Source organism: Rissa tridactyla, chromosome 2, assembly GCF_028500815.1.
Source record: "Rissa tridactyla isolate bRisTri1 chromosome 2, bRisTri1.patW.cur.20221130, whole genome shotgun sequence".
NCBI classification, from domain to species: domain Eukaryota; kingdom Metazoa; phylum Chordata; class Aves; order Charadriiformes; family Laridae; genus Rissa; species Rissa tridactyla.
Window position 1 is genome coordinate 124,527,015 of NC_071467.1, and position 71,564 is coordinate 124,598,578.

At 45.1% G+C, this 71,564-nt stretch overlaps 1 protein-coding gene across 2 annotated transcripts; it reads left to right on the forward strand.

Moving 5' to 3' along the window:
- Positions 1-31,130: 31,130 nt before the first annotated feature.
- EOMES (eomesodermin) lies at positions 31,131-36,073 on the forward strand. 2 transcript variants are annotated; one of them, XM_054191588.1, is made up of 6 exons: positions 31,131-31,922; positions 32,260-32,414; positions 32,664-32,785; positions 33,286-33,444; positions 33,535-33,596; positions 34,282-36,073. In XM_054191588.1, the coding sequence occupies exons 1-6, from the start codon at positions 31,171-31,173 to the stop codon at positions 35,015-35,017; spliced, it is 1,986 nt and encodes a 661-aa protein (XP_054047563.1). In that variant the 5' UTR covers positions 31,131-31,170; the 3' UTR covers positions 35,018-36,073. The 2 variants fall into 2 exon arrangements, with proteins under 2 accessions (XP_054047563.1, XP_054047564.1); XM_054191589.1 differs by having other exon boundaries at positions 34,339-36,073.
- Positions 36,074-71,564: the final 35,491 nt, after the last annotated feature.

The window sequence follows — 71,564 nt, forward strand, 5'->3', positions numbered from 1 at the left end:
ATCAGGGCTTTGCTCACACCGAACACTTCAGGCTTGGTTGCAAATAGGCAAGAAGGCAGGTAAATGCTGGGCAGGTGGGAAGGTGCTCCCATGCTCAGCCCATGCTGGTTGCTACTGGCAAAATGGCTTTCTGTCCTTGCAGACAGCTGTGGGCTTCGATTCACCATCCCTGATTCCCTGATGTTTAATTGCCAAAACAAAACACATATATATATAATCACTGCGTTGCTCACAATACCATTGTCTATACGCAGGAATATTAACATACGGCAGGACCAATAGCAATTTACTTTTCCAGGATGCAAATTGTGGTGACAAAGGCTTGCGCACAATTCCCACCTCTCCTAATGCCTCCATATAAAGGCAGACAACAGCAAACCTCCTGAATCACCCCAGAGTGACTTGCAGGAGCTGACGAGTCCTCAAGGATTACAATGCAGAGAGCAGAGTTTGCAACAGGAGCATTGATCCTGTTAGAAGAGTTAAATTAGGACTTTGGTCCTACTTCATTATTTACTTTAGTAAGAAAACTTGCATATGTGATGTAATTTTTATACCTTTGTGGCCATTTTCACATGACCATTTTGAAGGGAGTCTTCTCTTAAGATCTCTGATGCCTCTTGCCACCTCAGGGTGGCAAAAATCACCCCACGGCACAACTTAAGCACCGGCTATAGCTTCATATGTGTGTGCAGGCTTTAGGTATGGTGACTGTGGTAAACAACGACGACTTTGCTAACACTGCGCTACTGTGTACGTGACGTGGGAGTTACTGTGGGCTGGTGCCGAAATTTGCAGTGTCATGGGTAGTAAGTACGCACTCTTCAAAGCCTGGTGTACTCAGGGAACTTTCAATGGTTTAACTTAAAACAAGTTTCATGCCGGCGAAAACTGTACAAGTACTTGGTTTCAATTTAAATACACTTTATTTTAATGTCATCTCTTGGGGGTAGTTGTTTTTTTCTTTTTTTACCAAAATAAGTGAAATGAAATGAAAGGTGTCTGCCTACAAGCAATGTGCTGGATGCCCCAGCATGGGCATCGGGGCCCTTGGTTTGCGTAGAAACGTTTTTCTTTAAAGCCTGTCAGTTGGTGTGGTGGGAGGTGAGTCCCAGACACACCGTAACATCACAGTGTGAGGGGTTTGTCCTCGGGAGCCAGAGCTGTGGCCACTGAGAGAGAAAGAGCCAAGAACAGAGGATTTCACTTAGCTGCACCTAACTCCTGAGAATGTGCAAAAGCTCTTGGTCAAAGGCTCTGATTGTCTATCTCCAGCTTGGGCATCTTAAATTAAATCTTCTCAATTTTGTATCCAATCTGTTCATCTTCCTTTTGGGTATCTCTCAGCCATGAAGCTTTGGCTCTGCGGTATGATATTGACAAGCTGCAGTGTGAAGAATGAACTGCACTGAGAGGGTGTACGCACTTGTGAGGAAAGCCACAAATGTTTTCCTCATATGTGATGATTTTTTTCCACATCCAGTATTGTCTTAGCTTTATTTTCATCACTTCACACGTAAGAGGAGAAATTAATGGATGTGCAAAACATCGCGTAGTGAAGTAAAGCCAACAGCTAAAGTAAGGATTTCCACCCCAAGCGGAGGGTTTGTCCCTCCAAACTTTGACCCTGCGTTAGAGCCAGTGGTTTTGCAATGTACACTTTACAAATACATGCGGTAGTATCTTACGGCTTTGTTCTATGATATACACAGTAATTGCTTTCCAGTGAGGTCCTAGATACATGAAAGATTCAAAAAACTGTAAGACTTTTCAGTGATGGCAAGTTTTAAAAAATAAAAACTGGCTTATTACTTGGAGGTGAGAAAAGGCCATGAAACAGGTATTTTTAATCAGCAGAAGAGAAGATTTTTAACTTCTAAATATGCAGAGACACTATATCAACTAGCACAAATGTGTGCTGGTGATGCAGCCAACAACACTTAATTATCAGTTCTACAGGAAAATTAGGTGAGAAAATTACTTGTCTTTTTATATTTCTTTTATTTATAAAAGAACACAAAGATGATGACAATTCTCTCACTACAGCATGTTAGACAGAGATGGCTTGTCTGTCTTATTCTTCTCCCTTGGTGATACAAATTGATAAATTCCTGCAGTGTACACAATTTAATTTGTGTTACTCTTTTACAAAGTTTTTTTTCTGCAGTTTTGAAGGAAGCTGTTTTGGTAGAGATGAAAGTCTCACATTTTGCAGTGTCTTAGATTAGAAACATTTGAGATATGGGGGCAAGAAAGATATTTGGTCCAAGTCATTGACCTTCTTTGCAACGTGTGGGTCATTGATTTTGTGTGTTGATGCTATTTGTGTATGCATCTCACTTCTTTCTTCCTCCGGAAATCATTTGGGGCATTAAGCAATATTTAGCATGAAGATGTTTGTCATGTTAGCGGGGTTTGATATGCCTTTGGTAGCTTGGTTTCTGTGTATTTTTGGTCCCAATGATAAAGTGAGTTGGTCTGGCCTATTATTGTAATTTTCTCTCTCATTTCCACTAAGTAAACAGCAGGCGTGCTCTCAGGTGATGGTTTTACCGTACAGTATTTGTTATCACCCCTACTTTAAGTTATTCCTGCGTCATACCCAGCCTGATTATTTCTTCCCAGTGCCGGGGCAGAGATAAGCGGCTGCAGTTGGCGGGAAGAAGAGGGCAGAGCATGGATGGGACCCCAGTGGTACCACAAGCCTGTTTTGGTGTTGGAACATTTTGTATCATGAAATCACATCCCCATGGAGCATGGGAACAACAGGGGACGCTCACAGTTTTCAAGGTTAGGTTTAAATTTGATCAATGATTTGGTTCTGACTATGCTAACCCTGGAGCATGCAAGAAAAATTTCACCCTCTGAAGATATTTTAATATATGATTAGTTTCATGTCCCAGATTTGGCTTTAATTCCTTCACGGCCAGATGTGTAGTAAAACAGGAGACTGCCCAGACCCACAGTGCAGCCTGTGTTTGGTCGCAACTACTACTTCTGTAGATGTCCTCTCTTCCCAGATGGACAGAGGTCAGCTACAACGCACTGAAGGATTTTCTCCTGGCAAACCTGGTTTGCTCCTAGAAGAACTGTAGAGGACAGGACTTATTTATTTTGGGGTTAAAAAGGTAACTTAAGTGGCAATGGAAGAAGTGTCTCAGCCTGAAAAAGTACTGAAGCAGTCAGGGATGATTCCACAGGTGTGTTTTTTTTCCTCAGCAGCAAAGTGGGCTAAAGAAGCACTTTCTTCCCCTCCGGCTGCCTGTTCCTGCCCTGGAGCAGCACTCTTGATTATGACCAAGCAGCACTTTGTCCAGCCATGCAGCGATTGGCACCTGGGAGCTCATCACTCTTAAGGGTAATCTATACCTTCTTTTTGCTTAGTTATATTTAAACTGAATTGGTTTCTCTGTCCAGAGGGCCGTACACAAACAGGGAGATGGTATGGCGTGGGGATGCTGCAGTAGATGGTGCTAATGAAAGAAACGTTCTTCAAATGCCAGCCCCTGTCCCATACTGGAAGAGAGTCTCTGAGAGAGCAGCAACAGCTACCATGACATGTTTATTTCATTTTCCTTGCCCTGGGGTATCCCGAGTGACTCTGCTGTGTGGAGTGAAACAAGGGGGTGTGTGCAAGGGGAAGTGGGAAAGCAGGAAGAGAAATCAATCTTTGAACATCAAGGTAAGAAATAAACCATCAGGGACTGAACTGGTTTTAATTTTGTCTCTGGTAAACTAAGACTCTGGTGCACATCTGTCACCATGGCCAACATAGCTGCTACACAGGAATATGACAGGAAAAATCTTAGCTGGAAAAATCTTAGCTAGAGAAGTCTTATTGTGTGTGTATGGTGGAAGATGAAAGAGAAGAAAAAAACAATGTTGAGCGGGAAGAGGTACCTAGGTTTCAGCAGTCTGCAAGTTTCCATCCGTTGTATCATCCTACACCAGTGGCGACCGCCTGTTCACCAGTGTTAAGGGGAGAGTGCCCCTGGGAGTGCGTGGCATTTCAAGGAAAGCAGATCATAGACAACATCCCTTTAACAGTGGGTTTGGCAATTCCTTGCTTAAAATAGGAATAGTAATGGCTGTGCAGGAGTGTGGTGTTCCCAGGATGGAGAGTAAGGGAAGTCGTTTAGAAAATGTTGGTACGTCAGTTAGAAGGAACATGTTAATGTGTCCTTGATTTCCATCAGGTGCCAAGCCATTAAGCGCATATCTGATGGATTAAAACTGGAAGAGGTGAGAGAAAGAGGGAGGGGCCAAATCTGGCAAGGGAGGAAATGTAAAACTGCAGCAGGTTTCCTTCCCTCCGGGGTGCTCGGGTGTGCTCACTGATAAGCCAAAGCTGTTATTACTTCCACTAATACCTGGTGACCCCTGGCCACCCCAGCAGCATCCTTTCCAGCCTGCCTGGCCCACAATGCCTGGAGCATTTCCCTTTCATGTGCTTTGCTACCAACCAGCTCTGGCAACGGTATGGTGTGGACACCCCTTCCTTCAGCTCGGGGCCACACCAGGCCACCCTCGGCTCATGGAGATATTTATGAGCCGAGGGTGGGCAGGGGTGGGAAAGGTGGTGGGATGGGTCTGCCCCCACTGCAGCACCGGAGCTGGCCCCGCTTGGGCAGTGACCTGCTGCATCCCATGCAGCTTCCCAACATGAGGAGAAGACCATGGCCAGGCAGGGAAGGGATTGGTGGGTGGTGGGTAGTCAGGAAAGGCAGGCCTGTGGGACAGCAAAGTTGTTCCAGGTGCAGATATGTTCTTCTTATTATTATTATTATTATTTCTTGATCATTTGTTAATAAACATGAAATCAAGATCTAGCTGGCTGCTGGAATTGGTACCAGTTCTGGTACTGGTGTGTCCAGCCAGTTTCTGCATTTTCTAGGAGTGCACATGCCATTGCAGCCAAGGAAATCATGCTCTCTCCCCCAGGACTCAGATCTAGCAGTGTCTAATAAAAGGCCTGATGAAGAGAAATTTCTGCAAGATTTATTTTCCCCTGGGAAATTAAGCATTGTATACCGAGGCACGCATGGCATATGGCTGCCTATCCATGGGAACACTGAATCCAGCCCCTGATTCAGCAAAGTCCTGTAAGTGGTATTTAGTTGTGATAAACGGGACTTAAGCACAGGTCTAAAGCATGTGCTTAACTGAATCAAAGCCATTTGCATTTTTGCATAGACAAATGGAAACCACTGAGATTTGTATTGTGACCTATTTTTTTCTTAAGCAAGCATTGGATCAAAAAATGGAAGTGAGCCTATTTTGCAGATTAATTCTGTTTATTTTAGATGTGTGTAACTCTCTCTTCACCTTCCAGATATCACTTGCATGTGAGAAAGGGAACACATGAATTGATTTGCAAGACCAAGTGCATAATCCACATAGTGCAATGGGTTTTCTGTCTGTTATCTTTATTATTGCTGTTATGTCACCCTGCTCCAGCCACAGGAGTCAACGGCCACATACTTTGTGGTGGATGGTTAAGGAACTGCCACACAATCGACCAGATTTTTTTTCTTGGCTGATCATTTACAGATTTGTTTATGCTCTGATGTTGAAGTGTTTCTGTCCTGGTATGTCTTGCTGTCTAGGAACGCACTCACGCTGCCTGCCACCATGTAAGTGTCTAATTCTTTTTTTAATGATAATGGTAGGTTGTAGCAGAGAACACTAGAACAACATTTTAACTCTTAAAAAAATAGTCTCCTTGGTGGTTTTAAGGTATTTGCTTCTTAATTACTTTGAAACTTGCTCCTGCATTAAAAAAAAAAAAAAAGAGGATCTGACATGTCATTTTTCTAAATAGTGATACTTCAAAAATGAGACCTGCTACTGGGTGTCATTCTAGGCTTTCAGACATCACCATGTTTCTTTTAGAGCTTTTGGAGGCTCAGAAATTGGTATGCAAATACCCAATAGCCTTTTGCATTAACCTCATTAAGGTCAGTAAACATTTCACTTCAAACAGCAGTGCTCCCAGATGGGAGGGTTGAAGGTCCAGCCTGCTTATCTCTTTTCAAACAGGTGAATCATTGTTACCCTTTGAAAAACTGGAACATAAATCCTTCTCTCACCTGTAACTACTGCAGCCTGTGATGCAGAGTGGTCAGGGTTCATTTGTTCTCTCTCTTTCTTCGGTGGCCATTTGGACACCAAATTCAAACACGTTCTCTTAAATAGTCATGCAATCATGCTAGTCTACCAATATTTGCACTTAATTTCCTTGTTCTCCACTTTGCGTGCAGTCTAGAAAACTCTGCAGAGCCACCACAGTGATTCTGGGGGACAAAGCAGCAGTGACAGCTGGACAGACGCCCCGTCCATGTACCGTTCCGCTGCAGCTGGGTCACCAGACGGGCCTTCGGACAGCAGGAGGCTTAATGGTGGGATGAACAACGCGTGTGCAGGGACATGCGGGTGCAGAGGGAGTGAATGAAGGACACACTGCAAGGGAGAGTAAAGGCAGGTAGTGCTGGAACTGAAACAGAAAATTGAGATTTTGTGCTAAGCTTAAAAAGGAAAAATTTCTCTCGACATACAAGGAAGAAGCATGTCCTGTTGGGTAGAGCAGGAAGCAGAGTCAGGACAGGCTTCTAGATGTTATTTCTTACTTTGTTACTGGCTGTGGTGAGGCTTTGTATGTGTCCCCATTTCCTATCTTTAACATGAGGGTTGTACTTGTTAAAATGCTAAAAAACCAACAGCTCTGCAGGAGCTTTGGCTGGTAGACAGAGAAACTACTTGGGGTCGGTCTTTTCTGTAACTCGTGACAAATTGTAACTACGCTTCTTTAAAGTCACTCAGATGAAGAAGTAAATACCTGAATTAAATAAACTTAATACATTTTAAGCTAGTTTTTAATATGACAGCCTTTAAAAACAGTGGGACCTACCCCAGCGTTTGTTCTTCACCCACAACTCTTTTTCGTGCTAAAATAAGATATGTAGGAAGAAGAGGGGATTCTGTGCCCCCTTTCTCCTCGCTCGCACTTGGAGCCAGCAGCTGAGATTCAAATGCAAATGCGAGTACTCTCTAAGTCTCCAGGAACTTTTGAGTCTTGGTGTCTTACACCTATGTGATAACTTTAGGCTAAATTAAAAATCAAAGAGATTTCCCCTGGAGTAAGGTATTGCTTGTCACGAGTGAGGATATCATAATTGGAGCTGCCAGGAGGTTTATGAACTCCGCTTGCCAAAGGAGGCTTTGGGACTGCAAAGCACCAGAGTCCATATTTTCTGTCTGTAGTCATCCCAGCTACTGCCTTCCCTAAGCCAGACATGTAAAACCAAGAAATGTGCTTCAGATTCCATTTAAAGGCCAATATGTCACTCTTTGCTGTGTGAACTTGATGGATTTGGGGGGCTGAGATTGTGCCCCAGCTCTTGCCCTGCTGCTGCGGTGGCTCCCAGGTGGAGCGAGAGGCAGGTCCTGGGTGCAGGTGGCCACTGCCAGGGTGCTGTGCGATCTCCTTGTCGCATCTCGTCTGACGGGAGCTGTGTGATGTGGCTGTGACAGGTCGTCTCAAGGGTAGCTGCCGGTCTGTGCACTTTAAAGCTTTAATTCCCCCCTACTTTTCCCTCCCCCGCCATCCCCTAAGCACGCACACCCATCCTAGCCAAAGTGGTAAGTGGGGAAAAAAAGCTCTTTGGTAGTTTTATTTTAGTAAATCTAGGATGGGACATTCAAAGTCAATAGGAACATTAGTAGAAACACAGAGGGGGTTTAATGGCAGAGGAAAAATTTTCTTTGATCTCTTTATATCTGCTCTTCATCTTTGCCTTTTCTCAGTAACTCAAATGACAGTCAGACTATTTTTGAAGAATACATCATAGCTGGGGATCACATTCAAGTTTTTTTTGATATATCTGAAATTTCAGAACCACTTTTTAAATTTAAATCATGGCATAAAAAATGTACTGCGCTTCTGCTGACTTGATTTAGTCACAGGAATCATGTGTGCGTGTAAGAGAGAGAAAAAAGACCAATGCTGTTTGGGAAAGAGCATAGCCACCACAACTTGATAGGAAAAGCTCCATCAAGTTTGCTAACTTCCATAAAGTAGCAACTTTTCAGCTTCACTTGGCCTATGATACATTGACGTTTCTTCATTACAAAGAAAGGTGGTTCTGTGCAGGCAGAATGTTTTTTGCATGTTTGACAAAATTTGAAAATTAACCATTTGACAGGGAAAGGGCAGTTTTAAATATAGAAAAGGTTAGGTTTCATGGGGTTTTTTTGTTTTGTTTTGTTTTTTAAAGGGAATCTACAGAAGGAATAAACCTCCAGAGAACAGAGAGAAAGTGGCAAGGACCACATTAATGAATTTTGCAAAAAGATAAATGTGTTTTTGTATATGATACTTCACAGGCAGAATTTTATAAGTTCTACAGGGCTTTCTCCAATTTGTAGTCACTGGGAAAATTTTCTTTGGAGTCAATTCACTGTTGACTAGCACCAGGCAATAGACATTTTTGATAGCAAATAAGTGTCGAGTGCTGGTATTTTGCAACTGGCATTTACTTTCACCCGGTGCAAATGACACTACGCAAGGCGGTACACAGAGAATCCAAACCATTGACACTGAAGATCAGTAATTTTAACCATAACACCTGGCCCAAGTTAAAGACTAACACAGGCATGTGATTTAGGGGATTCCAACCACAGGTAAAATATTTTTTTTAATACAGATACATGTGCATCCACATTGCTGGACCAGTCCAAAAGGCCATCCATCCATCCTCTTTGTCAGTGAGGTACCTGTCATCCTGCAAGCAAGCAGCACTTCAAGGGCTCCCTGCGCTGCATGAGTGTTCTTGTCAGCCCCATCTGAGCATATTTTACCTGGGCTGTTCCAGGCCACTTCCCATCTCCCCAGCACTTTGTCACGGTGCATTATCACCATTTTTGCAATTATCACAGTTAGTATTGTCTTTCTGCAAGTGAACAGTGAGGCAGCCAAGACTTTTAGAAAATGTGAAATATTTTCCATAAAGATTTTTTTTTCCTTGCACTGTCAAGTCTTGTGCTTGCTTCTTTCCCATTTTCTATAAAGCTCTCACTGTTAGAACTCCAGCACCCCCACGTTGTTACTCCTGAATTTCAGGAGTGACAGTGCAGGAAGGCACCATGTACAAACACCACCCCCCGCCTTCTATTTCCATACGGTAACTTCTGTGTTAGCAGCTGGTTACAGATTTTTTCTATTGCTGCTAAAACAGTTTTTGGAATTGGAGAAATTGTACATCTGTTTTGAAGAGAGAAAGCAAGCTTCAGAAATGTGTGCTTTATGCAGGAGAGTTTACTCCCAGTCCAGGCTGCAAAGTTTATTTTTCAGATCTCACAGGAAAAGGATATTGGTGCTGGGATGTCCAATTCCATGAGAACATCTTCATTTAAAAGGACATCATGGATTGCCTGTTAATCCACAGGCTAAAACTTAAGTAAGCAGAGGCTAATGTCTCTTTACTGGTTTAATTAACAACAATTACTTGTCTAAAGATAAGGTATTTCCAGTTAAAAGACATCTCCTTCAACTTCAGATCAGCTGAGAATAGTTCAAATTAGTTTTAGGGTAGGGTCAAAGACAAGAATTTTAGGGGTTTGAAGTTTTTTAGCTCAGCAGATCAACACGTATCTGCCGGGGGAGAATCCACATCTAAGTGAAAAGTGGGAGGCTGGGATTTCCATCTGCATGAAAGTGGATTGTTTGGAGGGTTTAAACAAACGACTTAATGGGGTGGCACTGACGCACACATCTGAGCTCTCTGGGATATCTGAAGTCCAACACATTGTCCATTTTGGTGTCACTGGTAGAGGCATGAAACTGGAATAAACCAAAATGAAGCCTTACGCAGTGCTTTCCAGGCTCCTGGGTGATTTGGCATATTACAAACCTGTGCGACCAGGGGAAGAAGCAATATGTGGAAACCAAGTAGAAACGTGCAAGAAAAAGAACAAAGAGCAGGGCAAGACTGAAAGCTCCTTTGTGCTGCTCAGAGCAGAGTTTTGGTGCAAGTTTTCTGCTGAGCAGCAATGAGGTCCTCCTGCAGATGTTGATGCTGGCAGCACTGGCCAGAGAGGACTGCCTTGGCCAGTCTCTTGAAAATCTCCAGTGGGCAGCAGCACTGGGGAAGGACTTATTTCAAAAAAGTGTAAATCCTCACTCTGATTTGAATTGTCTTTGTTGCAAATAGGAGCCAGCTCCCACAGCATCCCTCCATCCCCAGGACGTGGCGAGTGAGAAATGACTGCTGGCATTGAGCTGCAGCCTGCGCTGGCTGAAGGCCCCCCATCAGGCAACCCGCTTCGTTTGTCAGCTGGGCAATGCAGCTACACATGCCCGGGGGGGGTTGGATGGATGAAGACTGCATAGCTCTGTGCCTCAGCTGCACCAAGAAGCTCACACACTGCCTGAAGGTCTGTAGGAACTAAATCCTGTGGCTATATCTGTAACTCTCCTTGCTCAGAATGGAAACCTTGGCTTCCTCGAGATGCAACCCAGCCTACACACCCTGCTCTGGCGTTGATCTCAAGGTCCAGGGCCCACAAACATTTGTACTTCCTGCAAATGGAAGATCCTAGAGACCTTTCTTCAAGAGGTGATCTTGAACCCAGGGTAAAGTTGCCACTGACCTGCGTATCTATGGACCATGAAGAACCAGGACAAGGACCATGACTCTTGCACCCCCTAAGCTTGTGCTGGTTCTGGTTTACTGGCTCAGCAAGAGCCCTTCCATCACCTTAGGATTTGGATAAAACAGTTTTTGAAGTGTGGTGCTGGATAGCTTTGCAGATTTACATGCTCCGTTCTTCCGCTGTCCCCCCATTCTCCTTGGTAGTGCTGCTCATGGTGTGTGTGCTGCCTTGCGGATCCGGGAGGAGGCTCTGCCATGACACAGACTTCTCATGATGCCAAGGTCAGGGCTTGCAGTACCACAGGCTACTTTCTGTGTCTTACAGAGGTGAGGGGAGTGCACAGGCTGAACTGGAGTCTTTAATGCCCCATCCATAATTTCAGCTGGCCACTGGTCACTGAAGTACTCCTTGTTTAAAGAGGGAAAAAAAAAAAAATCTGCTCCTGTTTCATTCACCCTGGTGCAGGGATGGGGAGTTCACACCTCCATCCTGTGTCTTGGCCACTTGAGTCTAGCAAACATGACCATGTGAGAGTATGGATTCTGAATTTTTCAATTCAGCATCTTTGTCTTGACCAAAGTCTGCTCAGACCACTGTGAACTGTGTGTGTCCCTCATCCTGGAGAAATCCACCCCCAGGGTGGCTGTGCTTTGCAGTCCAGATGTGTGTGGCCCCAGGCAGTCATTTTGGGAGTCAAGGACCTAAGGACCTTATACCCTTCCCTGGACGTATTTTTTTAAGCTGTAAGAACTACAGAAAATAGCACCCCAGAAATTTCTTGGCCTTTCACCCACCTCTGCTTAGAAAAACACCTAGAAGTTTCTTGCCTCCTTTTTTCCCCAGTTCTATTGGGCAAAGCCATAGAAGAATAACCACAAGTAAAAGGAGCAGGATGTAGTTATGTGGCCACCTCTTCCCCTCACCACTGGCCCAGCCTCTGGAGTGACCTCAGACTGAATTTACTCTCTAAATGCAAACCCCAGGGATTGTGTTGGCGATGATGAAGATTAGATGACCGGTTTTCGTGTACAGAGCTGAGCTTGTGGGCAGAGGGGCATCCAACGCATGCATACAGCAAAAGGAAAGGAGCCCTTTTTCCGCCTCTGGTTTCAAGTTCTGCTTGACCATTGTCTGATGCTGTTCAGTGAAAGCTGGGCAGGGAAGCGGCAGCCGACTACTCTAACAAGTGGCTTGTTAGTGAGGAATGTCCTGCGGTAAGTATGGAGCAGCCTTGTCACTTCTCAGCCAATCCTCCGAGGACAATAAGGAAGGAGGACAAAATGAGTGCAGCCCTCCTGGGCCTCCCCTTAAGAGTTTAAAAGCAAAATATTGATTTTGAGTTACCCTGCTTCAACTCAGCTTCACTCTCCTGATATTTTTATTCCCTTGTAGATTTCTGACTCCATTTGTTTTTTAAAGAAATCACTGGTGAAATTGTGGTGTGTCCATGTAACATTCCTGCGCCTAAAAATATGGTCAATTGACACCTTGAAGGTTTCCAGGCAACTCTAACCATTTGTGACATCTTTAGCTGCATCCCCAGTATGTTCAAAACAGATGAAGTGAATGAATTGATTTTAGCTGTATAAAACCCTTGACAAAAATCTCTTTGTGGCCATCCAGTTAGTCTCTTGATGATTTGTAGAGTATTTGCTTATGCCATGAACTTGATCCTTCCCACCTCTCCGCTTGTTTTTCAGCTAGCTCTGCCATGGGTTCCCCGCTCCTGAATGCACTGCAGTCACCTTCCCCAGGGCCGGAGCAAGAGCCAGAGTCAATCAATGCTCTACCCCCAGCCACAATGTCATCAGGTCAGACCTGAGCGTTATATATGCCATAATGTACCATACGAACAGCGCTCGATGGTAGCAAGACAAAAAGAAGCAACTTTGTTAGGTGTTTTAAGTTATTGCAACACCCAGTTTGCCTGATAAAATCAGCAGATTCGTGTAACCTGATTCGAAGCCCCAGCAAAGTCAAAATGGTTCTTCAACTTGCTTAAGGAGATAGTGCATAGAGCAGCACAGCAAAACCCTTTCTCTTTGTCCCCATAAAAAAAAATTGCACATTTGCATGTGATGAAGCATGCAGTAGGCCAGGAATAAATTAAGTGCAGAATCTCAACTCCTTTAATCAAATAATCTGCTAAACTGACGTTTATGTGTGTGGTCCAAAGGAAATTCTTTTGATGACATATGGTCTTTTCACTGTACCCTATTTTGGCTCAAGTTCCATTTTATTAACAAACATATAGATAAATTGTTGACGGGCTTGATTATTTTGTTTTTTTTTAAAGGTGCCTTTGAGTGTTTCTAACCCCAGGGATTCAGGCTTATCCAAGTACAAAGCACAGTAACCACACATGATAAGCAATAATTTCAGAACTCAACATTTGGTGTCTTGGCTCCCCTTGACAAAAAATGGTAGACTGAATCAGAGACTGGAGCCTGCTGGATACGCTGCTGATGGAGCTGGAGTGCTGACAATAACACATCCTTCAAGAAGAGTAAGGTATTCTTGATTAATTAGAGAAAGACTTACCTGAATCCAAGAAAAACAGCAAACACTGCTTCTGGCAGTAAGAGTGTGCAGCAGGGGGTGAGCAGGACACCAAAGTCTGGCTTTGGCAAAGTATTTGATACATAGAGAAAAGTTATACCCATGCCTTGTGCCCTTGGTTGGCTAAACTAGTAGTAACCACCTAATGCTTCTAACCTGGCTTCTCTGCAACACAAGCCATAGGATCTCTTCAGTCACTCCTGCATCAACCCCAGCCTTTCTCATTGAGCAAGAGCGTTTCCTGAAGGAAAGCATCACCTCTGAAGGTAGAGTGACAACGAGTCAGGTAAGCTGATCTTCTAATGTTAAAAAAAAAAATAATAAAGGAGCCAGAAAGCTGCTTCTCTAAAGTATCTGTTATTAGAAGAATTGAGGTGATGCAGCTGAGCTGATCTCTGCCATCAATAGGAAGTTGTCCTCTTCATTTCCCCTTGTTCTTGCTCCTCTCCAGATGCCCAGTCAGCTCCTCAGATCCTGCTGTGATTCAACTCAGTGTAATAATCAAGACAAAATCAAGACTTTCACGTGAATGGCCACAGGAAAATCACATGGATGATACTCCGTCAGTTGAGTGAATTAAAGCAAAGGGCCACGTGGAAGCTGGAACCAAGCAACAGTTTGAGGTGGGAAGGAGGGCCATGAGCCAAAAGCAGGGGAAGGGAGGAACAGAGGATGGGAGGAATGGGGATTGCCACTTGAGACAGAAACTGGTCAGCTTCAGCTTCTTTGGGGACTTCGTTTTGGGGGGGAAAAGTATACTTGCATAATGTATGAAACACACTGGAACCTCTATGTTCTACAGATAGCCATACCAATATGAAAAAGCTATGTCTTCTTCCACTGTGTGTGGCGTCCATATTACTGGTTCCTAATTGTACGCAATTAGTCAAGACCTTGTGGTCTGCATACTGTAGGTGTGCAGCTGTGCCTGAGACCCAGCGTGGGGCAAGAGCTGCTGGAGCGTTTGCTCTGCTGATGGTGACACCGTGCTGTCCTGCACGTGTGCTGTCCCTGGGCATATGGGGACATATGGGCTGCATGACAGTGGTGCATGACAGCCCAGCCAGTGAGGGACAGCTGAAGGAGCCTTTCCAGATGCATTGGGAGCAAGAGAAACGGCAGCCATCCATAGATGCAGCATCTGATTTATTCTGCATTGCGGAGGTGAGACTGGATTTCCCACTGGCGTGATGGCACTGACTCAGGTCAGGGAGGACCTGGCACCAGTTCTGGGAGAAGCTTTCACTGAGAGTAAGGAACAACACTGCATTGTGGAAGTGAAACGTGCAGGGCTGCTGCAGGAGGGGATGGAGGAAGGGAGAGTCCTTGAAAGCCTGTGGGTTCATCCTGCCGCCTGCCCCATCACCCACAGCTTCGCCTCTGGGGCCGAGGGGTGCAGCATCATGCTGCAGGTTCCTGGCTGCTCTCATGCGTGTGTGGCTTCCTGTGGAGCTGCTCTGAATTGCACTTGTTGGGAGCCTCCGCACCAGCCAGCAGCATGCTGAAAAGTGTCATCTGAGATGTCTTGGCTTTTGCAGCATAAGCTTGTTTTAAAAAGCTGTGATCATGTCAGCAAACAGCCCGTCACGTTCCCCCTACCCTCCTGCTGAAACCGCAGCACACCCCACGCTGACCACCCAGCACAAGCGGTGGTGTTTCCTCCAACTGCCTGTGTCGGTGTTTCGGGATAGTCCCGGGAAGCCCAGCTCTCCCCTCAGCCTTGGGTGGGCAGGATGGCGTCTGAAGCTGGGGAGAAGGAGAAGCAATCTCAGCTTCGTGCTGCAGGGCTTGCTGGGTCGGTGAACAAGCCTTCGAGTCTGGAAGACTGATGGGGCAGGCAGGCGGGGGGTGGGGGGGATGGGGGATTTGCTTTCAAGCTGTGCCAATTGACTTCTGAGGCTTTTCTTTCTTGAGCCAGCCGAGGCAGATTTGCTGAGCGACTGCTGCTTCCTGGCCCTTGTGCCGGCACATGGAGGGAGAGGGATGGGGCCAAGGGAGCCAGAGCCTGGGGGACACCTCGTCCCCATTGCCCTGTGCAGAGGAGCCTCCCCGAGGCTCTTGTGAGGGTGAGGAGGAGGCCGAAGAGCAGCTGTTTCTGTTTGTGTGTTTCTGTCAGGGCATCTGCTTGGATCTGGGTTTCTTCTCCAACCCCATCCCTGCCGCCGGGGAAGGACAAGTGGGGAAGCCACAAACAAAAGCCGGGCAGGGAAAAACGGGCTGGTGCTGCCTGATGATGGTTTTTGGTTTCGAGGGCTTCACAGCCGTGGCCTTTCTGCAGCTGACTGGAGAGTGTGTGCGGGGAGATCCCACGCTCTCACACAGGCTCAGCCCCATCTGCCGGGCTGAAGGGGGCAGGTGGAGGTGGTGCTCTCACAAGACATGTCCACACAGCAGGGCAGCCCAGGTGATGCTCTCCTCTGCCCTGATTATGGATGCAGCGTATGTCCTGGGAGGTTTCTTCCTGGGGTTTTGTTTTTCCCGTCAGCCCTGAGGCAGCCCTGCCTTTGTACCCATCTCTGCCCTCCTGCCTGACGGAGATTTGGGTAAGAAGTGACCAGAGCAACCACCACATGTCCCCACGGGACAGGGTGCCCCAGAGATGGGACATAAAGCAGCTGGCAGGCGGCGGTGCTGGGCTCCACAGGGGACCGGCCGGAAAAAGTGCAAAGGCAGAGTTGGAAGGTCATGCCTGTAGCAAAAATAAGGACTTAAGGCAGTTATAGAAAAATATGGGCTAACGTGCCCTGCCTGCAACGATACCAATCTTTCCTTGGGCTATAAATCCTAAATGTGAAAAAAAGTTGACAAAGTAATTTCAGAGCTGGCTGTATTTTTCCTGGTCAGGCACTAGCATGGTCAGCCAGCCAACCCATCGCTCTTCAAACATGGTAGTTTCCCAAAAGCATTTATTCTAAGAAGAATGATGTTATTCCAAGCCTCCCATTTAAATATACAGAAATCCAGATGGGAGAAGTGTTAATTTGAATTTGCACATATATCACAGCCTGTAGGGGTTAAGAAGAAGGTAGGAAAATAAAACCTGTACTTTTTTCTTGTAAATAAATTACATGATTGAGTTTAAAAAAAAAAAATGAGCTGTATTCCAAATGCCATCACTTTTACCACTTCTGAAAAATGTATTTAGCCATAAGTGGAGTGTTTAGTAAGATCTATCCCTATTCCAGTGATCACAAGGACAAATTATTTTGGTAGCCAAGCCAGGTAAGGTAGCCAAGCTCAACATAAGACTATTTCTGCACTTGTCCACTGGGATGTAACATAATATTTTTTTTGATATTACGCATATTCAACTCCAGAGTGTCAGTACTGGTGGCAGAACTCTCCTGATATGGCCGGTGCAAGAAGAGCCAGAATCATAGCAGGAGAGGGCAGATACGTAGATGCTCAGGTTATTTAGCACAGCTCACGGCCTTTGGCCAGGCTGAGCATTCTGAAGACGTCAAAGGTGAGTTGCTCCCAGCCCAGGCACCATCTGCTCCGCTTTTTCTTCCAGTGGAAGTTTAAAGTGTTGAGACCACGAAAAGCTGATTGTGTACTCCGGAATACTCCAGTGCTGGCTGCAAGAAACCCAGACGGACATGGACCACCGTCAGATAAACCAGCACCCAGCAGCTCCCTGGATGTGGAGTACCAAGAGGCTGATGGGGCAATCCATGGGTACTGGCCATTGTGGGATGACATTAGGGCCTGTCCCAGCATGCAGCCACCCTGGCCATCCCTGTGCGGTGAGGACACATGTACAGTGCAGTTCATGGGGCAGCAGGACGTGGATCCGGAGCACTCCTGAGCAAGGTGGGAAGTGGGTTTGACCCCGAGTGCTAGAAAGGACCAGCGCTGGTGCAAGGCTGCTCGACGTAATAGTGAGGATGCCTACAACATAGACTTGGACACGCTGAAAAATAAGAAATGAGAAAGGTATAGCTGGGGTGCTGGGGGCAGACAGTCCACGGGGCTGCTGAGCCAGAGAGGGATGGAGGCGTCAGGAAGGAGCTTTGCGGGGAAATGCGGGGGCTAAACTTACGGGAGATGTTTCGGCCTCAGTGAATCTCTGCCGGCTTCATGTGAGTCACAACCGGGGAGAGCTGTTCTCATTGCCATTGAGAAATATGATGTGGGGGAACCTTGTCATAATTTTTTTTTTTTTTTGTTTAGTCACTGGTTTATTTTCCTGTGAATGGTAGTAACAGTTCAGCCTACAAAGCTGATGTAATTGTGAAACTTTTTTTTCAGCTCAATGCCCTTGCATGTATGCTTAAGGCAGACTGTCGTAATGGCAGTTTGGCTGTACCTAATAATTTTACATAATCTTTTTCTTTAACTTGTTGGGTTTTTTTTTATAATGATACTACGTTAAGGATTTTTTTAATGCTTCTTGTTATGAACATTGTTTCCCGCTCTCATTTTTTATAACTGTTTGCAAGCTCTATAAAGTCAGAATTTCCAAGAGCAACAAGTTATGGCAACTCAAGTGTTCAATCAGAATTTCATAGACATTGCTGTGCCCCTCTTTCCTTAGGAGGCTGTTCACCTGGGCCTTTCAGGGATTCGCTACAGCAGAGGTTGGTACGTTTTCCAATTCACAGACCTTTAAACATTTTCTATGGAAACTGCAACCTCCTTCGAAAGAAAAAGTAAATGTTCCTGGAGCTCCTGCAGTTTTACGGGAGGTACTATATGGTTGAATGCACTTTTCATAGTCAAGTTTTGGGAATGCCTTCATTGTTTTAGTTGAAAACTATTGATGTTTATTAAGATAGGCTTTGCATTAAGTCTTTCATGTAGCAAGACCTGTCACTAGCTGAATGAATAGGCTGAGGCAAACTTCAGCTGAGTAACACTTTACAGAGTCCATATCTTTGCAGAGAAATAAGAAGGCTTTGACAGACCCATATGTATTTGGAAGGAGAGGATGGGTAAGGGGGAGAAAATTTAAAGACAACTCTGGCAAAGCTTTTGCTCAGATAATGGGCACACAGTCCAGCTACTGAAGTTTGCAAGGCTGCGGTTTCAGTTAGGCATGATTTAGTAGTCATATGGGTTTATGGAGTTGCCTCGCTCCTCTCCCCTGGGTTCTGGCCCCCTGTAGCACCGCGTATGACCCCTAGCACAACCAAGGGGCTACAAGCGTGGATTTTAAGAGCTGATTCAGGTTTCTGGCTGACAAGGGGATCCCACCAACGGTTGGGCTGGCCCAGCTTGAAGGGTCACTGGCCACAGTTGGGAATAGGAGTGATGAAAAGGGCATGCCCCAAAGCAAAATGCTGTGAACCTGCAGCCTGAGCTGCTTTACGCTAACTGAGCCATAGTAAATCATCATTTTAGCTCTTAGCCATATCAGATACCACCAGATTACACTTTGGTGAGAGAGACAGAAAGCGCAACTAGGCTTGATCTGCCACTGCCTATTACGGTTCTGAACTGGCAGATTTTTAACTCTGGGTTTTATGCAAGTGAGCATAGAGCAAGGCAGGCAGCGGAGAGTTAGTTCAGAGAGGTGCAACTGCCTCTGCCCTGGGTGTTTGAGATCAAATCTGGAGACAGAAACCGGTGCCCGCTGCTTTAACTCTCTAATTGCTGCTCTGCTTAGGGCTGGGAGGGCTGACAATGTAACTGCCCCAGACCAGCTGCCAGAGTTTAGGGTGCACCGCTTTCAGGAAAATCATTATTTATCTCCATACGCCTTAAAATGCTGCTGTGGGTCGGAAGCTGCAAGCAGATCAGACTATGGTTCAACAAATTGGGTTTTAAGGTTCTTAGTACTAAATCAGAAGTGCTGTGGCCACAGACCTCAGGTTGCCAATGGGGTACACCCACGCCCCAGCTCAGATTTCTTCAAAACACGGTGACAGGTTGATTCTGCACCAGCACCCTTTACGCCAAACCGGGTGCTGCCTACTTGCCCACAGCGGGCTAACCCTCTGCCAGGCGCGTGGGACAATTTGACAGAAACGTGACCACACGCCTGAGCCTAAACTGGGTCAGACGAGCATCGCTGGGTGCTCCAGCAGCACGCTGGTCCACCTCTGCTGAGGGCAGAGCCCCATCCCTGGGTGGCCGTGCTGCGGGCAGGCAGCAACCTGTCCAACCTGCCCCTGGCTCATCTGCCAGGGAGGGTTCAAGGGGGTGCCTGTGAAACCAACAGAGGAAGTTTCTACCCCACAGCTCGTTGTTTTTTTGATTCTGTAACGCTGCTTGTTGCCCTCATTGTGCTGATGCAGATGTTGGTAAGACTGTGCACTGAACCCGATGGCTGAAGTAAGCAGGGTTAAAAACACCTTCTTTTGGGAGGGGGGAATTATTAAACAGAACTACCTCCAAGGCTTGATTTACAGTCTTCCAAATGTTCATACAGACTGACATGAGGGGCGAAGACCTGAGCCACGGGGGTGGGCAGGCAACTGCTGGGGAACAGGAGATTTCATGGTCTGGTTTTGTCAATAAAGCCAACGCCTGGTGGAACTGCAGCCAGAGCCCTTTTGCTGCTTCTTGCAATAGCTGTTCTCTACCTGGCACACTGCACTTGGACCACGGGCCTTTCACGTGATGCAGGACTGAGCTCTCGTATGTACTTCGTATTCTTCATCTGAGCTGCGTGTACCACTTTGACTCCTTCCTCCCATGAGACAGGATTTTATTGGCTTGCAGATTGCATTCTCTCTGACACGGATTTCTTGCATGCAAATCAAGAAGTTGAGAGGAAGACAAGGTAATGAATATGCTAAGCATGGAAGAGCCGTATATTGTTATGGTTACGTTACAGTGCATTTAAAGCAGAAAACAATCAAATACAAATATTGCAGAACCAAAGCCTAGCAGTTCTGCATCAAAACATATGAGAACAAAGATGCGCTGCTGCAGGATTTAAAGTTCTACTAAAAATAAGTGATTATGGCTTAAAATCTTTATTGAAAACAAGTGGCTATAATCTTTAAATTGTTTAGGAAAAGAAGAAATTAATTTCCATATTTTGAATATTTCTGCCTTGTTGCAGATTCCTTCTTTAGGATGCTGAGAACAGCATTGTTATATGGTCAGATGAGAGGACATAGGGAGGTGGAAATTTCAAAATAAAACTGCAGGAAAGGTTAGAAAAAGGTTGTGTTTAATGATTCTGTTAAGTCAGTAAATATAGGCATCGTCAGTACTTGGTCAGTACAGGATTTCCATATTTCTGACTGCCCAGCCTTGAACATGAAATATGTGAGTCTCTTCCCTTCTTTATTCATCACTGAACCCCTGGATTATAGTTCAGCTGGAATATTCTCCCAGTTCTGAGGGGAGAGTGGTGGTGATTTATCTCAGTATGTCCCCCTATAAATAACAAGATAGCCATAACCAGAGCGTCGCTTGCTCTCCTGCCCTGGTTCTGTCCGAAGGTTTTCCTGCTTCACCGAGACACGGGAGCAAGAGGGAGCAGGGCTCATTTGCAAAGCAACCTTGGTGGTGTGATGCTCCGAGCATCCCACCAGGATGCCTCAGGGTGGTAAAGGAAGAGTCTGGCTCATAACCGGGTTTCTGTGGGAGATGGGCAGCAGCCTGCTGAGCCCAGGCAGCTTGGTGCCTGAATGCTGGCGGCCAGGGAACTGGGATAGGGAGAGCTGCTGGGGTGGGAGGAGTTAGGTAAAACCTGAGATCTGCTTCTGTTCACTTTGGAGCCTAAACTCTTCCACAGAGCCATTGTGGGAACGATGGCTTCCGCCTTGCTGACTTGCTGCAGCCCTGGATGTCACCACTGTTTCTCCCATCTTTTCCTTAGTGCCTTCTTTTCTCTTCTCTCAGACTTCCAGAATTTCTGAAGGAAAAGAAAAGGAAGGCTGTTAAAAATGATACCCCAAAATGCAGCTTCCATTTTGAGCTGTCTCTGGTATCAGCAGTAGTGGTTCTCTTTGACAACACAAAGTGCCTCACCAAGAAACCCAAGTCACACAATTCTGTATGTATTTTGTATCTTTTTTAGAAATACTTTCTAATTCATTAAAATGAATGTATGCAATCATTAAAATCACTTAAAAGGCAATCAAATCAGACGGAACCTACAAAACTCTTCTCTGCAGTCTTTCAAACAGAGGTGAGACACAAATTATTGCTTTCTCCTTTTTTTTTTTTTTTAATCTTTCCCCAAACACACACCTAATCATTTTTGTTTCTGTGAAGCTGCGTCTCTTCTTGCATTTGCTAACCAAATTCATTGGGTTTTTTCCTAGGTGACTCACTGATAGTAAAACTGGACCTTACTGAGAGTTTTGCCCGAGTAGGAACTTAAAGGATTTTGGCCACCCCGTGTTGAAAAAAGAGCACGTAGATTTTTGTGTGTGTGTTTGCATATACATTATACATATATATATGTGTGTGTGTATATATAAAAATCTGTGAAAGTGCATAATTTCTTGGCTCTCATCCTAACCTTTGTGCAACTGGGTGCTGGGATCTGGATATTCAGTGTGCTTAGCAGCACTTTTTAATGAAGAGGTGTTTTCTCCCTTGGAGCTGTCATTCTCTGCCACATCACAGACTCTTTCAGACAGAAAAATAATTGGCCACTTTCTCCGAGCGTGGAATCGGAGAGCCCCAGGGACGGCGGGGGGAGTGCTCAGCGAACCGGGACAGCGGCTCACGGTGGCGCCCACCAGTGTCCCCCTCACCTGTGCTGGTGCCACTTCCCGGGAGGGTCCTGCCCTCAGGGGCACCACCCGCCCCTGAGCACTCGAATGAGACCTGGTAGATGGTGCCATGAAATGTGACAGGCAAGACCCAAAACCCCAGAAGGAGAAAGGTGAAACAAAACGGACAATTATTTCCAGGGCTGTTCAGCTACCAGATGGAAATGCAGGCTGGCTTTGCTTTTTTTTTTTTTTCCTTAAACCTATGTAATTTCTGCCTGGTGGGATGGCTTTTCCATGTTTGCAGTAGGATTTTTATAATTTTGCCTTAAAGGTGGGGTTTGAGCAGCATTTATTCTACTCAGGAGATCCTAACATCCACCTTTCATCAAATATCCCCCAGAGCTGTTAGCCTTCAGAAATAACCAATGCAGTAAAAAGTCACCCCTCAGGACCTCCCACTGCACTACATAGTGGAGGACCTCCTCCACTACACGGCATGTAGAAAAGTGATGAAATAAATGGTCAAGGCGTCTACACAGTCTTTGAGCCCCAGGTGGACATTAAGAGCACTTGCTTGGCAGGAACATGTGAGTATCCCATGCCAACCAAATACTCAAACACAAATACAACGCAGCTTACCCTGTCTTGCAAAGTAAGCTACTCTGGGTCCCACTCTGCCGCTTGCAAATGACTGCTCATTGCCCTGACCACTCCTGTTATGACAGTGCAGACCATGGCCCTGTGACGTCCCTCTCCTTTTCCCAAGAGATGGTGACTGAAGGAAGGATGGCCCGTGCCCTACTCGGCTGCCGGTTGCCATCTGCCCCATGCGGGGAAGGCTCCTGCTCTCTCGTAGCTGCCTCGACCGAAGGAGAAGCGTGTCCTTCGCCTTGCTGTGATACCTCATGGGCTGACTGCTTAGCTCTGACTTGCTCTCACATGTCATTTAGGAGAAAAGGCTGGACAGTGAGCTGGAGCAGCAGAGGCAGGAATTTGTCCCAGGAACCAAGGACAGCCATCCTGCAGGTACTGCAATGTCCCCTGCAACCAGGCTGGCACCAGGAGCACGGGCTCAGGAAGACATCAGTCACCACCCCACGGGATGGAGGGGCACAGCCCCCTGATCTCTATCATCATGCTGGGGCTCTGTATTTTACCTGACCCGTTGTTCCACAGCTGTCAAACCTACGCCTTAGGCTATATATAAGGGTAAGTGGAAGGTGGGATTTTAGCTTGAGTAGGACTGAATAAGGTGTAAACTAGGCAGAAATGTTGCTGTGATAGTATTCTGTTTACCAAGGCCTCCCCACCCTGTGGACATCAGGGACTGGCTGCTCACACCAAGCCCCTTGCGACTTTTTAACGGGTCATACTAACGGGGGTTGTATTTTAATTTAGATCAACACCCAAAACAAAAGATCAGAAGACTTTTTTTTCCACATCCATTTCATGTTCATTACATCCATTCCTTTTCTGCCCTTCAATCCATAGCTGTGGGCAACAGGGGAACCAGTGACTGCCTGAAACGTGAATAGTGGAGAAAGGAGAGAATATAGTCAAAAAATTGAAAAAATCCACATTTGTGAGATGGTTTAAGGTTCTTCTGTGATGTTGCTCATTTGTCTGTTCTCATCTGTGTAACTCAAACTCTTCAAGCTAAAATTTTCCCCCACTAATGTGCTAGGAATCAACACAATCATCTGTGCTAGAAAAAAAAAGCCGAAACAGTACTCATATTTCACTCGCTGAAGTTAATTGGACAGAAGTGGTGCAGGGATCCTTTCACATTGTCCTTGTGTCACCGAGAAGCAAATTATGGTGGCAAAAGCAGCTATCTGTTCTGTTGTGAGTGGTGGGTGGGCTTTTTGGGGGCAGGGGCGGAGGCGTAGGTCACATCTTTTTTTATTTCTTCATAACGTCACTTAATTCTGGTTTATATGTCCTAAACCTCTGCTGATATAGATATATATATTAAAAAAAAGAAAAATGTGATGGACAGTTCTGTAGGGCTGGTTGCATGGCAAAAACTCTTCCTGCGGGGAGTGAGGAGGCATTTCACCAGGGTATCCACAGCCGTTTCCTCCTCAGCTAATGTTTTTGCTGATGGAAGTTTTTTTGGGTGTTTGCTTTCTTTCTTTCTTTCTGGCCATTTAAGCGGAGCGGGGCGCCAGTCCCGGCCTCCCGCCCCCGCAGCACCCCCGGGGTGGGGAAGTCGCGGTGGGGGGGGACGACACCAGCGGCAGCTCTGCCCGGGCTGCGAGCCCGGGAGGGCGCAGGCTCCGCAGGTGCGGGGCACCTTTGAAACTCCCGCTCCTGCAAAGGGGTTTCCGAGCCGAAATTCACGTGGCAAAGAAAGTGCCCATTTGCTTCGATTATTTTCTAAACGACCCTGCTCGCCTCCGCCTTTGGTCTCGCCAGTACCCAGATGGGTAATTTTGGAGCTATCTGCGTGCATAAACTTGTTTTGAAGGCGCAGGGCTCTGCCGGCTCAGGTACTTAAAAACGCTTAGTGGGAATTAACAGCTGAATGGGGAGCCCTAAGCACCCCGACGTGGCATCACATGCGACACGGGGACTTCAAAGCGCCCGGCGTTAATCCGGCCCGATCGCCCGCCACCGCCCCGCGATGGGGCTGGGGCTGCAGCGCTCGCCGCGGCCACCTGCCCGCCGGCCACCGGTCCCCGCCCGGGCACACGGCCGGTCCCCCGCAAGGGCTCACTCCGGCGCGGGGGGGGGGGGCGGCGGCAGCGGCAGCGGCGGTTTCTGCCGGCCCTCCCCGCGGTCGGTGCGGAGGCGGGGGTCGCCCGGTTCTTTCCGCAGGTCGGAGGATGTGGCAGCGATATTTCTAAAACGGGGGGGAAAAAAAAAAAAAAAAAAGAAAAAAAGAAAAAGCGAGGACGGCGGGGGGGGTGGGTGGGTGTCGGCATTTGCCCCCACCCAGCGGGTGGGGTCCTGCTCCCGACCGGGACCGCTCCCCGCCACCGACGGCCCCGCCCTCCGCCCCGTCCAGGCGGCTGCTGCCGGCCCTCGCAGCCGGGGAGACCGGGGCGGGGGGGTGTCGATGCGGGGCTGGAGCTGCCCCGCCGCCTCCCGAGTAGGCACCTTCGGGACGCGGTCCCCCCTCCGCTGGGCTCCCCCCCGACCCTGGTCACCCCGCTTGGTCCCTGTCACCGCCCCCCCCACCCTCAGCAGGCCTGGGCCGGTTGGAAGGAAAGATGCCGGTTCCATCCCGCCCCCGGTAGCAACGGGCTGCTGGTGGAAACCGGGGCGAGCAGCTCGCGAAGCCGAGCCCTCCCCAGGAGGGGAACCCTACAGCTATCTTCTCACCTTCCCAGAGAGTACATATGTCGTCCCCGTCCTGCTTTCTGCTTATTTTTATAGCGGTCTCGCCCGTCACGGCAGTTATTTAATATGTGGTTCCCTGCTAGGCCTTGCTGTTTGATTGCTGTCACAAATGATATCAGGTGAAATTCCTCATTGCTTCTGCAATTACACAGTAGCCCACTGCTACTCGCTTTTCCAGCCCCTGGAGTTAATTGTTTTCCCACTGTAAGCCTCATACTGCATGCACATAGAGCAAACAAAACCCCAAACCCTCCAAAACTCATATTTCTCAGCTATTATGTTATCAGCAGGAAATATTTCATGGCTCTGACATCATAAGCCCCGAGCAGCATGAAGTTTATCAGGGCCTTCGCATGATGAAATTGTACTTTTTAAAGTGTTAGAACAAAAAGCAGAACATCTTTTTACGGGATTTAGGCTGCTAACTTTAATTGCTGGGATTTAAATGATGCAGATGAATCCAGGCTCTTTCAATGGTCACTTCTGATACAAAGCAGGGCAAACCAGCCAAAATTAGCTGTTTAAAACTGTCTGTAATAGCTCTGTAAATACAAACAGGATCAAAGTGACCAGATCTGTGGCCGTCACACCCATGTCATGGATCCTGTTATGTTCTCACATCTCTATTGCATGACTGTCAGGCTGGCAATAGGCACAAATCTATAAGTGAGTAAGTGATCCTGCTTTAAAACCAGGGAAAAGGTGCTAGGCATCCCTCATTAAACTTATTGGAGGGTGAAAAGGCAAGCATTTAAGAAGGGCTCTTTGGAGATCCCTATGCATGAATAATACAAAATATGAAATGTTGCTTATGTTTATGGTTGGGTTTGTGATCCTAATCTCAGTCTCTTCCTCTCCTTAAGTTTCTACAATTCCATTGTAGGTTTCCCAAATATTTGTCAAAATGACAAAGGCATCTGCCTTACAAAGACTTGTACTTTCTCAAACATGCTTTTTTTTTCTTTCTTTAGGCAATAGGGTACCATAGGCCCAACGAGACAGAAAGCTGTTTTGCGGTCTTACCTAGCAAAATTATCTATTGCCAAAAATTCTCTCCAAGCACTGAATATGTTTATCCTTGTCTGTGCTTATACTGCCATATTGTACCAAATAGGATCAGACCTTGGCTAGTTTTTACTAACCATTGCATTTCCCTTTAAATTTAAAATCACAGATAAACATTTTTAGGTGTTATTTTTCTTTGAAGGAGGAGAAAGGAAGTGACCAATAAGGCTGTTTTGAATACCACTTTCTTTTCAAATACCGAGTTGTTTCCTCCAGCTCCTGATTCACTGACTTCTGCACGTTCTTTCTGTTTCATGTACCTCATACCTCGGGTAGAAAAGGCTATTGTTTACTTTCTCATTTTTATAAATTACTTATTATGGGGTTTATGCATACTTATGTCCATTTTTAATTGTGTATGTCTGTAATCTGCCTTCTAAATTTGGTTCTGATAGCTAAGAAAGAGGCAGATAAATTTAAATAATTAACAAAGGGTAAAATTGCTGTTAATGTGGCACCATCCCCAGTTAATATTAAAGATAATAGCTCTTTGGTTTTGCAGGGTCATTGATTTATTCTATGTAAAGTCTATCTATATCTGCTTCAACAACAGTCAGCTCTATTTTTTAATCCTTTTGGGTTTGAATTTTCCCAACCTCAAAGTAGATTTTAAGCTACCCTTCTTCTATCTTCTTGACTGTATACATCTGCACACTGTAAATCCAACTTGGCATAAACTAAAATGGATTGATGGTCTTTGCAGCTATAGCAGAACTTCCTTTCATCAGAAAATAAAGAGCATTTTCCATTAATTTAGTCTCCTAACATTCCCACAAAAGGGTTGGCTGTTGTCTGCATTTGACAGATGAAACAACCTGAGCACTGGAAGGGTGTCACTGGCTTCTTCATAAAAATAGCCCCTGAATTTAAGCGACAAGCTGAAATGCTGAGCCTTGCACGGGCATATTAATACCTTCTTGATTTCTCTGAGTGCTGTAAGCATTCAACAGCCTTGCAAAGAAAGCTGTCAAAATTTTCAAAAGGAAGCACTCACATATGACTAGCTACGTCTGAAAAAATCTGATATAGTGATTTTAAAAGTGGCATTGAAAGATGGTGGAAAAGTATGAATGCATTTAAAAGTATCCTCCTTCCTTTGCCTAGTCAGGTACTCTGTATGTAGCTGAAGAGGTGCAGAAAAAAAAAAAAAAGCCAGACCGCATGACTGGAAAAACAGAAAATCTGCAAAGTCCCAGCACAAATTTGACACAAAGCTGAAAGTATTGAAGCCCTTTGGGAAGCAGATACTAACAAATTGATGAGAATGTCCAGAAACTGACAGCTAGTTTTTAACCCAAATCAGGACAAGGAAAAAAATTACTTCACAGAAACTATTCAAACGTAGTGCTCAGAAAATACCCGTCAGTCCTGCCACGGTGGCAGCAGGACTTCAGGAAAAGACTTCAGTGATGGAATAGCATGGCAGGTGATTCTGATAAACAGAATTTTTAAGGTGTCCATATAGACCCAGTGGTGTGTGTACCCATATCCATACTTATAAGGATAAAGAACATATATGGCTATATATGGCGATATATGGATTTCCATATATATATACACACACACACACATATATATATGTGTTCAACATCCTGATAGCATAGATTTTATGGTTCCCAACTTCTTTTCCCCTCTTAGGCCCTACTGAGCAGGGTACTTCAGTTGAACAGTTTCAGTCCCATGAGTCCAAGCAGTTTGTTGAAGATGGGGCTGTTTTCCAATATGCTGACCTCCAAAGAAAGAAGAAGGTGCTCAATCTCAGCCCGAAAGCAAAGGATGAAATAATACAGTATACTCTGACACCACTGTAACTTTGGCTGCAGAAAATGAGCTCTCCTGGAAAAGCTTTTTTTGAAGTTGGAGACGCTCCTTGTTTGAATAAACCCCAGAGTATATTTGAATAAAGCCCAACAAAACAAGATAATCTGTAACCCTTCAAAGACCTACATTTTCTTTCAACATTCTTTTTGTGGTTTGGAGGTTATTTTAGTAGATTTACGAACCTAACGTTCTCCTTTATGTTTCACCCGAGTCTGCCGTTTCTGCAGACTTATCTCTAAGATAGCATCTAAAAGGTTGCGGGACCCATTGAGAAATCTCCGGTCCCACACATGACTGAAACATCCCGCAGCTTCCTACCGCGAAGACCCCGGGGAGATCGGGGACAGGGAGCAAGGATGGAGCCGGTTTGCAGGGGACCGGGGGGCGGGTGCAATCCTCCGGCTGCCTCCCCGACCCCCAGTGAGGGCAGATTTGCAGGCTAAGGGAATGATAAATATTGAATCCCAAGAGCTTGGCTGGTGACTGCGGTGGTAAATTCAATTTGCGGGGTGCGAGGGGTGGGGGGAATTACAGCTCTTCCCGTACCACCGTGTGGAGTGAATGAACAAGCCCCTGAGTCACAGGAGGTTCCCTCAAACCGAAGCGCCGCTGAAACTCCGGGAAGCCGTGCCCGATGGGGCTCCCTGGATGGGGGGGGCAGCAGCCGGGCCCCGGCCTCCCCTTGAGGTGCGGGGTGAGCGGCAGGGATCGAGGCCAGGCTGCTGCTCTCCTTAGTGCAGCTGAAAATAACACCGAGTCTGGAAAGAGCTGGATGAATCCTTCTTTCGTTAGGGAGAGCCTCACCCCAGGCGTATTTCGAACCAAACTGAAAAGCTCTCCCTTTCGCAGGGTGGACACGGTTTTTTCCGCGCCCCCCCCGCCCCCGCCAGACAGTGCAATCCGCAGGAAACCTAAGCAACATCGAAAGCTTTTCTACCTTTCTCTGTTAAACGCGAGCTCAGCCGAGTTTGGGAGGGAAAAAACCCGCAGCAGCCTTGAACTAAGCGGCACCTGTCCTGCGAGGATGTTTTAAATCATGGCACCCTTTCAGTCTATGATCTTGTAAAATTAACTCCCTTAAATCCTACCTAGTAACTCGGTAAAATCTCCGTCCTTCTCTACCCTATCCCAGGAAAAGCAGAGCCCGGGGGAGCGGGCTGCCGGAGCGGAGCCCCGGGAGGGGACCGGCCCCGCCGAGCACCGCATCCGGGGCTCGCCGGCTGCGGGGAGGGATGCGGAGGTTCAGCTTCCGCGGCTCCCGGCGGGATGCTCCCCGTTTTGTTTTGCTTTCAAAGCAGGGCTGCCCGGCCGGGCTCGGCTCCGCTCCTAACCCCGCGGCGAATGCAAACACCTTGCCCAGACGGAGCCCGGGGAAAGGGCGTCAGCGGGCAGCGACCGGTCCGCTTCGTGCCGCAGCACCGGGCTTCTCCTGCACTTTTTTGTTGTCTTCCCTCGGTCGGACGAGATCAACGCCAAAACTGGGTCGGTCAAACGTTATGCCGGAGAGAACGTGTGGTTAGAGCTGAGGGCGGGGGGTATTTCAGTGCCGGCTCTGATCAGCCTGTCCTAGCCTCCCGCCTGTGGGCACAGCAGCGGCCGGTTCCCCCGTCTCTCGGCTCCGATCGAGCCCCGGCTGACCTCCGAGCCGCCGGTGTCCGTCCCCCGCCTCGGCGGGCACCGCCGGTCACCCACCGCCACCCGCCTCCCTGCGAGCCCCTAACTTGCGCCAGAGCCGTATCCCAGCAGGGCTCCGCCTGCGCCGCCGCCCCGGAGTTTGGCGGCCGCGGTTAATTGTTGGCGATTTATTTCGGTTGCCCCGACGCGGCCACGGCCCGTCGGGAGCCGGAGGGGCGACGGCCGGGCGGGCGGCAGAGTTCGGCTGCTCCGGCCCGGCCGCTTCCCCGCGCCCGGCGGGTCCTTCCGTCAGGCAACGAAATCCTCGCCGTTCGGCGGGTCCGGTTTAAAATTCATCCGTGAGGAGGAGGCAGGTTCGCGCAGCGCTCCCTGCGAGCTGGCCGGCGGCGAGCAGAGGGCGAGGGGGCCGCAGATTTATAGCTGCAAATGGTTCACGCAGGCTCTGCCCGCTCCGCCAAACCACACGGGCGTCTACACCTTCCCAAGTGCCATTCCCTTACCCTTTGGGGCGAAAGGCTCCCATTTTTGATTTTTTTTTTTTTTTTTGCGCCAAAAGAAAGCGCCAAACAGATCTGACACCCGCCTGAATTATAAATCTGCCTTCCCGGTGAGAGATGCTGAAGGGGAACGCGGGTTGCGAGAAACCGGCTGCCGAGTTCCCGACGACTGAAATTGCGAACCAGCCCGCCGCTTCTCACAGAGACGTCCCTGATAAGGTGAAACGTGTCACCCCCATGATAACGATGCTGCCCGGGGAGGTGAGAGGGGGGAAGGCGTCTGGTTGGGCTCAGCTGAGGCACAAGCCAAATTGTTTGAACGGCAAGACGGCCACCGGGGGGGGGATGATGGGTGGTAGTGTCACCCGCCCCGTCTCAGCGGTCCGGCGGATCGCCGCCCTCCCTCCCTGTTGGGTGCTGGTGCTGGGACCGGCTCTCCCCGCCGTTTTCCCTTCCGTCCCCATCCCTCTCTCCCCGCCGCGGATCCTCCCCTCCACGCCCGAGCGGCTGTGCGCCGGGAGGACAGTGTCACCTCGGCAAAAAGGTCTTTTTTGGGGGGAAGGGTGGGAGAGAAATCGGGACACTGCGGCCACCGCGGGTGATGCGGGCGCTCCCCTCACTCGGAGCGGTGCAGGGACACGGGGCGGGCCGGAGCCCCTCCGGTAGCCGGCTGCGGAAAAGTGGGGCTGGGGAGGTGGGGGGGGGGGGACGGACACGACACACCAGAGTCACAGGTGACTTGTTCCAATTAGTAGCTGTCTAATTAAATTAGTGTCACGCGGCCCAGCCAATGGGCCGGCGGGGGTGGAGGGCTTCGATGAGACAGCCCGGCGCAAGCCCCTCCCCGGCGGCCCGAGGAGCCCGGCTCGCCGGTATAAATTTCCTCGGCGGAGCCCCGCCGCAGTGCTGCGCGGCCGCGGGTCGGGGTCGGCAGTAGGACCGGGAGGGCTGCTCTGCCGCACCGCCCGCCGAGGATGCAGCTGGGCGAGCCGCTGCTGGCGGCGGCGGGGGGGGCCCTGCCGGGCGCCCCCTTCTACCCGCTGGAGGGCGGCGGGCGCGGCGGTGGGACCGGAGCAGGAGCGGGTTCTAGCGGCGGGTCCCGCGGGCCTCCCCGGCCGGGGTCGCCGCCGCGTCTCGACTTGGACAAGACACCCAAGAAGTTCGGGGCGGCCCCCGCCATGCTGGGCGAGGCGGAGGCGGGCGAGCCGCCCTTCGCCGCCCCCAAGCCAGACAGCCGCAAGACCACCCCCTGCGGGGAGGAGGAGCTGCCCCCGGCCGCCGCCGCCCGATACTCCATGGACAGCCTCAGCCCCGAGCGCTACTACCTGCAGTCCCCCGGGCCGCCTGGCGCCGAGCTGGGGGGGCCCTGCGCCCTCTTCCCCTACCCGCCGGCGGCGCAGCACGGCACCGTATACCAGCCGCCCGGCGGGCCCCGCTACCCCTACGGCTCGGTGCTGTCGCCGGGGGGCTTCGCGGGCACCGTCTGCCCTCCCGGTGGCCGGGCGCAGTTTGGCGGCGGCGGCGGGTACCAGTACGGACAGGCGGCGGCCGGCGGACCCCTCTACGGCCCCTACCCGGCGGGGTCGGGCTCCTGCGGCGGGTTAGGGGCGCTGGGGGTGCCGGCCGCCGGCCCGGGGCTGCGGGCGCAGGTCTTCCTCTGCAACCGGCCCCTCTGGCTCAAGTTCCACCGGCACCAGACGGAGATGATCATCACCAAGCAGGGCCGGTAAGCGGGCAGGGAACGAAATAGAGGGAAGTGGGGGACTCCCGGGGCCGCGCCGTGCCGGGCTCTCCCGGGAAGGAGGTGCGCGCCCTCCCCGTTGGTGGTGGCTCTGGCCCCGGGATGCTTTCAACAAAAAGCGGCTCTCCCAATTTCCTCGTACCGGGCGCGCCGGGAGATGAGACGGGGGTGGGCTGGGGATCGCCGCCTGCCTCCCTGGTCTCCTCGGGGACGGGAGCCGGGACGGACGGGGCACCCCGCGGTCGGCTCCAGCTGCCGCCGGGGCCCGCGCCCCCTTCCCCGGCCCGTCTCGTATGCGGTGTGCTCTTCCTCCCCTCCCCAGGAGGATGTTTCCTTTCCTGAGCTTTAACATCACCGGCCTCAACCCCACGGCCCACTACAACGTCTTCGTGGAGGTGGTACTGGCGGACCCCAACCACTGGCGCTTCCAGGGGGGCAAGTGGGTGACCTGCGGCAAAGCCGACAACAACATGCAAGGTAGGTCGAGGGGTCTCCGGGGCTTCCCCGCTACCTTCCCCCCGCGGATTGTCTTCCCAGAAAGGGTTCCCACTTCGCCCTCCTCTGGAGGGGCTTCCCCACCGCCGGTATCCCGCTGCGGGCAGAACTGCCTTTTTAAGGCTGTTTTGCAACTTTTATTTCCCTCCCCTGCCCCGCTGCTCCGAGCTGCCGGCGGCGGAACAGAGCGTCTGTGGCCGGCGGCCGCTTTAACGGCTTGTTTTTCCCCAGGCAACAAGGTGTACGTTCACCCCGAGTCGCCCAACACCGGGGCTCACTGGATGAGGCAGGAGATTTCTTTCGGGAAACTGAAGCTAACGAACAATAAAGGTGCTAATAACAACAACGCGCAGGTAAATAATGGGGGGCGGGGGGGGAAGGCTGGCTTGAGGGGCTCTTAGTGGCACAGGCGGGGGAGTCCTGGGGTTTCCGAGCTTTACAGTATTTATTTTATCAAGCTGCTGGATCATTGTTCCTGTGGCTTGTTCCGTTCTTGAACTGATCATAGACCTTATTTTCTTTTCTAATTGCCTTCAAAAGGAGAAACAATGTCAGAAATAGATGTGTGAATTTCTTTGGTTTTAGCTAATATCTCTATCTCCGGAGTTGCTCAGAAAGTGGGAGTATAGCTGATAGCTCCTGATTTCTCGCATTTACAGGTTTTTAGTATATTAGTAACCTAGTGAAACAGGGCTACAAGCTGTGAATCATCTCCCGTTAGCAGTTAAAATTGCTCCATTCCCAAGTCAAAAGATTACAATTTACAGGAGGAAAATGTCAGGCTATAAAATAGATCTTTTAATGTTAGACACAGTTTGTCTAAAGATCTTGCCTCTTCTGTGGTTTCTTTTAGATGATAGTACTGCAATCTCTACACAAGTACCAGCCCCGGCTTCACATTGTGGAAGTGACTGAAGATGGTGTTGAAGATCTGAATGATTCCTCAAAGACTCAAACATTTATTTTCCCTGAAACGCAATTCATAGCAGTTACAGCATATCAAAACACTGATGTAAGCATGGATGTATAAAATGACAATTAAGAATAAAATTGTCTTGTGGGTTTAACATCTCATTGTACTATATTCTGCTTTCACTTTTAGATTACTCAGCTCAAAATTGACCATAATCCTTTTGCAAAAGGCTTCAGAGACAACTATGACTCGTAAGTACACTTCTGTTTTCTCTTGTAGCTGTATCTGCCTAGGAGGTATGGTTCTGGCCTGAAATGTGTGTGGAAGAGTTTCTTTAGATGCTACTTCAGTTATTCAGAAGTAGTATTACTTACACTGGCAGCTTTGCTAGCTGATGTGGTCCTTTCAAAGACATTAAATGTCTCTCTAGAAACATTAAATGTCTGTTTAAATAGTTACCGTATTGTCTTGATGACCTGTATTTCAGCAGGCTTCTGAATTTTTGTAGAAAACTTGTACTAACAGAACCTAACTGGCTTGCAGATTGGCAGTAGTAATCAAATATCTCCACAGAGCCAGGCAGCTTTTTCAAACTGTCAGCAGAAGACTTGCCTAATGCTCACTCTCGAGCATCAAATGGCCTCTGAAAAGACAGAGCTGTATATAATACAAGTATGGCTTCTGTGAGGAAGGTGCTGTGCCCCATTTAAAATGGGCTGGCTGGCAGAGAACAGTATATACTTGTAGCAGCAATACTATAAATTTCATACTGCCCTAGGAAAGACAACTGGAACTCCTAAATTGGATAAAAATGAACATCCAGTTAAACCTAGTTGTGATTCTAATTAAGAAATAACTCAGTTTCTTCCCATTTTGTTTTACTATCATCCTGGAATTGTGAAGAACAACACTCAGTATTTCTCTTTTATGTTGTAGCATGTACACAGCTTCTGAAAATGACAGATTAACTCCATCTCCCACGGATTCTCCTAGATCCCACCAGATCGTCCCTGGCGCCCGATACAGTGTCCAACCATTCTTCCAAGAACAGTTTGTCAACAACCTGCCCCCAGCCAGGTTTTATAATGGTGAGAGAACCGTGCCTCAGACAAATGGCTTGCTCTCCCCGCAGCAGAACGAAGAGGTGGCCAGCCCTCCTCAGCGGTGGTTTGTTACGCCTGTACAGCAGCCTAGTGCCAACAAACTGGACATGAACTCCTATGAGACGGAGTATTCCCCTAGCACCTTGCTCCCATATGGCATTAAATCCCTCCCCCTTCAGACATCCCATGCTCTGGGGTACTACCCTGACCCAACATTTCCATCCATGGCAAGTTGGGGAAGCAGGGGCTCTTACCAGAGAAAAATGGCAACAGGATTACCGTGGACCTCCAGAACAAGTCCTCCAGGTTTCTCTGAAGACCAGCTTTCCAAGGAGAAGGTGAAAGAAGAAATCGGCTCATCCTGGATAGAGACTCCACCCTCCATAAAGTCTCTAGATTCAAATGATTCTGGAGTCTACACGGGTGCTTGTAAGAGAAGACGGCTCTCCCCTAGCACTTCCAGCAATGAAAATTCACCGACTATGAAATGCGAGGACATAAATGCTGAGGACTATAGCAAAGACACTTCAAAAGGCATGGGCTACTATGCATTCTATACTAGTTCTTAAAGTATCATTTTATTCCAATTGGCTATTTTTTTTTCAGGGTGGCCTTGGTTTTTTTGCATTACAATTGCCAAAAAGACTCTTGCCTTCCACCTTGAATTGTTGTGTGCAATTCTAAAGAAGGTGCCAAAGCTTTTTGACTGTTGCAGGTAATGAAGTAGGGAAAGAGCAAACTATGGTAGAATTCTTCCCCACTTTTAGAAGGAACCACATGTGGCAGCTGTAAGCAGGAGTGTAGATTTTTTTTTTTACAATGTGGCTTATTTATTGGAGACACTAAAGTGTGTACAGTTTGGCTCGGCTCAGAGGCCTGATCAAATCTACGCACTCCTGAGCAAGGAAATAGGGGGGTTGGATCCTAAATTTAATTTTCTTCCCTGCCTTGCCCCTCCGATAAAAGGGGGCTGGGTTGCAGGGAGCTGCACAAATGCTATGTTCTGCTTTAGACTGAGCTGGCTTCTTCAACCCTTGTCTGCAGCACAGTTAGCTCAGCTAAGGCTTTGTTTGGCAGAAGATGGCCAAAGGAAGGCCTGCTTGCCAGGCAGGGTTTTGACTTGAAGGTCTTGTGCTAATGATGGGGTTACAATGACCAAATCTGACTCTTCTTAGTTTAGAACTTGCATTAAAAAATAAAAAGCCTCCATTCCAAAAGCCTAACCTTTATTGAGGTGGCAAAAAAAATAGTGTACAGTTGTGTTTTGTCTAGGTACACTGTAGAATATTGTGGAATCATGTATAAATAGTTGACCTGTAGCTGTTCAGTCAGAAGGACCTCCGGTGGTGCTTTGAAGTTCAAAAGGCTTTTTTTTTTTTTTTGGTTAATCAAACTTAGCATATGGAGCATTATGAAAAAGACGAACAAATTTCTATATATGTGTATGTAAAGTGACTTTTTTCAGCTGCCCTGCACAAAACTGGAAGTGATGTAACTTACCCATTCTTCTTGCCTATGGTTTCAGCCATTTTAAACTGATCAATCCTGGCGCACTGGCACACAAACTTCTCCTGACAAAACTTGGTTCTGTTTTCTTTTTGTATGTACATAGTAGTACTTTTTAATAAATGTGGTGGTGCCAGGGGGCTGCCTGGCTGCCTCTTCTTTGCCTCTATTGGGTATCCCAGCTGGGGGGAGGAGGAGGAAGGAGTGCAATCCTTGGGGCTTGAGTTGTCTCCAAATCTAGCAATCCCTTGCAAAGTTTCTCCTTTGCTGCTTCATCCCTTGCTTGGATGCTGCTATGTGTGTGCACGGTGGTGGTGGGTTTTTTTGTTGGTGGTGTAGTTTGCCGCAGTTCTGTGCATCCTCCACGCTCTGAGCCCCTGGCTTGGCCCAAAAATGCGACAGTACCTCTTTTCCCCTGCGCTCTGCGGGGCTGGGGGAGGCGACGTGTGAACTCAGCACTCGTCCCGCGCGGCGACTTGTGAACTCGCCGGCTCACCTTCCCCCAGCAGCAGCGGGGCTGACCCCTCCGTTTCCCGGAACAGGGGAAGAGATTCCCCCGCCTGCTTATCTGGGGGAAGAAAGCCCCTCCTGGCAGAGCAATCGAATCCTGGCTCCCGCGGCAGCAGGACCTTTCCTGAGGATATGGAGGCAGTAATGGGATTAAACTGTTAGCGATGCCCGGCTGCAAACAAAATAAACCAGGGGCTCAGGCCGGGGCCCGCCCCGGAGGAGGTAATGCGATCGTGGGGGACACTGGCAGCGGTCTTCGGGCGGGAGAGTTCTCCCCTCTGGAGTGGAGAACGGCGGATTTCCGAGGAGATTTCGATCAGCTCTTCGCTTCTCGGTGCGAGGCTCCAGCTCTGCGCCTTGGCAAGCGAAACAAATCGGTGTCCCAGCGGCTCTCCCCCCTGCAGAAGGAGACACATTTTATCTGGGACAGAAGGGGATTCGCGGTAATTTGTAAGCGATTAGGGACGAAATTTTTTTGTGTGTTTTGTTTTTTTTTTTCCCCTTTCTCCTATTTTTTCTTATATGGGGGATACCCCCTCCCGCAAAAGCCCCCTGGAAAGGCAGCCTGTCCCCCGATTCCAGCCGCGGGGTGCGGTGGCATATCCCGGCCGCCGCTCGCTCGCCCGCCCTTCCCGGGCTGCAAACACCGGTGATGAAGCGCTGAAGGGTACGATTCCGCCGCGGTTTGCTGTTAAAAGCTGTATATTTTTGCACCGCACGGTAAAAAAGAACTTAATACTTGTGAAAAGTCCTCACACTGTTTAATAAGAAACATAAGTGCCTGGCTGGCCCCAATTAACACCTTGTGATTATAATGCATTCCTAAAATGGGGTGTCAGACGCCAAATTGTGAATAAAGGTATCTAATTAATCTTCATAGGATGACACCGATAAACAACTCTATATTTAAATAAAGATCAAGGAGCTGAATGCTTCTTATTTGTTTACATTAACAGGAGATAAAGTTAACTACCCTTGCACTTTGCTTCGTAATGCGATTTACTGAGACAAACAGCGGGCTCCGGGTGGGAGAGCCTCGCCGGGCTTTTCATGGCGGGTTTGGAGGGCAGAGGGCGACCCGGGAGGATGCCCGCCCCTTCCTCCCCGGCCCCGACACCCGCGGCCGTGTGCCGGGCACAGGCAGTTTGCGGGGCAGAAAAGGCTGTGAGGCATAAAGCGCGCCCGATTTCGGTAGCTCTCGCCTGAAAACCGAGTGCGACTTTGAAAACGACGGCTGGACGGGGATGCGGGCAAATAGGATCTAGAGGGGTAAATAAATAAATAACCCCAGTTATTTACACCATTGTGAAGTGCAAGCTGAAAAAAAAAAAAAAAAAAAAAAAAAACAAAAAACCAAAAAAACCCCACCTAGTCATCCGAGTAAGGAAAATCGGGGCTGTTGGCTGGAACCTGCCCACTGCGGCTTCGCTCCCTGCCGGTTCTGCCTGCCCCGACTCGGGGCTCGGCTCCTCGTCCCGCCCGACACACGGGCCTCGTGAAACGGGAAATACACCGGTGTAAGCATTTGAGGCCGTTCCCCGCGAATTAGCGATTCTCTGGGGTATTTCCCCCCGAATCAGCCCGGGGTGCTCTGTTTGCGCTTGGTTTTAATAGCATGGGCGCCCGGCGGGGCAACAGAAGCAGCGGGGACGGGCTCGTCCGAGGGATTGAGCCCGTTCCTCGCCAAAGACTCTGGTTTTTGGGTGTTTTTTCGTTAAAGCAGACCCGACAGCTCATCGCCTCTCGCGCTTGTGCTCCTTGTAGCGGCACATCGGGAGCAAAACCGTCTTATTTTGTATTTATTTTTTTCCCCCCCACCAACGAAACTTTGTCCCTCGCTGCTCGCCCCAAATTTTATGGCCGGCGCTTCACGCCCGAGCGGGAAAACGAAACGACCGCCGGCATTTTTCTCCTTCCGATGGCGTCTCCTCGACCCCCTTGAGGAGAAAGGGGGCTCCTTCCCCGGAGTGGCGGTGCCGGCGCTGCGGGGAGGACGGCGCAGGTATTTTTCGGGGTGTTTTCGAGTAATGCGGTGTGTGTGGGGGAGTGTTTTACTTTCGGTCTGTATTTCTGCTCCCACCTTCCTCAACGCCGCCTTTTCGCCACCGGCTCGCTTGTTTCCACCTCCTTCTCCTTTGTGAGGGGAGGGGGTTTTCCCGGGAACGGTTATTTTTACAGCCCCCCTCGCCCGCCCGCCGCCTTCCCCTCAGGGCCGCCACAACGGCCCTGCCGCGCTGAGGCGGCCCTGAGGGGAAGGCGGCGGGCGGGTGAGGCGGGAATAGGCCCCCGGTGGCTCCTATGGTACTGTTACACCTCAGAAATGCCCCTTCCCGCCGGGACTACCGGCTAGGGGTGCCGGGGGAGCCGGCGGTGGTCGGCCGTGGGTCCCCGGCCCCGGACAGAAAATGGCGCTGAGGGGGTTGAGGCAAAGGATATGGGGCCCGCTGGCGCTTGCCTCGCGCCTGTCCACCTCATGGAATGGGGGTTTGCCACCATCAGTGATGATAATAGTAGTAATAATAATATTCGTAATAATAATATTATTATTAATAATAATTTTGCCACTGTTTCCCCCACGTTTTTTTTGTACATACAAGCCCAGTTCCCCAGCCCCTTGAGGTATCCGTAGCCCACTCCTCCCCTTCCAAAAATCTCCATATCCCTGTTCGTGATAATATGAGTATGGCTAATATAAATATTAATCTAATCCTTATCAGAAGGATTTTTAGTGCTTGCTGGATATCACAAATATGTAATCCAGAGGAGAATGGCATTAGGCTGAAAGTGTGGAGTGCAAAATATGATTTGAATAAAATGATAGGGTGGTATCTAATATTTCCTTTAGGGAGTACTATACTCTGAGCTGTCACAACCGATTGTGTAAATAGACGAGACTGAGGGATGTGATCCTAATCATATTGATGAAACATTCATCTGAAAGACCGAGCGCAACCAGAAGGGACTCACTAGGAATACAATTAAATCCTAATCTGGGGAGGAGGAATCCTCTGCAGGCTTTCCTCTAACCCGCCGCCCTCTCCTCTGTTTTCATTTTGGACTCAAATAAAATTCAGGAGAGGAAGAGGAAATAAAGGAGAGATGGAGGGCTGGGTAGTTTGCCTGCCTGAAGGACTATGTTAATGTGGGGAGTGCTGCGTGGGAAGAAGGTAAATCTGCAGTCCTGGCTCTGCAGATAATGAAAAATAAAGGCCTAATTTTGCTCACAGGCATAACTACCTCCCTGCAGAGGGTTTTCACCTCAGTGGTGTTAATCAGGTGCAGGAGGCCTGTGTGTCTGGAGGTGGAGTCTCTCTGACCCAGGTTTTGACCACCAGCTCGGTCCCAGCCTCGTGAGCAAAATTTAGTCTTCTGTCTCTTGTACGCTATCTAGTTTCCATCTGCGTAGGGAACTGATTTCTTGCTGATAATATTTATTAGCAAAGGGGTTATTTTCCAACCACTCCCCCCAGCTGGTTCCTGTCTGACCCCCATTGCCATGGTCTCAGACTGCCTTTCAGTAGTGTAGCGCCCAGGGTGAAATGGCATCAGGCAGTTTGTCTTCCCTGCACCTGCATGTGGTGATAATCACCTCACATAAAAGAAATAGGTTAGCTACTGCTGTAAGGGGACCAGCCTATTTTGACCCTTGTCCAAAAAAAAGGTGGTCTGAGAAGATGGAATGGGACAAGGTTCCAGTTGTAGTTCCTGTAACAGTACTAAAACCAGGCTGGCTGCTTTTCATCACTTCTTGCTTTTGGCATTGAAGGCATTGAAAAGGTGCATTTTCCTAAAGCACGCCACCTTTTGGTTTATACCACTAAAATGAATTCAAGCTACGAATACCTGAATTCACATGATGATGTTTAAAGGTTGAGAAGCAGCCTGTCTTCTTTATCCTGCTACTGTTTAAAGTCAGGCTTCCTTTGAGTGTCCAAGACCCAAATCTGATCTGATGTTTTTAGAGTTTTTTCAAAGTCAGCCAGTCTTCTATCAGCAAGGTCAGGCAAAGAGCAAGGTTAGTTCCTTCTGCTTGGAGTGTTCTCCATGGAAAGAAAGGCTCCAAACACCCCATTCAGTTCTCTTTTAGTGGGGCATGATGTCTGTAAATGAAGGAAGGATGGATGGAGTGAGATATCAGTTAACAAATCTGTAGCAGGAGCTCCATATAAGTCCATAGTATTTTCTGCCGAAGTATGAGCTCTGCAGTTTTATGGTTTACAGAAGGACTCCTACGGTTGAAGTAGGCACTGCTGAAGTGGTTGTAACATAACGTAGTATCATTTTAACAGGTTTGGGAATGAAACGTTATGTTAGAGTTCATCTGTACTGTGATTGTATATACTGAGAGCAGAGTCATCGGTTATGTTTGTTCCCTATTTTCCTTACAGCAGGGTTAGATTTTTGTAGTGTAGATAGGGCACTAATTGTTAAAATTCATGTAATGGTTAGGGTCCCATTTGTCCATAAAGCAATACAGTCTATGTAAATTGCTTGGCGTAGTTGCAAATTTCCTTTGAGGAGGGAAATAATCCATCTTTATTTTTAACCCAAACTATACGAAAATTCTAGACTAGACTAATCCTAGAATAGCAAGCAAATTTAGCTATCTGTTTTTAGGGTCTTCTGTGTTCCTGTTTGATAAATTGTTAGCAATGCTCTGGCTGTTCTTCTGGGGAGACATATTCTTCAGAAACTAAACTGTTTTGTAATGTATCAGCACTTGCTTGTTCGTAATGATAAGTTCTCAATAGCAGAAGTGTTAGGACTTTTCTCTCCTTACTTCCTATGCTAAGAATATAAGAACATAGTATCCTGCCCTAATGAAGGGATGATTTGAGCAGAGAGCGCTCTTAAAACTGGTGCTTCAGAGGACATGTCCATGCAAAGAAGACTTTCAGGAGCTATTCACAATAGCAGGTAAATTTTATGCTCTCTCTTACTCCAGACAAAGCCTCACCTGTGTAGCCTGGTCTTCATGGATACATCAAGTAGCTTATTTTCCAGTAGCTTTATGTTTTATGTCTTAATTATTGTTAACCCAGCTCTTCTGTTATTTCTTTCAGTGAAGGCAGGACTGTGCTCTGCTGCCTTTACATTGGAACTACTTTGCAGGATCATTTGAGAGGAAAGATTAGGTGAATTTCTTGTTTTGGCTGGAAATGGCTTTGATCCATAAGAAAAATTATGGCAAAATCCATGACATTTGAATGGTTTTCGTTTTATTCACATAAAGTTCCTAAAGTTTGTGCCAGCAGTGATCTGAATAGCAGATAAATCTGCATTGTAAAGCTCCATTTCAAACGTGCAATGTATTTCTCTACTTGATCTGCTCAAATTATATGTAATGTTTATTATTAAACCTCTGGAAATGCCTGCTGTCAGGATGGGCCCATGAGTAAGTTTAGTGGATTGGAAGGGAAGAATTGGGTAGTTTTTCAGTCAGATCAAGTCTCTATTTCGGTTCACTGTGCAGCAGCAGAAATGCTTGTGCTGGCACTGAGCAGAAAGAAGAAACAGAGCAGAATGCAAGAATGAAAAACTTACATATTCCTGCCAGGGATGCTGGTGACTCCTTTCATCAGTTTAAGCAGTAGTACTCATGATTTTATTTTGTTTTCTCCCCCACCCTCCCCCCCAATAACAGCACATGATAGCTAATGCCTGCATGGTGAAGTCAGTACCAAAAGTTGTGGCCAGTGTCAAAAGCACTTACGGAGATTGGTATAAATGCCCTGCCTGGAAAGTGCTGAGAGGACTTTCTGATCCAGTAGAGGTGCCACAGTGGTGCAACCACAGCATTTGGGTAGCCATGGGAGTACAATGAAGAGCAGGTTTACAGCACCTCTCATACCCCACAGCAGCTGTCCATGGGCACACCACATGCATGATCCATAGTTTACTTTGTAGTCCCCTAGCTATGCTTAGGTCTAGTGTTTTCCTGATTTCAGCCATGGGAAGAGAAAGCCATTCCCATAGGTATTAGAAAACATGAACTCCCCGTTTTTGCTGTGCTGCAAAAGGCTTAATTATTGCATAGTATAATGGAATGCGTGTAATAGCCTGAATGCAGTTTCAGTAAACAAAAAATGTCATTAGATGTTCAGTTCTTGTTTCTTACATTCCCATTCAGTGAGAATCCGTAAGGAGATGCAATTCCCCTAGAAATGGCCTGAAATATTAGGAGTTCCAGACCAGTGTCTTTGATCAGCACTGCAGGAGGGATGCTCTGTGGCAGGCTGCTTTCCATTTCACGTTTGGAGTGATTATCTAGAGGAACAAGGGGTGTGTCTGGCTCTAGTACACTACACCAGAAGCGAACAAACAAAAAGTATTGGGGTATTTCACCGGAAATGAAAAAACCAAACCCCACGACCATTGATGGTATTGCTCTGAACTATGGGGTGACGACTGATTTCTGCTAGACTGGACTGTGGGTGTTTTTGTTAAGTGGCTAAGGTAGTTGCCTATTTCTCCCGCTGCTTTGAGTTGTACCGAGCCTCTGTAGGGAAGCATGGAGAATACAAGATGAGAGGCAATGCCCTTCTGGTGTTTTCTCAACCCACCCAGGGAGTGGAGATTTTAAAAAAAACAACAACAAAACAAAAGAAAAGAAAACATGAATCCCTTTTCTTTTTGGTGAGGTATTTTCCAAGCTAGGAGTCACAGGGAGAGCCAAAGCAGCAGCAAACAAGGCAGCTTGTGTTCCTCCACGCTATTCACTTCAATCAGATTTAATCTGTATCGTTCTCCAGGCTGGTATTAATATTGTTATGCTGAGAAGTGCTAATGGCCGCCCATAATGTTTAAAGGTCAGTGAAGTATAGAGTGAAAATACTCTATAGAAAGACTTAAAGATTGGCCATAGATTGGCCATAACCACACCTAAAAAAAATCCAGATGGAGACTAAGTGGATTAACTCTCTCTTTTGTCTAACAGCTAAAGCTTTCAGTCTCCTGTATTATAACAGTTACAGAGGTTAATAGCTAGGCCAAAACATCTCAAGTCTTATGGACTATCTTTACTGAAGATGAAGGGTGAAGCTATGGGAGGGAGTTTGAGCTGATTTAACGTTCCACTTACTGCTGAGAACAGGGAAAGGTACTTAATCCTCCTTAGTCTTTCCTTTTTATGTTTGGCTTGGGGGTTCACTTCTTACCTTGTACCAGCTGTGGGGCTCATCAGACCTCTCGTATGAGTGAATTAATTTTACAGACTTGGCAGAAGACACATCCAGGAGAAAAGGACAGTTGCATTCTGCTGGGTTCACGAGTGTAATTGTCTCAACTAAGACCCAAGAGTCAGAGAGTGCAAAGGAGAAGGTAGGATTACATGGCCAGGACTGGTGGAGAAGGGCGTTGCAAGCAACCCCCCAAGGACTCGAGAGAGCGAGAGAGGGCAGTATTTGACATTGGTGTAACCTTATGTTGACTTATTTTGTGAAATTGTGAAATTGCAGCTCTATCATTCAAAGAGACAAAACTCTCTCCTCCAGATTAAATTGTGTTTCCCCAGGCTGTTGGGATAGATGCTTCATTACTGCCTTGCTGTTCCTTCTGAGTGTCCAGAAAGGCCAGGGTCCCTGGGAAACAACTGCAAAGTTCCTCACTGTGTCATGGCTTTAATAAATGTGGGGTGATCGGGTAGGAGGAGGTGACTGAGAACACAGTAATGTGGATATCACTTGGGGTGTGTGACCTTTCTTGTGCGGGCTGGTGTCCTTGCTATATAGTCATGATCAGCCAAATTTAACTCTGCAATGAATGACATTCCTCTCAGGATAGGTTTCCTGGGGCTAATTTGGGAACAAGGAGATAATGTATTAACGGTTTTTGGCTCAGGCTCTGGAAAACTGTTTCTTCAGGTAAAGTAAGTTTGCTCAAGGAATCCACAAGAATGGGTTGTATTTGTGTCTTTGCTCAGGGAAGTGGGGATTCGGGTATATTTCACTGACAGTAAACTACATTATGAAAAGACCTGCTTTAATGCCTTTGCTTTTTCCTCCCAATAAGAGGTAAACATTCAGGGTCAGATATGAAAATCTGCTCCTGTTTATTAAAGGGGCAAAATCAGCAACATAGACAAAAACCTGATGTTGCCAGTGCTACCAAACATAATAAGTACTGCTGTGAGGCTTCCCTGTGTCGACCTAAGGTCCTAGAGTAAGTACCAAACTTGCTAGCATTTGCAAGATTAGATTGTAAACTGGAAATAATAAAAAGGTAAAACTGAAATAAATGGACAGGCCAACACTGCTACTTGGAAGTACCCAAGTTCTTTAGCAGTGAGCTAAATTCTGCAACACTAAATTTCGAAGGGAATTTTGCAAAAGTGAAAACAACTGAAATTGGATTATGATATCAACATTATAATTTAAATTCCATTTTACTAACCGTCTGTCTAGCTTTTTTGGTAGGGAAAAATTGCCTCTGAGGCAGATTTTAGGGAGATCTTCCCTATTCCTTTTCTCATTATAATTTCTCTTTTCTGAGACCTATATATCTATAGCTAGGACAAATGTAATAGAGAATTAATCAAATGGTAAAATATACCTTGCCTGTGAGAAAATGTCTCTTTTATCAGTGGGAGGAAGCTACAATTGGAGAAAGCTGCAATACAGTATGTGAGTAGTGCTACAAAGAGTAATTTGAGAAGCTAGAAGGTTGTTATTATGGACTGTCTGATTGAGACACGGTACGTAACGTGCTGCATAGGAAACATCATGTTTGTTCACTGTCATCTCGCAGGACACTTGGAAACTCCAGTCAACAGTAATTAAGGAGAGAAAGAGATGAGTGCAGAATTGTGTGCTGGTCATGGAGTCAGTTTGAATGGCTTGCAAAAATCTTTGTCTCATTTCAGAAAGATGATGAGTGCATCCAGGATCAGAGGGCTATAATTCTTCAATCTTAAAAAAACCCTCAAAACAGTAATGATTCTTTGTTCTTGACCTGGTCTTGCAAAACTGGTGGTTCAAGGAGTGACACATAGTTGTGGCTGGGTCTGGACAGGTTTACAGAGACGTGTCACTATAAGTGTATCAGTAGCTATAGAAGTATTCCATAAATACAGTTGAAAGTTATATCAGTGTTGCATTTCTGATGCATGCTCTGAAGATCTGGACAGATCAGGATGGACAGCAGTTAGGACAGATGTTCTTCTTAAGATGAGGTGAGGGTTTATAACCTGTTGTTATCAAACTCAATACTGGAATCAGGGCCAGAAACTCTGCTAAACTGCAGACTAAACAAAGAAGTTTCGAATGAGAACTTGGTTAAGCCAAACAGTTGTAAATGGTCATGAGCTAGAGGCAACATTATATCTTGTTTAAGTTAATTAGAGCCCACAGAGAGTTCTTTTTGGAGGAAGGGGAAGGAAGCTCACTGTCTGCAGGGTAGTGCTTGCAGAAATTTGTAAAACTTCAAAGTGTCTGACATAACTGGAGACAGGAGCTGAGACTAAGCCCACTCCTGCTCGTACCTTTGATATACTTCCTTCTTGTATTTGAACTCAGGAGTAAGGAGCTCTCTGTTCATCCATGCTGGCCTTCCACCTTGCTTGCTTGACTTCCTGCATGCAGGAATGGGCTGTCTTGTGCTTTGAGGAGGTTGTCCTTGAAGATCAGCCAGCTCTCACAGGCTTTCCCTTTCCCTGTCACAGTAGTCTTCCATGAGATTCTACCAAGAAGATCCCTGAACAAGACAAATTCTGCTCTCCTGAACTGCCAGCTTGTAATTGTACTATTGGTCTTTCTGGCTTCTCTCAGAATTTTTATCTCCGCAACCTTATGGCTGCCCTTTACATCCCATATTTGTTCTTTGTAAGAAATCCAGAAGACTCATCAGTCACCTGCATCAAAAAATTACCTGTGGTGTTTGGGCTGGACTGGCCACTGAAACAAGCAACAGATGCCGCTTCTCACAGAAGCCACCCCTGTAAACCGGTGCTACCAAAACCTTGCCACGCAAACCCAATACACCACCCATTGCAGTGTTGGAGCCATGTGAGCTATCCCAGTGCAATTCTATAATCCTTGTGAGATGCCACCAAGCAGTCTCTTTTCTGTGGTTGGTTTCAGACCAATGCTGTTGGGATCAGCATTAAAGGGCACACCAGGCAGTCATTATTGAGCGCTGGGAGCAGAAAAGGGGTAGGAAGACACTGAGTAAAGGTCTTGGCTGACTGAGGGAGGTCAGTTGCAGAGCAATGTGAAGGTGTGATACCCATCAAACAAAGCCTGCTGAAAAAACATTACCTTTCAAGGCTTAACTGAAAAGCTTTGATGAAGCAAAATGATTTCATGGAAACTTAGTGGTTTATGTCTTGTGCTTCTATCACCTTTCTAAATCTGATGTCAAGTGCCCTAAACCTAGGCTTATTGTTTTATGGATCTATGGCTATAGAGACTTTGTTTCCATTTTAAAGGAGAAGTGTTAGTAATTGCCTGGAAGTCATACTCAATCCTAAATCACAGAATTATCAGCGTCACCGTGTGTGTTTGATACAGTGTGAATTTTGAATGGTATTATTTTTCATAAGCAAAATGCTCCTTCAATTTATATTTTGCCCCTCCATGGAAAAATCACAGAATGCCATAAGGTTTATTAATTGTTACAGCCTTGCAATCAGTGTATTATGCTATAGTATCAGAAGACTAACACCAAGAAAACCTTTTTTTGAACCAATACTTTAAATTGCTGAAAAATACCAAAGTTTAAATAAAAGGTGTTAGTCTCTGGTAAATAAGTGTATTGTATTACCTGTACTTAAAATCCCACTGAAGTTTCTATAGAAATGAAGTAACCTCCTGCAGCAGTTGCTCCAAAATCACGTGTAATATAATGAATAAGGCAGGAGTTACACTTTCTTTTAAACTGAAACATTCTGGTATCATGTCTGAGTAGAATAACCTTGCTTAAGGGATTAAATGGGAGTGAATTCCAAGCAAAAGGTTTTCACTGTATTTTTTCCAAAAGGGCCTGAAATGTTTCATATCAAATGACTTTGAATGTTTTGTATCACTGTAGATTTTTGTGGTAGAGTCTGATTTTATGACCTCAGCCTACAGCTGTAAGAGCATATTTAGCTTGCTGCCTTATGATAGTACTCATGAGCAAATAGTATCTTGGGTTCACTGCTGTTTATTAAGAGCAGCCTTATATGCGATAACAAAACTTTCACTGAAGTGGATCAGTAGGAGCTGGCTCAGTGGTTCCTGTGTCTGCTTTCCACTGTTCTTTCTATATAGTATTTTGACACTTCCAAATGTTTCCATTCCAAATGTGTGTGCCCTGTTCATTTCTAGTACAGTCCTGAAAGTCTGTTGCCTTTTTCTGTGGATCAGACAAAATCATTGAGCTCCTGAACTCTGAAGGTGGTTCATGCTTTTCTCAGAGATGGTTCTGAGTAGGTCAGGTACCTTCCCTGCCTGAGCTCCTGATGAAAATGTTTGACTTAAATCCCTAAGGCTGGGTCTGGGTCTGCAGAGAGGGCATTGGGTACAGGGTGTTGAAAAAAAGAACTGACTGCAGCTCAAATCAAGTGGTCAGCACTTCCCAGGGACAGGCCCTTGAGCTGTAGCATTTAAATGCCAAATTGGAGCTTTTCTCTTGTTGTTTCCACAAAATGAGGTCCAATTCTGCAGCATGAAGCCCAGCGCAGAGTCAGGTCAGGAGGAAGTGTAAAAGAGTTGCATATGGATTCTCTTTGCTAATGCAGGGTCTTGGTCCCTGTTACATACCATTTGTGTATGTCTGCTCTGAACTTGACTTCCTTTCAGCGCTTGAGCTGAAAGCTCCCACCAGGAGCCTCTTCATCTGTACACAGTGTTTCTCACTGTTCTAGCTTGCTTCATATTAAATTCTACTCTATAATATGTTGAGAATAGTCTCCAAACTGTGTAGCTGTTCCCATTTTGTAAGAATTACCATGTCACTTAACACAGGACAATCCCTGTGAGGAGGCTCTCCCCAGTGTGGAGGAAGGTTTCAGGTCATAGCCTTAAGGGATATGCCTGACTTTGTAAGCACGTAGCCTTAGTTTCCAGCTTCAGTGCAGCAACTCTGTCAGGGTTTACAGACCTATTTTCTGGCCTTGTGTCTCTAGCACTTCTGATTGCAAATGTAACACTTAAAACGTACCCCATTTGATGTAGTGATGGTTATGGGCCATCTAGCATATTCCTAAACATGCAAAGGCTATGTATATGCATGAAGCATAATGACTTGGCATGCGGTCTTTCAGATGCAGTCTAGAAAAGGCAAATAAAGGAGTGTGGGTAGGAGAAAGATAGAGATACTCTGGAGATACAAGTAAGAAAAGTTTTCTAGTAGAAGTAGGATGCTGGCTGGACAAAAGTCAGGGCGTCTTCTGGCTAGGTAAGAGAGACGCTGTCACATAGGCCCAGGTATGGCAGTCTGCATACTGAGTAGCACTTACCAGTATAAGGAGTCTCACTGAATGCTGTTTATTCATGCATCCCTATTGAAGTTAATATGAGTAGAATATGTTGAATTTGGCCCTAGGTTAGTAACATAAAATTGTAGCTCTTTAAAATAGATCTGAATGGAGAGGTACGGTCCAATGCTGCACTGGCTCTGAGACTTTGTTGGTTTGAGGGGATTTGGAATTTTAGTTTTGACAGGATATTTCTAGGTGTGGGGGATGGTTAGGGAAGAACATCATGATTATTTTTCTTACAAATCTAATAAGAAATGAATTAGCCTAGAAGAGGGGGAAAAGAATCTGCTACCTTAGATGTTATTTAATGTGCTGCCTTATTCCTTTAAGAAGTGGAGCTTTCTTGTGTTACATTACATAGTAGCCCCCCCCCCGCAAAAGATGCATGTCTTTTGCCTGGGGTGAGCAACTCCTGAGATTTCTGAAGTCAGGCTAGTACATTAACACCTTAGATTTAGGTAGCACACGGCTACAAGCAAATGTCTTTGGATGATAGAAGCAAATCAGACACTGCTTTTGTATGTCACGAGGGATTATTCTATTTTAGTGCTATGCCCTTTGGCTTTACAAATGCACCTGTAGTGCTCCTGTGGTTAGTGCAAAGAATCTTGGTAGAATTAATTTACTATAGTTGTTTTGTCTTTGTAAATAGCAAATGTTAGAACTGGCTATACACAAACAGCTTTTCAAACCTTACATGTATTCTTTGCAGCAGTTCATAGACAGGGAAGGCTTCTGTTCTTTAATGCTAGCACTGGGCTCAGCAATGTACTTTTCCATTCGCAAAAGGTGATTTTTGTGGAAGTAGGAGGAATTTATGTCTGTGTGTGGGCATAAAGAGGCTAAGACAGGAGATAAATTCTAGGAAATCTAAAGGTAGATCACCAGATATAGATTCCAGCTGTGCCTTTGTGAATCTGAAGAATTCTCATCTGATTTCATGTAATCTGCTGTGTTATTTTTTATTGGAATAAATGGCTCTGAGATCGTGGTGTTTACATGGCACTGTCATCATACAGTAGCAAGCTATTAAGCATTATCTGGCATTTCAGGAACAGACATACCGGTCTGTCAAATACTGTGGCAAATAATTGTCCCTTTGAATCTTTTGAAGAGATGGGGGGACCTAAATGTTTGTAATATCAAGAAGGTTTTAATTTTACCAATATCCCCTACAGAGAGGACTTTTTAAATTTTTTTTTCCCCCAATTTCAACAGTTTTGTGGTTGGTTTTGTTTATTTGTTTGCTTGTTTTTTACATGACATAAGGATGGTAGCATGTGTCTTGATATTAGATGAAGTGTGCTGGAACACTCACTATGCTTGTTGTAGTCTAAATCTGCTAAACAACAACAAAAGAAGACAAAAATGTAAAAGCAAAGAGAAAACAGGAAAGAGAGAGGCTGTGATTTGTAATAAGACTAGATGGCTTTCTAATAATCTTGCTATTACAGAAAAGCAAGTTCAGCAATCTATTAGGTGTTCTGCGACCTGGTAAATTTTAGCCAATATCATCTGCTGAAGTCATAGGTTTTTAGCTGCTTTTTTAATCTGAGTCTTCTAGGACAAGACTGCATAAAATAGCCTTACCTAAGCCAGACTGTTGGTTTTTGGTTATGGTTTTGGTTTTTTGTTTTTGTTTTTTTTTTTAGTGTGTAGGAGTAGGAAAAAGTGGGTCAGAGAAAGAAAAGGACTTACAAGAAAGGTGTTAAGAGCAGGAAAATACTTGGAAATTTTGTGCTTTGGATGTGTTAGCGTTTAGATGAAGGTGGTGGGGAGGTAGGCTGAAGGCCCAGCCTGGTTTGTCAGGTCATCTCTCAGGATCAGTAATGGTATGGGTTCCTGTGCGTAAAGGTGGATCATAGGAACATAGTGGTTGTATGGCGTTAGGCCAAAAGTTTTGTCCAGTGTGTTTTCGCCAGAGTGCTAATAGCAGAATGTAAGAATAAGATATGTTACAGCAATCAGCTTTAAGGATTTCCTGAGCTATTTCTGGACTGTGATGATTAACATTTCCTTGATGTGTCGTAATCCTTTAAGTGAACCTCACTCCCCATAGGAACCCCTTAAATTCTGCAGTCTGATGTTGCAATGGTTTGGTTGCAGATTTCCCCACTGGAAATCTCAACCCATGTTGTTGAGATTTATTCTTTTCAAACCACTTCCATCAATCATGAGTGCCAAATTAAAAGCACTCCAAAAGTGCAAGTGGGATTTGCTTATTCTCTTATTATTTGGTTTACCAGGAATGGCCCCCTCTGTGATTGGTTTTAAGTATTCTTTTCATCTTCTGATTTTTCCCATCCTAAGCTTCTTTTTGCTAAATAGCCTTCATGTCCACCCAGTGCTTGAGTCAAATCAGAACATAAATATAATTGTATATAATGGACTTCTACTTTTTTTCTAGAGATGCAGACCTCAGGTGCTTTGGGGTACTGAGCTAGGGAGCTAGGACATAAGTATGTCACCTTTTTGCTATTTGTTATTAATTATTATAAATGTAATTGAAAATCTTAAATGGGGAGCCTAAAGTTAGGTAACTCTGACAGGTATCTTATATTAGTCGTAGCCTGATATTTTGGGGTATATTGTGCTTATTACTCGTGTCTGAATTAGTGGGAATTGTGATGCTCTGACGCTGAAGACAGACCATTTATTTGAAAGTATAAACATGCTTGAAGATTTACAAGTAGACAGACACACTAGTAAGTTTATAATACCCTTCATCTTAAATTGCCATGAGCAATCTTTCAGTTGTCCCGTGGAGGTTTCTGTTTGTCGGTATGCTCTAAATATTCACATTATTACAAGCACAGAAGGTTTTGCCTTTCAACAGCATGAACTGGGATTTAACTTTTTTTTTTTTGGGGGGGGGAAAAAGATAGTTTCCCTGACTTCAACTCCCTGGGCATGCAGGTAAACCACAACTGTCAAATTTTATTCAAGTTTGGAACTGGGATAAACTCTGCAAGTTATATTTTACCCTAGAGCAATCCAAGTGTGCAAGGTGTACCAGTGCAACACGTCAGCAGTGTTTGCTACCAGAGCGAGTGAGAAGACAAGGATTCTTAACTCAGGGGAAGAGTTGTTTAAAGCCTGTTTCTGCAGATAAACAGCTTGCTGGGCTGAGGCACTCTGCCCTGATGTGTGTGGCTACAGTGCCCTCTTGTGCGAGTGAGCGCTGGCGAACAGTGGCAGATCCTCCAAAAACACCTGGCTGCCATAGAAGGAAGGAAACGGAAGACAAACTCCTCTTCCTGATCTGTGGCCTTTTGCAGCTGTGTTTTAGTCACCATCAATTTATTTGGTTCCGTGATATGACGCAAATATAAGGAAAGCTTAAATTGCGCTTTGTATTCTGCTAGTATTTTGGCATTAGCTGGAAATTGAACACTTAATATTTCTGTTGTGGTGACACCCACAGGACCCGTTATGGACAGGAGCTCCTGGTTGTGCTAGGTGCTGTCTCCACACTCAGAGGTAGGGCCCTGGTGGTGCTGTGGAGCTTTAATTGTTTAGGTAAAATAAGTAACCAAAACTGGCTATTCTTTTTCAGGACTAGACAGAAGTTTCCTCTTCCCCTCATCCCAAACTTGTCACCTGCGCTTCATCTGCCTCTGAAATTAGAGAAATTGAATTAATAAGTCTTGATTGGAAAAAAGAAGAAAGCTTCAAAGGAAGAAAGGGCACAGTGATCAGAGCTAAGTGAGCAGGACAGACCCAGGAGGGTTTTGACACATTATCATTTGAAAATGTTAAAGCAAATATCTGCTGTGACCACAGTGTTCCAAGATTATTGTAAGCGGAGAAAAATACCTGCCTGTGCAAATAAGTTTAACCACGACATAGAAAATTCAGGGGATGTGTCCCACTTATTTGATCAAATGCCTTTTGATCATTCTAAAATTATAGCTACCCTTTTGAGGGTATATTTCTTGACAAAACCGTAGGGAGTGTAAGCGACAACTAAGCAAGAAAATTGTCGTTGTACTACCAAGATTTAAAGTGTGTAAGCAAGAATGTTGTAACATTAAAAAAAGAAAAATACTAACCTAGTTCCTCAATAGAGGCTATTGAACTGTATAAACCTAGAAAACGAAGAACTTGGCACAGGTTTTTCCAAGTGTTAGGTACTTTGACTTCATGGGTAGAGGAAACATGCAGTATCCCTGCAGTCAATGAAAGAACAGACTGTTAGGTTTGGGATTGTTTGGTTTTGTTTTTTTTTTGTTTTACCATGCTTTTCTTTGATTAGCATGTGGATTCTGAAACCCATTTTCATCTCATGTTAAACATTCCATTGTAAACATTTGCACTTGATGTAATAAACTCTGATAATTCCACCCTAACTTTATTTCATTGGGAGTCCGCAGAGGAGACGCTGGAGAGAGAGATACAAAAATGAGGGGAGAGCTGGTAAGGTGAAATGCAAACTGAATTGAGCTGCACAGAAAGGAGCAGAGAAACAGGGAAGGAGGGAAAGGATGGTATCCTGACTAGAAAATAGATGCAGTGTGGCAGACGACCTGTATGAAAGTAACCGGGAGCAGAATTTAGCTATTAAAATGCTGTCATCCTGCGCCTGTCTTCAGTCCTATTGGTGTGTCCCACCCCATTCTCCAGTCTGTCCTTACTGATTCTTATTGGTCCTTACTGGGCACTAGGCTTGCACCTGCAAATACCATCACCAGCCCTTAAGCTAGAGCAATGTGAGAGTCAGCTGGAGTTGTGGAAACACCATGTCTTCTCGCTTAATGAGGTAGACACTTCTCATAGGTTATGGCCCTGGGTCAGAAAGAGAGTGAGTGCACCACAAAGCTATTTCATTCACTGCTTTACTTTGGTTTAATAAAGATAGGCTTTGTTTACTAGCCAAATGCAAGACATTAACCCAGTTAATGATTACCTTAAATATCACAAATTTGGCTTAAGTTAGTCTTTTTTTCATCCAAGGATCCTATTCATTAAATGACAGTGCTGCTCGGCAACATGAAAATGTAAAAATGTATTTGTAATGTTCCGTACTTACTGGATTGTATTTCTTCCACCTTAAGTACACTGATTATATAAACACAAGATGTTGGCAAAGCCTCTGCATCCTGAGGGTTGTCCTGAAGACCGGGCTTACTTATTTGTGCAGTACAAAGGTGTAAGGGGTGACCTGAGCTCTGATTCTCCTGGAATAGTGCTTAGGCTGCAACACCTTCCTGCAGAGTGCGTCACCAGGAGGTTCAACTCTGCAATAAATAATAAATATTTTTGCAGATGAATGAGGTGCTTCCACGTATTTCCAGCTGCAGTGCTTTCTTATCCAAGCATGTGGTTGTAAACTTCGTTACAAGGATTTTTCAGAAGTTTCATAATTTCTGAGGTATTTGCCATTAGGCAGGTGAACTTTCATATGCCTGAGAAGTTTTCATATTTCAAGTCCACATTTGTAGGAAAGTCGTCTCCAAACATGGTTGAACACAGTTCTGCAGGTTCTGGGACATGTGCAATGATACCATTACCCTTTGCGGCTACAATCTTTCAACTAACTCCGTTTTTGTGCAGGAGCACCTGGGCATAAAGTCCACGAAAAAGCAGAGGCTATAATGTAAACGGGCTTGGAGTTCATCTCTTGGCACGAATGTTTTTCAAGCTCATGCTGTTAGTTACTTCTATTTGCAACACGTCCAGGTTGGACAAGCTGTGATACCCAGGGGTAATAAACCAGAGGATTTAAGAATGAGCCACAAGTTATCTCTAAGCTGAGAGTGGGTGTCTGCTGGGAAGAAGTAGGGCTTTTCTTTTGCAATAACTGAATGGTACCTACAAACCATATAGTTACAAAATGCTCAACATCTGCAGCTTTGCTTGATTTCAGTAGCTCAGGGAGCAAACACTGGTCATTCTCATTTATTTGGACTAGGTGGTCCTTTATTGGCAAGGAGACTGAGTTTTAACAAGGTTATTCTATTTAGATGAAAAGTTATGGTTTCATAGCAGGCTTAAGCGCCTTAAGGGTCTATTTAATATGCATTGATCTTTGTGTATTTGAATACAGGATACACGCTGGAGCTGTTCAAACAGGTTTTTGTTTTTTCTAAGCCAAAAAATAGAGACAAAATTGAGAATAGGCAGAAGTGTGGGACAAGACAACAATGGTAGATGTGACTTTCACAGTCTATGGAGGGTGAAAATATTAGAGGAAGATGACTGTTTCCAGAGGTGCGGTGCACATATGCAGCTAGTGGGGAATTCCATGAGGAAAGGAAGGGACAGGTCAGTGCTTCCTACAGACTCTTGACTGTACTAGCATTTGCTTTCTTGCATAGACTTAGGTCTATGCAGGATCAGTAACATTCTGCTGGTACATGGACATTGTCCTGTAGCATTGAATAAAATGGATTATTCGTAATTTGAAAAATTATTTCACTGTCATTCAAAGAAAGAGAACATATAATGTAAAGAAGCTCTGTTTGTGTACAAAATATATCAAAGGTATCCCTTTCAAATTATAGTGGAAGTGTCTTTTGTATTTACCGTTTTCTTGTACTTCCACCAGAGGGCAGGTTTGTGTCACAAAACCTATTTGCAACCTATTTGCTCATTTTGGGAGAGTCCAATGTGAAGTTCACCAGTCATGTTCAATCCTAGTCAGAAAAAAAAGTCTTATTCTGTGGTAATTTTCCTTGAAAATTATATAGATTTTTTTTTAAATAAAATAAAAAGAAAAAATAGAATCTGGTTGGTAACCTTGAAGCTTCCTAAAAATCTGTCCCCCAAACACATTCCTCTTATTCTCTAAAATATTCTCTAAAATTGTTGTGAAATTGCCACTGGTTCATTTCTCCCAGTGCATTTCTTCCCTGTTTCTATCATATTGGAATATCTAAGAGGTTTTCAGCATCAGCTTAATGTGAAGACAACCAAGTGATGTACTTCCTGTTGCAGAGATGTGGAAAGGTGGTGTTCTGTTAAAGTTTGGCAGCAAAAAATACTGTTGTACCAGCAAAACACAAATATAATTAAGGCCTGGAGGCTAAAAATGGTAAAAAATTTATAATGCTGGCATGCAAAACACTGAGGGGAAAAAAATCAGGTGGTTACATCATGGTAACAAGCCCCAGCAGGGTTAACCACATGCCCATGTTTGTGTAATTCTTCTCAATGCCATTTTGGTTTCAAAGTGACATGTTGTGGCAGTGCCTGAACGGGACGTTCTGAAGCAAAGGAGGCAAATGCTTTTCTAATTCATGTGTCATCTCCCGGAATCCTGTTCTTTCTGCTGCAACTACTTCACCTTGTGTTGCTTATGTGTGAATCAACAGGACAGTTTGAACTCATCAGTGGATGCACCAGCTTTTGCTTCTGCTTCCTTAGTGTCTCACCACTGCTTATTTTGTCTTCCATGTGTTTTTGAGCTTTGGATTTTACTTTTTTTCCCAGTTGTCACTTTGCATACTGAAAATACACATATTTTGCAGGCATTTATACCCATTAGCCAGTGCTGCTGTTCACTGTCTGCTGTACAAATGCACACTAACGTTCTTAAAAATTTGCATTGCTTTTCATGAACTCTGTTTTAGATTTTTGTAATTTTGAAAAGTATTTTCAGTACAGTACGAACACAATAGTACTGTACTCATCATTATAATCCAATGTTTTGACAATCACTGTGAAATATCCCAAGTATAGTCTACCGCCAACAAGCTGTGCACTGCTGCGTTAGGAGCTTTTATTCAACAGTGTTATCCAGGATAGTGCCTCTTCCTCAGCTTCAAGCTGGTTTTGTAGTTTCACGTTGTCTGTTCTTAAGGGGATGGCAGCATTTTCCTTTGCATTTGGAAATCAGCTCTCACTCCCCCCAGTGTAAACATTATTATTAAGTTTACTGTCTGGATGATTCAGTAGTATCTAAGGAGAGAGTGAACTTCATCAAGTCAGGAAGCATAGCCTTCACTTAACTGGTGAAATGTTAACAAGGACTCTTAACAGCCTCCAGCATATAACTGGCATGGCCAATATTGAACCCAGGTCTCCAAAGGTGGAAGACTAGAAAAACTGGCCCTGGGGACAGATACCTCTTCTAACTCCCATCACATTTCTAATAGTTACTAGGGCAGAATAATGTTTCATGACCTTTGGGTTGTCCCATTACCGCAACATAATCTAACTGTGCAAGCTTTGCAAAGGTCACTGTAAAAATAAAAATATTTCCTGCTGTGATCCATACCCTCAAACACAAAGGAAAAGAAATATCTTAATAAATGTAGTGACATTTGCACTATAGGGCATAGTGCAAGGATCATGAACCATTATTCTGCACTAGTAATAATGTCACCTTTTCATTTTTGCCCAGTGGTTACTGTATGACATTTGTGCTCACAGGGAAATTCCTGTGAATATCAGTAACTTAAAATATATTGCCTCAAGTACCTATCGTTCTCCCATTGAAGTCAATGAAAGCTTTACCATTTGCTTACCAGTAACTGGGAATAGGACTGACCCAGCATTTCTCAGGATCAAAATTGAGATAGTTTTGAACTGGGTTTGGTGGTGGGTTTTTTTTCCCCATTAAAAAGTGTTTGTTCATTGGACCCCTGATGAAACATGTTTCTTAAAAGGTTATAACAGATCATTTTATTATATCCATGAGAATCGCCGCAACTGTATTGGTAAAAGACAGCTTACATGATGAATCTTTTTTTGAAAAAAATGTAAGTCCTAATACTCCTTGATACTTGTGCAATGATTTATGACTTGGGAGACAGCTGTTACCTAGTATTTCTTCACTACATTCTTATATGATAGGTAAATAACTGTTCCCTCTATTTCTCAAACAGAGAAATAGATAAATTCAGAATTCTGTGATAGAGATTACTGGAATGAAATGACTGAATCTACAGAATTCTTAATAATAATGAAGGCCTGAGTTTCACAGGTGTGGAAGTTCTTGGTTTTGTCCAATAGACTCTGGTTCTTACACTAGTTATTAGCAAATGCCCTGGGGCCGATTTTTTTTTTTTAACTAAATTATGTCAGCCTTGATCAATCTCTATGAGATTATGACTGAACTCTTTAAAAAAAGGGGGTGGAGGGTTTGTATGCAACTGCAATCCATGTTGGCATTGGCCCCTGTCTAGAAACACACCTTTGCAATCAATATTTTTAATGCACCTCTGATAATATTTACAAGTTCTGAGAAGAACTCCACCCCTTCTCATGTGTTAAGGAGAAGCCTATCTGATGGAAAGGAAGTATTTGAAAGATCAGTCAATGGTAGGATCACGTTATTCATTGTTTTGGATAAGATGGTGCCTGCCTCTAGTCTGGCTCCACTGTGGAGGAGATAAATATTTCCTTCCCCAGCGTCAGTATGTGCCTGTATCAGAGTAAAATACACCAGTTTGGAGGGAAGTGCATAGGCTGTTATTTCCTAAGAGCTTGTGGTGAGTAAAATTGTCCCCAGCTGCGGGGGATGGTTCATGTTTACAATGTGAAGAAGAAGGCAGCATTGTATCATCCAGTGTGCCGCCTCCTGATTTATTCTCAAACATGTGCTGCAGCCAGGCTTGTCATGGGGGAAGGTTTCCGGTGCAGCGTGTTGTGTGGGTAGAAGAGGGGCCCGTGTTGATCAGGTGCATCCAGTGGCAGGATTTTGTTGAACATGGGAACTCAGTAGGTGGGATCTGGTGGCAAAAGAGCTGTAGCCTCTTTGACTCCGTGATCTGCTAAATTCACCTCAGCTGTCACGCCAGCCTGTGGCTCTGTCTTGAAGTTTAACCCTGGCTTCCAACAAACGTGAAGTGGGAACCACTCGTGTGAGCCAACGTGTCTAGTGCATGAGACTGGGCAAATTCAATAGTACAGCGCTAACATTCAAGGTGTGCTCCAGAGAGCTGGGGGAAAGTGGGTCTGCTTCTCAAAGGGCTAGCCACTAAACAGCACGGTCTGATCCTACCCTTATTTTCCTGCTCCTTGTTCAGGCTGGGAGAACAGACAGGCTTGCATAGTCTGTAGGCAGCTGAGTACAATTTTTCCTGTGGGTGGTAGTATTTAGAAAGTGTCCCGCCTTGCTGCTTTCAGATTACTATCACCCTCCCCTGATGGGATTAGGAGCCTGGCTTCACAGGCATTGCTTGATCCAGCTGGCTTTCATAGGGATGAGGCGGGTGGGTAGTGGTGAGAAAACAGGATGGGTGATGACTTTGTAGCTGTGCTAGTAATCTTTACTTGGGGGAGGGGAGTGAGGGGAAGACACGGGGACAGAGTAAAAAGTTAGAATTCTCACCCATAGCAGGAATTCCTTTAAACGTTTGAAGGAAATGATCAGGGAGCGGACATCAGTCCTGCTTTTCTGACTCATTGTCATGTTTTCAGACAGCATTCCCCTCCAGTCTCCTGCTGCCTGTAGCACTGCTGTCCCAATTTCTGTAGAAAGTTATCACAAGATTTTTCCTCTTTAAAAATATAATTAAAGAATTAATGTTATAATACATGAAGTTTTGAAATGTACTGAAATCACTGAAAAAATCAACTCTCCTTTTTAAAAAATAAAAAGCCACAACACTCAAGTTACTTATGACCTGGATGATTTGAGGTGCTCTCATAGGCTCTCTACTTATTTCAGAAGAGTCTGCCCTTCTCCCCCAGATGATCTTATCACAGGGTGCCTACAGAGGGGGATAAAATACAGTTTGATTTGACAATGAATGGTTACTGGCTTGCTCTTCTCCCTAGATTGGGAGGAAGGAAGACCCACAGATGAGAATTGTTCTGAACAAAAGAGCAGGAATGGAAGAGTGTTCTGTGAGGTACCAATCTGTGTGTCTTTTCTTCTGCATCTGCTTGCTAACTTTGTTACTAGTGTGCTGTTTGGGAGTACTGAGGGACAGGCAGCTGCCCCTTTCCAAGCTTCTTTTATACAGCAGAGCCTGGAGGCGAAAGGCTGGTGTAACTTTGCAGTATCCTTAAGAAAGTTGCTGTGAAGACCAATTCTGCCACAGGTAGTTTTGAAAACTTGACTTTGCACGTCTTCAGCAGCAGCCACAAATACATTCAGTTCTGGGTCCCGAGTTTTAAGAATCAGCTTAGTCAGCAAGGGAAACTCGGTCTTCTCATTTGATAGCCTTTAATTAGACATGCATACATATATAAACACATAGATTATCTACTACCTCCTACTGCAAATGTCTCACTGAAATTAATGAGGTTATTCAAAGAATAAACTGTGAGTAATAATGAATAACATTAATACTCAGCATGACTAATAGTGGTAGGAGGGAGAGTCTTAATGACTTAGACAAGGAGGGTCTGTTAGGAGTCAGCATCTGATTTGCACAAACAATTCCTTTTCAGAGTGGGGAAGCTGTTTCTCACTTGGTACCAATCATTAAATTACAGCCCCCATTTTATCAAGGACTTCTTGATCTCTGTCTTTATGCTTTTTTCAAGGCATAGCTTACATATGTGACAGAAAATGAGTCATGCCCAGGCAGTTGGTCTTCTGATCCCTTTTCTGTTTAGTTTTAGTGTAGTCTACATCTTTGCAGCAACTTTTTATTTAGAGATCATGTTTCAAAAAGCTTGTGACAAAGCTCCTCACAAGTCTTTTTTTCATTTAACGTGGGAGAGAGAGCATGAGATGAGGAACTGGTTAAGCAATAAGAAAAAAGCAGAATGAGATCATATTTTGAAACAGTTAACGGTTCCTGGTGCAGTGCCTTGGAGTCTATCTAACACTAAGCCATATTGTTACATATTGGTATGTGTAAAGGATCTGGAAGAGTGGAAAAATGGGTGTAAAATTAACAGAGAAAAGCAACATTCATGAAAGTTTCTAGAAGAACAAAACATTAAATTGTTTTCCCTGATATGGGGTGCTAGATGGCCAGCTCTACGCAGATGTTACTGACTTTCTGAAGTCACTAAAACAGACTGGTGTGTGTGTATTACTGTAGAGTGATATACAGTAAAATAATGTCTGCTCCCATTCCATTCCACCTTACTATAATTGCAAGTTTTTGGGGAAAGACCTGCAGTGTAAATTAGGTTGGGATGGGGAATGAGGAAATTAATATTCCTCCTCAAAAACAAAGCAGTCTGAACTCCTTCAGAATGAATACTGAAGTCCCAAAACTCAAACCAGTTCCTTTCTAGTTCTTATTGCCAATTCTTGCCACTACCTCTCTATCTGTGGTAGCCTCTACTTTTCTTCTGACGGATTTTTCAATAGTTTCATGCTGCTAATACAAAAATCTGTGAAATGCTAACAACAGAGAGGTCTTTGGTCAGGCTGGGTTTAGGAAAATGAGGTCAAGAGGTCTGGGAAAGAGGCAAGGCTATACAATTCCAGGGTTTGTCATAATGTATGATTTAGATTCTGATATGCCACCTAATTTTAACAAGCTCCATGACTAGCATAATAAGTTAAACCAAATAGGTGTATCAGATCATGGGCATTGAAAAACAGGTCATTTCGGGCTGTCTTAATTGAAAATGTTGTCTCAGGGATTCATGATGCAGGTCTGGACCAGAGTAATATTTAATACTCTAATCTATTGAATGTCTCCTGTTGGTTAAGGAAAAATATATGGGTCAAGGTGTGAAAGGATTAGTTCCATCAGAGAATCTCTTTCAGATGCTATTAATGTATAATTAAAGCTCAGATCAGAGTAGTCTCTCTCTTATGGCCACATCAAAAGCTAGAGTCAATCTTCTCTCAGCAGGAGTTTTGCAATGTGAGTAAATGCTCACCAGAGACTTACTTGAAGTCACTCAATGCATTTTAATTTTACTTTTATATCCTACCTGACTCCATGTTTTCAGATGCCGTTAAGCTAGTGTAAAATAAACCCTATGATGCCTATCGTAAAGGAGAATATTACTGTAAATGTTCTTGAGAGGCTGGATCATAAGCAGCATCTAAGGGATGTAATTTTAAGATAATTCTTGCTTGTACTTTTCTCATTACTTGGCCTAAAGACGATCAGGCCCAATCTGTTTAAATGCAGTTGTCAGCTGCCTGCTTGTCTGCTTACTACTATATCGCCTGTTGTGTGCTAGAAGGTAAGAGTTTTAAGGTGATGTGTATCCTGGGGTTCAGTTAGTTACCACAGCATGCCTTTTGCATGAGTTTGACCCACACAACTACTCCTTTTCTGTTTGACGGATTAGATGAATAGGCTACCAAGATGTGTTCTTTACAGAAGACTCAGGAGGTTGCTTGTTGCATGAGGCAGTCAAGGTCAGACAGAGGGGCACTGCAAAACTGATGAATGATTTTGATTGACGGAACTTTTATTCCTAGCCATGCAAGAATGGAAACCTCTTTTCTAAGAACTAACAGAAGGCATGCCAGAATAACAAGAATGTTCTTGTTGATTTGTCTGCAAATGGTATTGGGTCTCTGGTGTTGATTAAATAAGTAATATCTCATAAAGCCATCAGTTCTGTCACGCATTTGCAAATGTAAGCAAGATCAACAGCCCTCAACAATGCATCAAAACTGAACCCAGATCTCTGGAATATAAATTTTATATAGGCTGTGCATTTTCATATGTCAACAGAGATTCACTATGAACAGTCTCTGATTTTGCCATTGGTATGGTGAATGCACTGTGACTTTCAAGAGAAGCGTAGTTTACTTGTGGCAAGTTGTAGTTTGGTGGTTCTTCTGGAATCTTCTCTGAGTTTTAAATCAAAGCCTTAAAGTAGCCTCTGTGTGTGGTTATTTATATACCATCTGCATGTCAGTCAGCAGCAAACTAAGTTATCTTTTAAAGAGTATTTAAACCTTTGAATAAATTATGGGGGGAGTTGTTTGTTTTTTATCTTGTTTTGTTTACCTTGTTTTATCTTTACAAACTATTGAAACGGATTCAGGAATCTCCATTGCAAAAGAATAATGTGCAATTAACTTTTATATGTGACAGCTGTTAATTGCATCCTTCCCCCTTGCAAAGGAGATCCTTCTGTGTGGTATAGCTTTGTTGATATCTCCTAAGTTAGCTCTTTGTTGTATCCTCTAAATAAAGCTGAGGAGAGCAATACTGCAAACAGAAGAGATTCTCGATACCTTTGGAATTACTCATCCACTGTGGTGGAAACTGTGAAGAAATTTTTCTTATTGTGTATCCTTCATCTATTATTTTGAAAGAAATAAGCTGCCACCAGCCAGCCAGAATCACCACTGGAGTCTTCAATAAGCAGCTGCTAGGAGTTTGACTTAGAAATGAGACAGAGACAAGAAGAGGAAAAAATACACTCAAAGTGTGTGGGAAGAAAAGAGAGCTTTTAGCAGGTAAAACTTCTGGTTTTCCTTTTTACGAGTACATTACTAAAAAAATTGGCTTTGTTTTTCAGGAGGGAAATACTACTGGTGAAGCAGTTACGGGTGAACCATTACTGTCAAGGTATCTTGTTAGGGCCTGGACATGTGTTTCAGATCTGCTCTCGTTTTTTATTGGTGCCACTTCTTGTGCCAGTGAAGTTTTGCTGTTGATTTAATTGTGAACAGGCAATGTTCCGTCTCCTTAATGGTTTATGAAGCTGTATGTGATAGCTAAGATCTTCCAGTTGCTCTCTAGGGAATGTGCTATTCATAAGAGACTGCTCATCTGATCCTGAGGTATTCACTTCATTTTTTACTTTGTCAACAGAGTTAAATGAACATTTTGCAGACTTAGTATTCTGTAATTCCAGTAGTCCACATAAGCATGTAGAGTCTAATAACTGGATAACTATATTTTGGAGAAACAACCATGTCTACTCAGAACAGTTTTCTCATCATTCCAGTGCTTGCACAACATTAACTATTATTTGGCTTTCTTACACTGACTGTCATCACATTCTTCAAACTAGAAAGAAAAACAGATAATTGCAAATAGATTTGAACGGCTGGTGGTGAAGAAGCTGGAATGTACAAATAACTCAAGAGAAGACTGTTGAAGTGTTTGCTGACTGCCAGTTGTTGGCTGGCAATGAACAGATTGGTTTAGCCAAACACATTGTCCAGGATTAAACCTTGACACGACCTGGAAACAAACCCATTTTAATTTGAGGCTCAGAGATGTTTATTGTTTGTCCATTTCCTTTTTCATTTCTGCCCACTTTTTCGCTTGCTGTTCATTTCTCTGTGTGTTCTCATCAGTTTCTTAGTTCTTGCTTGAGACAGGAGTGGAAGTACCAAAATAATCTGGCAAGATGTAATATTTCAAGCATGAATTAGTTACCCCAAGCAGTTAGCAATATTCGCCCCCGTCTGGCATGGTTATACTGGGGCGGCTCTGTGTGCTTGAGAGAGATGATGTGAGGGTGGTTACTTAACCATCACTGCAAGTGAGAGAAAAGTCTTCAAAATATGGCTTTATAAGTTCAGGCTTATGGATTTCTTGGAAGCAGGGATTGATGGAGGAGAACGAGTAAGGCTCAGAGTTCAGGAAGTCACATTTGTTAAATCTTTGTTTGAGAATGGTTTTTAAACAAATTACTTGCCAAGTTACTTATTTCGTCAATGGGGATGGCCTCAGTAGCGCCTGTTTTCAGTCTCTCTTCCTGTGTTCGTCTCCCTTTTTCCGCTCTCCCCATGAGATCCTGCAAGTTGTGTTGTTGTAGCTATGTGTGAGGCAGAGTCACGGGTAGGATCAGAAGACTAATTTGTCTGAAAAATAACCTGGCTGAAAATACTGAAGTGTAACTTGGGTCAGGATCCCAGTGTGGATCACTGCGTGGTGCTGATGCAATTGTCCTAACACTGGTCAGGGGTGGTGTAGGATCATGTATGAGCAGACAAGGGCCACGTGGAAGTAATGTAAACTGCTGCTACCAAATTTCTGTGTTATAATGCCCTGAAGGACATGGCCCCAAGGTAGGTGGCTGGCAGAAGTATATTGCTTAAAGGCTTTGCAACGGGCTGCCTGTGTGCAGTGTGAGAGCACTGTGAAGAAATGGGCTTGTGGGTGTTTGCTAGACAGCTACCTACATGATGGCTATCTTGTCTTCTGAGCTCTGATTTCACTTCACAGGAGGAGGGAGGTCTGGAAGCACCTCAAACTTGCAGCCACTTGGCAAGGGCAAAGGTATTACATGAAAGTTTGCTTTTGTGCTGTTCTTATCTTAGACCATTTGGAGCACGAATGACTACATTTGACTTCTGAATGGGCATGCGCTGAGATAAATACATGCAATACTAGTGGTGACTGAGCAGCAGATCTCTGTAGCAAAGACAGTCTGCTCTAAAGATGGTTGCTGTGGTCTTTTTAAGGTAAAAATCTTTCTGGACATTGCGACTAAGGGAAATGCAAACCATCATTAATTGTGGCTTGAGAGAAATACCTGTCTGGACTCCTCAGAATCCCTCCATCCTTTACATTTTGATTTTAAGTAGAACTTTAAACTTCCAGAAAACTTTTCTTCACCAAGATCAGACTATTTTTTTGTATTTTGCTTGGGTTTTTTTCCCTACAAAAAGAAAAACCAGTATTTTCTTTTGGTTGTTTTTCTTTGGCCTTCCCTTCATTTCCAACTTTTTCCTCTTCCCCTCTTGCATTTCAAGAATGGGGATATTTTGAATGGGGAATTTTAAGAACCTGGATTTATTTTATAGGTATGGAAACTTTCTTTGTGATGTCAGGAAACTACTTAAGGAGATTGCCTGCAATAGCATGGAAGTAGATTGATAAATCCAATTTTATATGTAAATTAATTACAAACATATAAATCCACATCTGAATGTGTTTAGCTTTTTTTATCAGTCTAGATATCTTATGCGTTAAATGTGTATAAATATTGAACAACTATTTCCATAATGGTGAACATTGATTGGAGTTTCCAGAGTGAAAGACAATGGTTATTTAGTAATCCTTTGTATAATGTTCTTTGCTTACTGTAAAATTGATAAAATATGGGGAAAAAAAACCAAAACCCAAACCTCTGAAAATACATAATTTCAACCAATAATATGAGGAAAGACAGAATATTAGGTGATGCTTGCGACACATACCTATAGCTTTTAGGCAGTGGTGTTGATCTTTCTAGAGGGGTCACTGTTTTAGAAGACTGCCATTCAGGTGGCAGTCATCTGCTTGCTCGTTTTGGCTTCTGCTCATAGAAACATGCTGTCCAGAATCATTATCTGCATTGCAAATATATTTGTAGTAATTATGCCTCTGCAGGCCAGATGAGCCATTACCTTTTTATTGTGGCATAAAAAATGTTTTTGAAATCTCTGTACCAAAGTAATTAGCAAAAATAAAGGAGGAGATCACAGGGGGTGAGATTTTTTTATTCCATTAAAGTAACAGCTGGATTTGCTGTAGCAAGTCAGAGAAGGCTGATGCTTCATTCTGACTTTGTTCATGCTGTAGGTACAGGAACAGCCATGAACACTGTTCAACTGACTAATGGATTTACTTGGGTGATTAATGCCTATTATCTACTTTACTTAAGAGTTTGATACTTACTAAACTGATTTTAATACCTTGAAATATGCTGAAACCACCTAAATTTCTTGCAAAATTACTTCTCGTGAGTAGGGTGGTGCCTAATGCAGGCTGGAACATGCAGTAGGTGATAGGACTAGGGAATGGGCCTGCAGAGAAAACAAACCCAATCAACTTTGAAAGCTATCGAAACGTTGAAGGCATAGCATGATTTTGGAGGCAGCAGCTCCCAGATACAGAGTGATGCGGTGTCTTTTTTCCCTATACCTTGCATCCTTTGTTGGACAGAAACACTGTCCCAACCAACCACCTTATCTGTACTTCAGTACAGGCTCATGGGATGTTCATGGAGGTAGAAAGTTACCAAATCCTAGTTAGATGCATAACTCCTATTAAAGTTAATGGGAATGAGATGCCTAAATGTATTGGACATTAGTGTGTGTACACAGCCTGATGCTATCCTGCATCAAGATTTGTGACGCTGTAGGTGTTTTGCAATTAAGAATTAATATTAAAGGTTATTATATGCCAATATTAACATGTTTGGCTTTTATATTATGCTCCTTCTGTAATACTGTACTCCTCCTTTCCCTGTGCCACCTGCCGTGTTTCTCTTCTCAACTATGACCTGTGTTACTTGCACAGCCTCTGTTCTCCAAGGAGGCCACGCACCTCTTCTTACTTACCCTCCCCTCAACTCCACATGGCAACATTTTCCTCTTTCTCTAGCGAAGTCCCAGAATAGAGGTGCTGTGTTCCCAGTGAGAGAAAGGGACTTATATTTGCCAGGGGGATCATTCCCCAGACAACCTGAGCAGTGTCAGCATTATCTTTGCCTTATGACCCTGTGCCGGGGACATTTTCCAGCTTCTTACTACTCTCAAGGGCCTTGAGGTTAGTGATAGAAAGAGAAGGGTCCCCAGCTGGTAACCTGTAGGACAGATCCTACTTCTCCTCAGGGATAACTGACCCAAGGTGCTGTTAACATGAGTATATTCCACTCTCTAAGTTAATTTCGGAGCTAGCTCAGATGTTTCAAAGTCCTTTTAAATTATGCTGTGTATCTGTAACCTTAGGGCCTAGCTCTGCAGACCAGTAAGAGGTGCCTTTGGGAGAAGGTCTGCACTGTTTCCCTGTTACACATTGGTTGCTGAGGCACAGAGAGTGCCTTATTCTGTCTCACTGAGGAAATCGACTGCTGAGCTGTGAATTGAACTGAATAAGAGTCCCAGCCTCTGCAAGGGTATCCTTCCTGATCGTTGTTTGCAACAGGGCAATTTTCATAGAAGCAATAAGGGACTTTGCTGTAGGTGTCTGCCAGGCTCTTCTTTCAAGACTTGGCATGGGTGGCTTAAGCAGGTTCATTTAGAAGGAAAGTGAGTGTAGGCACTGGTGGGAAAAGTCAAGTGTTGCATTCAGGCTGTCCAGACGATGCTGTGCAATCTCTTCTTGCCCTTGGGGCTACAGGCTTGGGTTTCATTCTTTTTCCCATGCCTCTTTAGCCCCAGTGGATTTCCAATATGTGCTTGGTAACCTGGAGAACTACAGTGAACTTTTTTCCTTGCAGCAGAGGAAGGCAAAACTGCAGGCTCGGCTTCCCTGCTCCGGATGTTTATAGCAAGGGAAATGAATTATCTGAGTGTAATGGCTGCTCCTTGTCAGGAGAGTGAGGGAGAAGCCCTGTGCAGGGAGGAATGCCATGTGGTAAAGTGCCCTTGATGGCAGGACCTCAGATACGGACTGAATCAGCTGCGTGTGTGCTCAGGTGCTCAACAACTGTCTGTACAAACGTGGTGACCTTGAGTCCTGTGGTCTTTGCTAGGAGTCTGAGAGCCAAGTACAGTTGAACCAACTTGAGGAATAAGTCTCTGCAAATTCTGGCATGTCTTGGCCTTTCTTCTTGTGCCAAGCTGAGACTCCGGCATGATGCTCCCAGCACAAATTCACCCTTTTAACCTCTTAACACACCTTGTATATGTGCGTGCACATCCTCACGCTCTAAGGTGAAAGGGAGCCAGGGATGGCAAGCACTTCTGGAAAGGATAAGTAGGTACAAGTTGGATGAATCTCCAGGGCTGGTAGGTCTGTAGTTCAAACAGGCAAAATGAGTAACTGGAGAAGGAGGAATACTTTAATACTTTATGACCGAGCTATGCAGGTGTAAGGAAACTTCCTATAACCTGCAGAATAGAAGATAAAATCAGCTCACAAAACTTAAGTCTTTAGTACGTTTCTAAGTCTGTAACCAAATAACTGTATTTATATGCCTTGGCCTTATTTCTGAGAGAGGGGGAATGGGAAGAAAAAATCTGTGATAGCCCTCAAAATCTTAATTTTGACTCTGCTTTGTTGTCAGCAAGTTTTTAGCTCTTTGTTGTTTTTCCCCCCCCCCTTCTGTTTTTCCTCCCCCTCTTTACTCTGCTGTTTCTGCCATTGAAAACTCAAGCCTTGCTCAGGCCTCTTGCAAGCATTATGGTTAGAATAACCCATACTGCCTCATACATCATTGACCAGGGGTCTCTTGTTCAGAGTTTGATCCATGTGGATGCAATGATAACATAAAATCTGCTACTGTCTGTTTAAGCTTGTGGGACGTGAGGTTAATCATGTTTTGTGAGAGCTTCACACCTTTAACCACCACGTGACTGAGGCATCTCTTCACATATAATGTCTAAAGGAAGATTTATTTATTTGTTACATACCCACACAGTTCTGGGTCAGGGCTAAAGCCTAGGATTTCTTCCCCCTCTTCCTACAGCCTGCCCGGGCTTACAGTTCATGTACTTGCTGTCACCATTCAGATATTCAGCAAGGTCAACACATAAAAGATTGGTTGGCATAGGCGTGTTGCTTTCTCTGCATTACTCTGCTCACAAAAGCGCTACTGCAAGTGCAGTTGCGCCACAGAAAGGCACTCTAGCTGTCATTTTCTGTTCTGCCAGCCCTATGTTGTAAGCGTGTGTGTTTGTGGCAAGTAGCAGAGCAAAACAAGACATCATCTGGGCATGAGTGCATCTGTGTAGGGAGGGCTGTTGGAGCAATGCTTGTATCCGAGCAGCGTGTTCCCGGTGTGCCTTAACCTCAGGTCATTTTATAGTCTGAAGCCTTCCCTAGCTAGAAGGCAAGTCAGAAGAGTTTCTAGCAGAGAGCAGAGGAGAGGAGTACTGCACTGATAATCATAGCCTCATGCTGAATGTTTGCAGTGTGACTTAGGCAGCTTTAGCTTACAGAAGCTGCCTGGGTGTTTGGAGTTGACAAAGTGCTGTTCTTGCATGTACTCATGTAGGACTAAAAGTAATGAAGCTCTGTTGCAGAAGCCTGTCTAGCGCTGGCTGTGATAATTGCTGTCCTGTGAGTAGCAAAGGAAAGGTAACAGGGTTGGGCACAAGTAATTTTAAAAAAGCCCACTATACAACTGAATAATTACCTTAGAAAAATGTCACTCTTATCTTTTGGCTTTAGGAGTTCTATAGAATGGGCTATACAATGAAAAGCTTCCTAAAGACTTCCACAAAGGGGGAATTAGCCAAGTCCTATTCATAGAACCCTATGTCTGTGCTGAAAAGGTAGTAAGAGTCCATTCCGCAGTGAGCTCTCCCACAGCAGCCAGGAGTTACTAAGCCTTTCAAAGGCAATAATGCTTTCAGGCTTTATGCACCTCCTATCCCCATAAACGACCCTACAGTTTGCTTGGGTACTTAGAAGAAAGTGTTTCAAACAGCCCATTTTCCTGAGCTGCCAGAGTGCTAACAGTTTCCCTGACAACTTGGCTATAATAATTTCTCATGCTTTTTTTTTCTGTGCCAGTTTCCCAAGAACTGGTAATTTCAGTTAATTCCCTCCTGGGAATATGGGAGTGAGATAGTATGTTTGTTTTCCTGTGATGAATTCTGCATGAATGGTTTCACCCTGCACGCAGGATGCAGGGAAGGGAAATTTAGAAACACTTATCAAACAAAGGAAGAAGGGAAATAAAAGGGAAGGAATGGTGAATTAAAAAGGCTTTTGAAAGATGGAGAACAATGAAATGGATATAATTCTCTTGCTATGAACAACTTAAATGTTATTTACCATATTTACAATTATGTGAATTATGATCAAAAATAGTATCTGAATTATTTGTTGAACTAGACAATCTTGTAGCAGGAAAAATTGTAGTGTCTGCAGCCTATAGATCAAGAACCTCTGAATCTGTAGTGTAGGCCACGTTTCAGAAAGGTCAGTGTGAAGTGGATTCTCCATTTTCAATGAAATGGATCATCTGTTCTATTTTTCTTGTCCACAGGAGATCCATATAGCCAATCTGATACCAGCTTACCAAAGGGCAGGTTAACTTTAGAATGTCTTTATCTCAGCTTAATGCCATTTAGTGTTGGGGTATATGGGAATTGTACCCTCCCAGTTGTAGCCTATAGGCTCTGCAAGGACCCTTAGTTCTCCAGTGTGTGAAAGAGCATGGTAAGCAGTGCTGGAAGCTGAAGATGTGTGTAGATGCAGCATGTCGTGAGTTGCCCTGACAGTGTATCCCAGCTTTGTCTTGCCATCTGGAGTGTATTCGAAAGCTAGTGTTTCTCATTTTCAAAACACATCAAGATAATTTTTCATCAGTTCTGTTAGCTGTTGAGCATTTAAAAAGAATACAGATAGGATCAGATACAAAAATGCTGTTAGTTCGAGGTACACAATAACACTGAGTTATGGCTTTAGTAGTCTTCAAAGAACTGAGATTTGGTAAAACCTCCGTATTTAACCACTGGACTCTGGTGTTACTGAAGAGACTTAAGGTTCACCGTTAGGATCTTAGTTTTCAAAATCGCGTAATAAGCTGTATGGTTAATCAGATGTTGCTCCAGAGTCCAAGGTGAAAGGTTGTGCAAAACAACCGTCCACTTTAATCCTGGGTTCCCAAGAACGGCCCCGTTGCACTTCCTCAATGTCACTTTGTCTTCACAGCATTTCACTGAGGATTTGACCATCGAGGAAGAGTTTCAGGTGAATTTTGCCCAGTTCATCATTGCCTGCTCCATCACACAAACCTTGTCTACATTAGACTTACAGAGAAGGATTACAAATGCGTGCAAGAACAAGAGGATGGGAGGTGACCTGGTGTCGGGATTCTGACTCCAGAGAAAACGTTCCTGCTTGGGAATTAAAGTATTCGCACGGGTTTAGCCAGTAGAGGGAGATGTTACACATGAGTAAATGACATACTCTGCA

Coding starts and splice junctions, on each gene's coding strand:
- EOMES (XM_054191588.1), top strand. CDS start 31,171: ATGCAGCTGGGCGAGCCGCTGCTGGCGGCGGCGGGGGGGGCCCTGCCG. Junction 31,923..32,259: donor ATCATCACCAAGCAGGGCCG/GTAAGCGGGCAG, acceptor TCCCCTCCCCAG/GAGGATGTTTCCTTTCCTGA. Junction 33,445..33,534: donor CAGCATATCAAAACACTGAT/GTAAGCATGGAT, acceptor TTTCACTTTTAG/ATTACTCAGCTCAAAATTGA.